Source organism: Rhipicephalus sanguineus, chromosome 9 (genome assembly GCF_013339695.2).
Source record: "Rhipicephalus sanguineus isolate Rsan-2018 chromosome 9, BIME_Rsan_1.4, whole genome shotgun sequence".
Lineage (NCBI taxonomy): Eukaryota > Metazoa > Arthropoda > Arachnida > Ixodida > Ixodidae > Rhipicephalus > Rhipicephalus sanguineus.
In genome coordinates this window covers 53,594,758-53,666,846 of record NC_051184.2, presented here as the reverse complement: position 1 = coordinate 53,666,846, position 72,089 = coordinate 53,594,758, and the positions used below count along the sequence as shown (strand labels likewise).

The following is a 72,089-nucleotide window of genomic DNA, read 5'->3' as shown; positions in this document are numbered from 1 at the left end:
ACCCAGGGGCCAGCACGCGTGACGGGGGAAGAAAGCGAGGTTAGAGGCCAGTGGCTCGTGATATCGACAGACTCCGCGTTCGCTCTCTTTCATCCTCATTCGCGCTATCGGTCACGCTTACGACGCCAACGGCGACGCCGCTCAACGCAGGAACGGACGCCTAAGAGCTGCGGTCTAAAGGTCTTGAACCCCGTAGCGAATGGTTTTGAGAACACAAAAATGCTACTGAGAATACAAAGCAATCCCGACACATTCAGTCAGCGAATGCTTTCGCACAAACTTACTCGCCAATAAAAAAAAAACGGGTAATTTCTTGGTTGTCTACAAATTGGTACCCTTCAACATGCCTGCCTATAAAAGTGCGGAGAAAATATAGTACGCATTTTTGATTTATCAGTAAAGAGTATTACTACAAGTTCTGTCACCAATGAGCAACTCAATTACTCGTCCAGAAAACAACGTTTGGCGGAAAGATTCGTAACCGCAGCTTCGCACAAAGTGTAGCGGTAGCAAATGGTATTTGCTACCATCTGAGAATTACTTTCGGCCACCTTGAATTCAATTCACTGGCACAATTAAAGCTTCCCGTGGCCAGAGTTAGCCCGCCCTCTCCTGTCTGGTGCATGTTTTAACAAAGTAAATCCTTTTAATAAAAAAAGAAATTCGGCAGATCACACGCATTGTGGGAATCGATTTTTATGCGATGCAGACAACGAGTAGCAGCCTATGCGGGCTTTTTCGCTTTGAGCCAAGAGGTACGAGGTGGATTGATGTCTTCGTGTAAATTGAAAAATAAATCTGGAGTCTCCCACTGACAGATCTTCATAATAATATCGGGGTGACGGCACCTATAAGAGACTAAAGTTAGATTAAATTCTTCAGTTTGGAAGTTGGACTCCCTCCCCCCTCCTCTCTCTCTCCACACACACACACACACACACACACACACACACACACACACACATATATATATATATATATATATATATATATATATATATATATATATATATATATATATATATATATATATATTTCAAAAGAATATTCCTGGCTATCAGTTAAAATATATGAGAGGAAGTCACAGTGAAAAACGTAACATTTATTCTGAGCTTTCGGCCGGGGACCGGCCTTTATCAAAGATGACATTATGACGTTGCGTTGGGGTTTAAGTACAGATTGTCGGAACACAGACACAGATGCATACATCTTCGCGATTCGTTGGAACGGGACAAGGGGAGGGGCCCCTTGTCCCGTTCCAACGCGGCCAAAAGCTCAGAATAAATGTTGTTTTTCACTGTGACTTCCTCTCATATATATATATATATATATATTGGGAGATTGAGAGAGAAATGGGGAAGAGCAAGTCGGGTCCCCGCCCCCTCCGGTAAGATGAAAACTCTCCGCCTATGGTTCTCAGAATGCGCGGTCGACCCGTATTTGCCACGCACGACCGCGCCAGCGCAGCGTCTCCACTCGAATGACGTGGCAAAACACGTACGAACGGCGCACCGCTCTACTAAAGCTATCTGGGCCTCACTTAGCGTTGCAGCACCTCCGGAACTTGCGCACTTTTGACCGATACGTGATGTCTAGTGATGACGTTGCTCGGAGGAGGTCACGTGTTTTTTTTTGTTTTTTTTTTCTGTTCGTGGACGGACGCCACAAAATCGTCTACACTCGGCTACAACCTACGAAAACATGCAAGCCCCGGCCACAGAACCGCGGCGCGTCTGCTATTCGCCTGAGAAAGACAGTCGTGCTAGCTGGTGTCCTCTTGAACCGTAAGCACTTTTTCTCGGCTAATGTAAGCACTGCGCGTATTAAGAACTAAAGGTTCGTCGTTATTACCTAAAACATTACGTTTGGCTCAGCAGCGGTGCCAGGATCCCCGGCGAGATTTACCAGCACGTTCAAATTTCAGACCCAATAACGGCGATACAAACGTGTGTCTGCATCTGAAACACTCGTGAAAGGGACCGACAACTGACCGGAACGTGTGATTAGAACTTCACGGAACTCACCAGACCTTCATTCCAGCATGCTTTTCGCGTTGTAGGTAGGATTTATATTTTAAATCGCGTTTAAATGTCACAAAAACGCGTATGTCGCGCAGCCCAGTGGAAGAGCCTCGAAGCTAGATTATGCAGTGCATCACTTCGTTGTGCGTAGTCACGTAGTCTGATGCTGTCATGCGCGCCATAATTGGTCCTGAAAATTAGAGTATGTATATCATTATCTATCCCCGCTCTATTCTGTGCTGCTTATGTGGCAAAAGGAGTTGCACGGTGAGAAGCGGCGCTGCCTTCGCGGCAGCCAGTGAGTGGTCCATGTCGTACCGCGGCGCATGCGCGTGGAGTGCACGCACGCGCAGGAAACCACCGCGCTCGAACACCATTCTCGCGCTCATTGTTTCCAGCACGTGTTGTCACGTGTATATATGACTTCATATTCGCCGCGAATAGGTAACTTCTGATTACACATGTTTCACGGCGTTTTCCACGTGATTATAGACAATCCGGCCTTTAAGCCCCCCTTTCCGTTGCGCTAAAGAAAATAGGTACCATAAAAATTGCTTGTCGATCCCTTTAGGCGCTTGACGTCAAGAAAATGAGTCAGCGCTATTGGATTGAAGCATTTGTGCAAATTCTTTGTGGGAGGGATATCGATGGCTGTGGGCGGAGTGAGATTTTTTTTGACAATGTACAGTATATTCGACATATCGCACCGGGATGTCCAGGCACTGCGATAACTGGACGAAACGGCGCAGAAATCTGTATCGAAGTTGTCATTAGATTATTGTCAGTCCATTAGAGAGCGGTATGCTGTCCCTAGTGAAGGTAATGGCTTATCAGCAAGAGCACAAAGGAGATTCGTTGAATGCCCGTACACAACCTCTAAGGTGGGCCTCTTTCTCTGCGGCAAGAACAGTGGCTCAAGTTTCTTCTGCAGCTTTTTCTTAAAATGTCATTCTTATACGCGGAAATTCCTCGTCATAACAAGCCACAAGTGAATATGTCATAAGGAACACTAAATCTTTATACAAAATCTCTAAATACACGGGAAAGCAATGCCGGCATAATGCTTCGGAGTAAGCTTTAACGCGGTGTAAAATACGATTCTGCCCATCCAACTGTATACGTGTAAAACGCAGGCATGTTTTTGTGAGGCAAGCGCTGCGCAAAAATTACACCATTTCCCGCTAAAAGGGGACCAAGAGGCGATGCGAAGCCGGAGCACTTGCACGATCGCGTTCCGCTGGCGTTCTTTGGGCATGCTACCGACCTCGCGTCGCGGAACGCGAAGAGGAACGCTACGCGCGTCTCGTCTTCCCTCTAGCCTGGCCGTTAATTCTCACAGGGCGAGCGGGGAACGCGGTCGGCAGGCGTGCGAGAGGGGGGCAGCGTAGGAGAGGAGAGAGAGGGGGAGGGGACGCGCATGCGCTTGTGCTCGTCGTGGCGTTGCGCAGGAGAGAATTTCGGCATGTCTAGCCCGCGTTTCAGAGGAAGAGTGGAAAGGGGGAGGGGTGAGGGGAAGTGGAGAGGGGGAGGGGAGAGGGAAAGTGGAGAGGGGAGGGAGATGGAAGTGGTGAGGGGAGGGGAGGAGAGAGGGAAAGTGGAGAGGGTGAGTGGCAGAGGGTACGCGCATGCGCAGTAAGGGTGGTCACGCCGCACACCACCACCACCACCACCACCACCACCACCACCGGATTGAACCCCGCCATAAGATACTTCGCATCTAAAATTAAAGTTTATTAGCCTCATCAAACGCGAAAAGTGACCGTCGGCGGCGTCAACACGAATGATGCAATAAAGTCGTCGTGTAATGACGTCACACGTCGGCAGACATGTTACGTCACCATGATGTGATAATGGCGTCACTATGACGTCACATGGCATCGTCGCTTGGTCAAAGGTGGGCCGATCACGGGGGCACCACTGCAAAACCATGTTGGGCGCGGAGAGCTTTCAAGCAGGCGTGGGGGGGGGGGGTCAACACAATCGACTGAGAAGAAAAAGAAGATGGCTTTCGCCTTGCAGTCGTCTTAGGCAAATGCATAAGTAAACATGTGACTTTCTTGTATTTTACAAAGTAAAACTCTTGTAACTCATAAAACTTGTATAGTGACTGAAGACAGCGAAACTTCGATTTTGTGGCTTGGAATTCTCCGCAAAATTGATGCGTTTAGAGAAAAAAAAAAGAATTGAAGCAGAAACGCCTTAACCCATATATGCCCAAATTCAGAAAAAGTGACAGAACAAATATATATATATATATATTTTTTTTTTCAGAAAAAGTATACTTCTACCCTCAAAAGAATGCACAAATCTTTATTTACTGCCTGCCAGGTAAACGCGACACTGTTTTTCAAGCCGTCCTATACATATAGGTCACTGGGCATTAGGGGTGGTGCGTGCGGGTGCGGTAAGCCTTGAAACATTTCACGTGCACACCGACATTACACTTCTTCCTCTCCATGACGTATTCCATACAAAGCACGCGTTTGCCCGGAGAAAGCGGTCGGCATTTCACGTGCACTTCTTCCTCTCCATCACAACTCACACAAAGCACGCGTTTGCCCAGTGAAAGCGGTCGGCACGTGGCAGCATGAAAAGCTAGCAAAGTTTAGGCTTGCACACGTTGAGAATAACGCCTGCTTGATGTGCTGTAGGAGGCGCTAGTCATCTGCTAAAGAAATAGTGATGTTAGAGTACATCAAAGAAGCGTCCTATATGTAGGACACTGGGCATATATGGGTTAATGGGGAGTTGTCAGTGTGCGTGAACATAATTTGGAAGTTCATTATTTGGCCAAGATATGACAACGCCAGACAAAATTATCCGCTACTAGCCGACATTAGCCATGTCGCTATGCGCTACAGCGTGAAAGCGTTTGCAACAACACTCGGCGCAGAAAGAAACTAGGCCACTGCAGCTGCCGCAACTCTACAGGGCGTCCCAGCTATCACGCAGCACGATATAAAAAAGGAGGAGCGTCGTTACGCGAAGCGCAACCGGTGCATATTGTTCCCAGTGTACTGTAGTAGTCAATACTAATATTTTCGTTAATGCGGTTAAGTTAATAAGTCATAATTATGTTTCTAACTCGACAAATACTCACGTAATCATTACAGTTTCAATGAGGCATATGTAGGCATGCTCAAATGACATCTAACTGCGCCATTTTCACCTACGTAATAATTACGTGCTCATTTTTTCCGGCTGATAAAGAAAACACGCGAAATATGAAAAATAGAACGTGACTACGCTCCCACCAGCAAAACGGTGAGAGCGTAGTCTTGACCTGCTACCTCACAGTGAGTCCGTTTGAGGGCACTGCTTCCTGATACACGCTGCAGTCTAGTCACGTGTCAATTTTCAGATTTCGCGGGCCTTCTTTATTAGCCAAAAAAAAAAAAAAGTGAGCACACAATTAGTACGTTGTTGAAAATAGTGCAGTTAAATGTCATTTGAACATGCCTACATATGCCTCACTGAAATTTTAATGATTAGGTGATTATTTGTCGAGTTATAAACATAATTGGGACTAATTAACTAAACCTCATTACCAAACATTGGTAGCTACTACAGTATACTGGCAACAATACGAACCAGGTATGCTTCGCGTAACGACGCTCCTCTATTTTTAAATCGTGCTGCGCGATAGCTGGGACGACCTCCTCGGTGCAAAGGGAAAGCAGGACTATAGTAACCGCAACCCATACGTGACAGCCGGCGCAAGTAACCATACCGTACCGTCGGCGCAACAAGTAGCTATAACATACGTTCATTTGGTGCAGCGAGTAACCATAACATACAGGCAGCGCAGAAAGAAAGCTGGACATCGAAGCTGCCGCAGCTGTATAGTCGGTTACAACGCAAGGCAAAATATAACCTCCAAAATGTTTCACCTGCCCCCCCCCCCCCCTCGCGCCAGTAGAAAAAAAAAAAAAAGAAAGCGGCGCCGCCCCTGTTGGAGGTTCGTACAAAATACCTACCCCCTGAAACAGAAAGCGATAATTCAGAAAGCGATATTTTAGGAATGCACTTTCACGACTTTCTTTGCCGAACTTGAAACATCCTATATTGGGATAAACGCTTCGTGTCTGTTCATTCGACAGTTCACCTTTGAAAAAAATAGATGTGTGCTGAGAAAGATATGGAACGATTTATACGATTATACATATGTGCCGTACCAATGGCGTAGTCAGAAAATTGGGGGGCGGGGGGGGGGGGCGAGGGGGCAGTAGTATATCGACGAAAGAAAAAAAAAGAGAGTAATTTACTAATACAAGAAAAATCATTTTCCTCTTTAGTCTCCCTGTTGTGTCCGACTAGAGTTACTGATTAGACGTAATGGACTGCGTACAAGTCTGTTTGCAGGAAACTCTAAATAGGAGAGAACGAAAGGAGCGAATTTTAAGGGCTCATTTCTTCGTTGATACAACCTTAATGAAAACCTAGAGATAATGAATTGCCAAGGAAGGTATAGGGGACGTTAATTGTACTGTTAACTGTATTGTAGTAATTACGAAATAAATGCGTAGAAATTAAAGTGGACGTAAAGACAACTTGCCGCCGACAAAGACCGAACCTGCAGAAAAAAAAAGTGTTCCACACTCGCCGTCATGGATACGAGTGGCGCTGACATAACATTCCCAGGTTTTCATGCAATAAATACCCGATAAAGGGAACGAGAGGATGATCCCCGCCGTAGCTCACTTGGTAGAGCATCGGGCGCGTTATTCGAAGGTCGCAGGTTCGATCCCCGCCGGCGGCAAGTTGCCTTTTCGTCCACTTTAGTTTCTTCGCATCTATATCACATTTACTGTAATACTGTAAAAACAGCACAGTTAACGCCTTCTATACCTATTATATTATATGGTGGTTTTCATCAAGGTTGTATCTACATAGAAGAGGGCATACTTATATACGCCTACGACGACGCAAAAAAAGCAGGCGTACTCGGAGGACATGTCCACGCTGTCCAGTGGGGGCGCTGGCTGCGCCGGTGGCGCCGCGAAGGCGTCCTCGTCCGCGGGAGACCTGCTACTGGGCCTGGGTCCGACGCACTTTAAGGGCATCTCACGCAGGGTCCAGTCCAGCACGGCCGTGGCGGTCAAGACGCAGGACGCCGGACACGCCAGGTGAGAGTCGCCCGTGCGAGGGAGCGAACCACGGCTTCGAGCGCGCAAACGCATTCGGACAGAAGAAACTAAATAGGGTGTTTTAGAAGTGACGGTCGCACCCAGTGGCGTAAATCCAGACAAATAACTAGGGGGGGGGGGCACATCTTACCATGGCGGCCATTGTGCTTTTATAAATGTTGGTTTTATTTTTACTTATACAAAAATTAAAATCATTCTTTGAAATCAAACTGAAAAACGAACGTGGGTTCCCAGCTCGCGTAATTGCCTTGTTCTATCGTGTCTGATCTGAAACCGGTCGAACGGCAGTTGCGCTTTAAATAGTCTCACACAGCTGAGGGGTATTGAACACAGGTACACACAAGATAAACAGGCATTTAAAAAGTTGAACACGCTATGCTTAACTGTCAAGCAATTTAGATATATGGTGACTGAAAGATAAATTTTAAGAGAGGACACTTGAAAGGGGTGTCCTCCGCAGCCTGAACACAACTGGGGTCAGGACACCAGTTGGTCCTGGCCTTAATTTCGCTATCATAGGTTTATCGATAGAAGAGAAATATCAAGGTGAAAGTTTCATTTACAAATTTCGCGTCGAAATCGCCGCACGTGACGTCAGGGATTTCAAAGAGTATTTTTCGTATTTTGGAGACATTCTCTCAACAAAATTTCCTGAAACTTGGTACGTTAAGTTTATGGCCCATTTAGAGGACTGTGTACTTCATTTTTTACTGGTTAGGAACTACGTGAGACCCAGCAGATGCCGTCAAAACATATGACGTCACGGCGTCTGATGCGGAAACTTCAAGATGGCGTCACCGCCCGCATTTTCTTTTTGCGCGTTTTCTCGCTAACCAAGCGCCTTCTCATGGTAAGCGTGGTGATTTTAGAATTGTGAAAGAGCAATTTACTAAAATCAGACAAATCGTTTCTCTCCTTAGTGTCCCTTAAAGGCCAAACCGCGGTCAATCCGCCCATCCGCTCCCGCAAAGTTTTTCTGTTCCGTTCCGCATTTCGGCCGGGCCGGAGCAACACCTCATAGTCTAGGTGGTGTTGCACAATATTGCTCTTGTGGCCTTGTTCATTCACGAAAAGTGTGGGCCGAGGTCCTGCAGGATCTTGTTTTCCGAATTTGGCCCTGCATCAAGGCGATGGAGTTCAAAAGCGCGTCGTTGAGTTCAGATGGACAGCTAGTGGCACATAATGTGTTCAGTCGTCTCCTCCTCACTGCCTCAAAAGTTGCATACCGCACCGTTGGCCATTCCTACGAGAAAATAATATGCATTCGATATGCCATACCCACAGGAGTCCGCACAGGCGAGTGGGGGGGGGGGGCGCTTACCCCCCCCCCCCTAATAGTATGGCCACACCCAACCAAATTCGACCCACGAAAGTTGCAGAATCGTGGATTCAGCGGGCTAGTTGGTATAGATTCGTTATAAAAACTTGGCAGCGCAAACAAACGAGAGACTGAAAGAGCAGGTCACAAACAAGCGCAGTTTATGTCCTGCTATTCCTGTCTCTCGTTTGTTTACGCTGCCAAGTTTTTATGATGACAGGAAAGTCCCTATAACGTGCCATCCCTGACTACCCTATCCTGAGCGCCTCTTGAACGAATGCAGGGCTTCTGGAGACTTCTGCTGCCCCGCGGCTTCCGGCGGCGTGTTCCTACCTGAAGGTCGCGCCCTGAGCGCCGCTTCGTCCGAGGAGACCTGGTCGACGACGGGAAAGAAAGGCGGCCACCATTTCGCTTCCAGTCAGAGGTCCATCGACGGTTTCTTCAAGCGCCTCGTCCGGAAAAAGTGACGACTGCCTCAGCGGTGGCTCTCTCACCGGCTGTTACTTTTTTTTTTCTTTCCTCTCTTCTACTCTTCTACTGACTGTCTGCGTTGAGGACATTTTTTTTTTCATTTCTCACACGCAAGCTTGTGCACCCGCAAAATGAATCTTTGTAGTTACGTTGAAAACGGCTTGGTGTCTGTTCCTGCCCGTCACTATAGTGATGCGTGCTCAGTCATAGGCCTTCGCGCAGGGAGATGCCAACCTCCCCTCACACTCCCCCAATTGGCGGGCGGCCAGGGGGGATTGCATGGTTCAGCCTCCCACCCCTGAAACATTTAATATTGCACGGACATATTACACACGCACATACACACACACGCACGAACATATATAAAGGATATGGTCGAACCTCCTGCTCCCCCGAAAAGAAGTTAAAACATGATCACCCCCCCCCCCCCCAATTGAGTACGCCGCGCTCGCCTATGACCATCGGTATAGTTCATTTTTCGGGAATATGCTTTGACTCTCATGTGACGATGCCTGACAGGGCCAATGACGGCGGTTATAGCGTGCCAGAGGTTTATGTCAGCTGTCAATGCGCGCGTGAAAACGTGCACGTATACAGACGCCACGTGATAAGGCCGCAACACATTCACGCTCTAGAAACTTTAGCCTATATATAGGCTAAAGTTTCTAGACAAGTGTGATTCAGACTATAGTCTGAATCACACTTGTCTAGAGCGGTCAGTTGGCCGGTTCAGCTGCCATTTTTCTTTTTTTGCAAATATATGCTAGAGACTGAAGCAGTAATGATACCATACACACAGTCGTACCGCATGCTTGGTCCTTGTGTCAAGCGTGAACGAAAACTTGTAGCTAACGCGACGTAGCAGCTTAGGACGTCGCCAGTGTCCACAACCACGCGCTCGACCGCGCTCGACCGAGTGCGATTCCGACCGTGCAGCTGACAGGTCTGGAATCCAGCTGCTACCGCTAAGCAACGCTGGCGCGGACCGCTGCGAGCATTCGTAACAAAACGATACAAACGACTGCTGCAACGAAAATCCCGAGGCCACTCGCCACATTTCAAGCAAACGCGAATACAGTCACAGAGCAAGTATCGCGGGGGAGCATCCACGTTCCAGAGAGAAGCTCTGAAGTTCAAAGCTTTAAGTCGGCTTGCTGGACTAGTTGGAACGATGAACTCTGATGCATTTCCAGCGCTTAGGCGAAATAGGAAAAAAAAAAAAGCATGCAGACACGCAAAGGAAAAGGGATATGTAAGAACGCTGATCTTCATATGTTTATTGCGCAGAAGGAACGGGTTTTTATACATTCATTATGCGCCGACAGACGCCGCATCAGGGACTGCGGCGCATGCATGTTGCCACTGATGCGCGAATAGCGGGAGCGGGTCATCCAGCTGACCATTGTAAAAGATGCCAATGCGCACCAAATTTTCACAGCACACGCGTTCTCGCCAGGTATACAAAAGGATGAAAAATGCCGTCTTGTCCATGAGGCTTTCTGTATTAGAAAACTAGAACTGTGTAAGCAATGCCTCTGTCGCGCTGTCGTAGAAAAAAGCGGATTATGTTTGTCAAAACTTATGTGCTGTGAATTACTTGATGATGATGATAATGATGATTTCTATTATGAATGGCTCACACCCTCTCTGGAAGCAAGAAACGAAGAATTTATAGATAAAAGTGGTCACATATGAATTCTATCACGAATGAATTATGTAATGGTTCAAATAAATTAATAATGTTAATTTAAAAATTCAAATTCAATTAAGAATTTTTGTACAGCGGTACAGACATCCCGGGTACTATGACCTAATGAGGAGGCTACCAAGGATAGAATATTAGAAGCAATGAAATCCAATCTAGTTCAATTAAACGCCGCTTTGAAAATGTTTTTCCTCAGTACATCGAAGCGGTTACATGACAAAAAATAATGCTCGACTGGTTCGTCCTTGCTGCAAAACGAGCAAAGAGGGGCAGGAGCCAGACCAGCTCTATGCAATAAAAGTTTAGTTTTGGAACGCGACATCGTAATTTTGTAAACATAACTTCGTCTTTTCTTGTTGAACAGAAATTCCTACGCCAACTTGCATGTGCCACATTCCCTGTTGCGGCGTCTGTAGGCGCGTATTGAATGCATAAAGACCCGCCCCTAGTATGCAATAAATGTAGTTGAAGGCCAGCGTTCTTACTGTCCCCTTCTCTTTCCGTGCTTGCATATTTATTTATTTTTTTCCCATTTCGCCTAAGCGATGGAAATGCATCAAAGTTCAGAGCTACCAACTGGGATCAGCGGTCGACACAAGTCATATAGATAAATATGAGGTGGAGCCTGAGTCGGTTACAGGTATGGACACTTAAGAGAGGTAGTAGTCGAGAATGAGGCAATTAAGACATTATCCACAATGTGAGCGAAAAAATTATCTTGCCCGTGACCGAAAAATCGAGAAAGATGCAAATAAAATAAATAATACAAATCTTCGGTTTCGAGTGAGAATCGAACCCAGGCCGTCTGCGTGTCAAGCAGGTGTTCTACCAAAGAGCCACGCTATTGCTCGTAATTGGTCCGAAAAAAAAAAAAAACACTATGTGAAAGTCATGTAGTGGAAGGAGACGCATGTAATATTGCGTGGCAGAAGCGTAGAACCGCGTAAGGCGTCAAAACATGTGAATTGTGCAACGTGTGGGTGTTTTAAATGCCCACCCATTGCAGAGCGCTGAGACATATTTAATCATCATCAGCTGCAAAAGCATCAACTAAGTGAGCAGCTGCGTAGCTTCGCGTGTTGCCTTACGGATGCGTAGTGGGCCCTTCGCTGATTCGCAAAAGGAAGAATTGTGGCGTCGTGGGCACTTAACAACTGTACTTGCAGTAGCTTTGTGGGCAAGCGCCACTAGTAAGAGGTCATCATCATCATTATCAACTTGCAGTAGGTATCATAGGACAATTTGAAACGGCCAATGTTACGCGCACAGTCGTTCGTTTCCTTACGGCACGGTTGAGGCATGCACCGAGATCCGAAGCTATAGGCTAGCAATTGAAAGGGCGATGTGCACGGGGCCCGATTACGCTACCGCGTTCTACTCTTGAAGGCGATAGCTCAAGCGTCCTCCAAGTTTTTTTTTTTTTTTTTCCACGTGCATCCACTCACGTTGTCCTGTCGTCGCTCTCCCGAGGAAATCCCAGCACACATGCTTCCATCCAGGATTGCTTGCTGTTGATCACTACAAATGCGACAAAATTTAAAGGACGAAAAATAAATACTAGCGTCAATGTTGTGTTCCTTTCCTTGTACTCACATTGTGAATTAAGACAAGTCTCGGCGCTACATACGTTATTTCAACGGAATTAAAAAAAACTGGCCGGGGCTTTCAGGCGTGCAACGGGCGATCTTCCATGTCGCCTGAACCGCACTGACATTCGAAACGTTTCTTTTTTCACGCACTGCCACGAAATACCGTCGTCAAAGGCGTTTTTTCGGCTTTCCATCGAGACGCCGCGCTGGGCCGAGAACATCGTAATCTGGCGTAAGGCGCCACGAGAAGGGTATAGAAGCTGGGAACCACGATCTAAGCCGTGGACACGCAACAACACGAAACGCAGTGACACAGCGCGCAGCAGGTCGAAGCCAAGCGCATGACGTAGGCATTATACACGATGCCGTTTCCAGATGCCCGAGTCGGCACTCCTTGCTGCTCGGTGAACCGAGTTGCCGCTGTTATCGGGTTATCGCGTCTTGCGCGCCACACGCTTGCACGAACGCATGCAACTCGATGCCGTCGCGAAAGCTGTCGACAAATCGATAGCCAGGCAGGCGCGGCTAATACGATTGCGCGAGGCGACTCGAATCGGTCCGTACGTGAGCACCAGTCGATTCTTCTAATCGCACCAAGCGAGGGACCCTGTTTTTAATTTTTTTTATTTTTTATTTTTAGAGGCAGCCGATCTGCCTTTGAGATGGTTATTGGTGTGACGATATTACACAGACGCTTACGGCCACCAATAGTAATTGTTGGGATTTTACGTACCAAAACCGCGACGCGATTATGAAGCACGTGGGGGACTCGCATTAATTTCGACCACCTCCATGGGCCTAAATATAAGTACAGGGGTGTTCCTTGCATTTCACCCCCTGTCGAAATGCGGCCGCCGTGGCTAAGGGGGATCGAACCCGCGACCTCGAGTTTAGCAGTGCGACTCCTTATACATGCTAAGCTACTGCGGCTGGTGCTTACAGTCAATAATAGTAATGCTAATAACTTATTTATTGCGCTGTTATACACCTGAATAAAGGGAGCCGTTAAGCACCGTTTTGTCGATCTGTTGTGACCGCGGCCACTGGCTTAGTGGATGTATGGTAGGGGACGCCCGAAGTCTGACTCCGAGCTTGTCCCCATTTTCCCGATGTGGCGAGGGCTATTTTTCAACGATGCCTATTTTAATCTTACATGTTGCTAAGCTCGACGATAGGTTGTAGTAAGGGTTTCCTACAGCCGTAAATATAAGGGTGTTACTCACGGGACAACGGAACACCTTCATAGAAGTATACATTTTTACAGTGAGCTATGGTAAAGTCCAGGTGTACTCTAAAGGCGAAAGCCTCCAGCGCTACACAGCGCGGTGACATTGAGCGAAACACAGCAGGCACAGAAAGTGGTACAAAAACGCACTTGACCTTCCGCGAGCGAGCGCCATGTGGAGGGAGCGACTTGTCGTGACGTCATCATGACGTTACACGTCTGCAGAAATCTGCGTTTTTTTTGTTTTTTTATACGTTATTCTCGCGGTTGCAGTTTGCAAACAAGTTTTCTCCACCGCGGAAAATACGAGTATTAGTACAGGGGCTCCAAATAGCCAAGGCCCCTCAACCCTTTGCGTTATTTTGTAATCACCTTGCGTCAATTCTGTTCACCAATCGGTTTTGTGGTTTGGGGGGCTTCCAATAATAGTTGGGGTCTCCTGTATTAAACTCTAAACTCTCCTGTAATAAACTCTTTCCGCAACACTAAAGCTGCGCCTAATAGACAGCTTTAGTGTTGCGAAAAGCAGCAAACGTAGGGATTTAGCGTTGCGTGCTCCACTGCGCACGCGCCGGGCTTAAACGTAGCTGGAGCTCTTATGTAACGTGCACTGTTACCGCCTTTCCCCCTCCCATACTCCATTTGCGCAAGTCCCCGGAGCCTTGCTCCCGCAAGGGTTACAGATGGTCCAGTCATTTTCTCCTCTTCAAGACAAAAATTTTGCCAACGCGGCGTTTGTCCCACTCCATCAGAACGTCATTGCAACATGCACTCTTAACGTCACTCGGGCCGAAGCGAACGGTCACTTTGTTATAACATGTTGCTGCTTATAACCTAATAGGCTAAGCGAAAGCCGGAAGTAGAGGTACCGCTGCCAACAGCAGATCCCTTCTGTCTCGTTTCAGCAAGACGGTGACTGTTTGCAAGCAAACGGGAATAAAAAAAAAAGGAGCAAAGAGAGAGACTGTTTGACACGTGACACACAAGTGGTTGGCACGGAATGGCACGCTAATACCGCCCCTCGGCATTTCTTTGACAGATTGCTCTTCGGCGCCAGCAAAGCAGCCGCCCTCTTCGTCACCACTGTTGCACTGCTCAATCAGTGGCAAGGCAACCATGAAATGACACCGCAGGCTCGCTTCAGCCTTACCCTAGAAAGAAAAAGACCTTCGCCGCGTTTCTCCTTTCTACGTGCACTTTCCTAGCCGAGTGCACGTCATTAGTTTTCCAACTTGCAACAGCAGAAAAACTTCCGTCCTCAATATCTGGCAAGAAATCAGCCGTCTCAAAGATTAGCCGATGTTCGCGCCATCAAACGGCGAGAAGCAAAAACAGAAGTGAGAATGTAACATTGTACTGATGCTAGTTAAGTTACTATTTCTTCCACAGACGGCGCGACAATCGTTCGAGCCCAAAACTGAAGGCGAAGACTTTTAATTGCGTGCTGCGCGGCGGTGGAACGAGCTAAAGTGTTTCGCATCTTCGCAACTGGCACAGGATTAAGTGGCGTCCCTCTCAGATATTCCTGTCTGGCTTCAAGATTTGGCAAAAAAAAAATCGGCAGTATCAAAGATTAGCCTATGTTCGCGCCATCTGAGAGAGAGAGAAACAAAAATATAAGTGCTATTATAACATTTTTTGCAGCTTAACTTAGTCTCTCACAAAGATGGCGCGACAATCATTTGATCCCCTATTTGAGAGCGGAAAACTTGACTGCGTGCAGAGACGGTTACTTTACGCGCGTTTCGACTTTGCAACGTGCACCGGATTAAGTCATTAAGTCCACTGCGGCGCGTGCCGCCCCTCTCAGACAGTCCCGTCTGGCTCGCTGCAGCCTTGACCACGAATATCCGATAATGACTCCCACGAGCCCGCAAGCGAGAGGAAAGTGGGTTACGGGCGGCACGAGCCGCCGCCGAGAGGAAACAAATCAATAAATCACGTGACAGCTCATTTGGTTCGGCTACGCGCCGTGCAAATTGCGCAGTAGCGACGCACGGATCAACCTAGACGGGCGCGGCGCCTATCTGCAAAGGAAATTCAACTGCGCAAGTTAAATAGGATGAAGGTTTCGCGTATTCACGACCGCATTCGGACGTGAAAGAAAACAAGAGCTGTTCCTCGACTGCACCGAGCCAGACTCAGAGGAACACGGTGAAATGAGGCGGTGTCAGTGCAATACGGCGTGATGGCTGAAACCCCAATGTTTTATGTACCAAGTTGTAACACAGCGCACTCGGCGGCGACTCGCTTCAGCCAATAGAGCGGGAGCTCAAGGAGCTGTGGAGGTCAAACTTAACTGGAACACAAACGCATATTTCATGGAACATTTTTGGGTATATGCTCTCTGCATATGCGTTAAGCAAAATCACCAGCTCGAATTGCAAAAATACAGGTTATGTGATCAGTTTACAGTTAACCAGTGGTAATTTTGTTAATTAGCCAATTACTGCTTTCGATTCCAGTTCAGAGCAGCTATAGAGAGCAGGATTGAGTAATGTGAAACAGGCAATAATATATATGTATATAAAACGAAAACAAGGAAAAGCAATGTAAGCTGGAACACGAAACAGACAAAACAAAAACTTTACCACAGAGGTGTTGGTTGCCTATTTTACCACGGGGGAGTGGGGGTGGGGCGGAAGCCAAAATAGCAGTGAAATGGAAGTAGTACACAAAATAGACCCTCCATTGTACTGATCAAAGTTCAGAAGTTTCAGCAACATTAATTCCAGTAGTACAGTAGTACTTCATGTTTAGAAAGGCCCCCCCCCCCCCACATTGACCATTAACTGATGCCTCTTGACATGATGCTAATAATTCTCATCATGTTGTCTTATAAGAAGGCTGTTTTATGTACAAAGACACTTTCTTAACCAAGCCCCCGTAGTTATGGTATGTTGAAACATTACCTAGACATATGTGACAGTGGCCAATTTTTTGCAATAAAGTACGCAAGTCTTGCTTAGAAGCTTTGCTGAATGCCTCACAGCCACTTCATGCATAGAAAACATTAAAAAATATTTTCGTCGTGTGATTCAGCAGTCCTTTTTCATAATACTTGCGCAGTCCACATTGCAGGAGGAGAACACACAAGTAAAGGACTTCAAACAATACGTTTGAAGTCCTTTACTTGAATCCACAGACATCAGAGTGCAAAACAAAATGAAAACATGTCATTTGATGCCGGGTCATGGCTCGGTTATGCGTTCAGGGTGCCCATCAGACGTGATGCAGAAGTGGCACATACAATACATATAAAAAAAATGTTTGAAGTCCTTTACTTGAACACATTGAGTAAAAACAAAATGAGTAAAAAAGAAAAAGGAGCATCTTTTGATGCCAAGTCACAACTCTGTCATGGTTTTGTGTTGCCCGTCAAAGACGTGACACCATCATGGCACGTAAGAAGTGGCGATATAGACCTATCAGAAGCTCTTGATGAGGTCGAGGGTTCAGTCTGAACTTTTACGAAGTTATAGTATAAAAAAAAAGAAGGCCACCACGAGGTGCAAGTTTTCTTCGATAAGATCCCGATGGAAACTAGAAATGACATCAGCTCGGAGGTGCCAGACCCTTGCTCGCAAGGAAGGCATCCATTTTGGGATCCCGACCCAGGAAGTTTCTGAGCATCACCTCGGCGTCCTGTGAAAAAGTTAAATGCGAGTTGATGGTTAGCCAGAGAATACAGTAACACCAAAGTGAAACATTAAATCACCTTACACTAACGAATTACACTGTGAGAACTCTGCTGTCGTTAATCTCGCAAGCATGGGCTCATTAGGAGAGAAAATGATGGCTGAAGCTTCAATTTCAAATTTCGCGCCGAAGCACCAGCTCCTGAATGTCGGTATGACGCCCCAGATTTCAGTCTTCTACCCTACTTTGCCAGCATTAGCTCAATCCATTTCCTGAAACTTGCCACGTAAAGTCTCTGGCTCCCATGGAACACAATGCAAGTTATCAGAGACTTTTAAAATTGGGTACCCAGGTTTTGCATTCATTGGGTACACATATGACGTGTGCACAGTGGTAACAAACACATGCAATTGCGCATGCAAAGAATTGAGTACCGTATTCTAAAACTGCCCATTTTTGCCAGTGAAATACACTCAAACCTCGATATAACGAACTCGGATATAACAAATTATCGGTTATAATGAAGTGAGTGAAGAATAGTCTTGTCATAGATACAGTGTTAAAAATAAACGTTTATAAGGAATTTTTGGATATAACGAAGTTATTGTGGCAGATGTGACTTTGTTATAATGAGGTTTGAGTGTATATTATCTGGGTTCTAGAAAGCATAGCCAAAATCTATAACATCACGGCGAGTTGGTGTGGGAACTCCAATACAGGTATCATACATTGCTAATGCCCAAGGTTTCAAGCAAGCTTTCATTGCTGGGGATTGGCAGAATGTGGACAGGATCTGTCATAGTTTTGTTTTTGTACGTTGCTATAACATGCAAGTCGTGTTTTATTGAACAATTATGAAAAGAAAGTGTGTTTCGGAGCAAAATAAATATAGCATGTGCCAATTATCATTACTATTCTCTTAGCACCAAAGGACCAAGAGCTATTTGTCAACATAGTAACAATATCTGGGGGTTTACAGGCACGCCGTGGTGGAGGACTCCGGAAATTTCGACCACCTGGTGTTCTTTAACATGCACTGACATCAAACAGTACACGGGCCTCTAGCATTTCGCCTTCATCGAAGTGCGACCGCTGCAGCTGGGATCGAACCCGCGACCTTCGGGTCAGCAGCCGAGTGCCGTAACTGCTACACCACTGCAGCGCACTATTTGACAACACGTGATTAACTCAAGAATAAGCGTTTTAGCAAACAAAAGCCACACTCAAGCAATGGTACAAAATTGATCTTCACAAGAAATCAGTGGTGTAGCCAGGGGTGGCACACCGCACCTGTGCCCCACCCCCACTTTAATCACAAAATCCTTTAATCGAAGAACCTCTAATCACAAAATCAATGAAAGCAGAGCTCTAGAAGAACAGTTAGTCTAAACTGACTTAACGTTTCAATTCAGTGTCCATTTAATGAACTTGAGTTTAGGTTCCCCAAGAAAAGTTCACCTATTGTAATTGGGAGTGGATCTTTTACCTTTGTTGAGCCAGGCTCGAGGATCTGCTGCCGATAGTCCATGCCGGTCTTGGGGTTCAGGATGCCCTCTTTCTTGAAGCGTGTGTCGAACAGGTCCATGCTGTACACTTGACTCCACTGTTGGTAGGTGGGCCAGCGGATGATGTCAACGAGCACAGGTGGGAGAGGGACACGCGAGAAAGAAAATGTTAAGGCCACAGGCATCGAGGCAGAATTAAGTTTGACTGCATAGACAGAGGACATAGATAGACATACAGTAAGACCTCATTAATTCGAACCCGGTTATTTCGAAATCCCGCTTAATTCGAAGGATTTCTGCGGTCCCATATTTTGCAATCTAAATATGAATAAATAATTTGAAGCTGCGGTCAGCACCAGCCTGGTTAATTCAAAAACTTTGGGTGCCATGTCCCAATTCCCGTTCTTGCCGCAAATCCGTGGAAACGACGGCCCTTGCGAGCCACAAGGCAATGCAGCATAGCGATACTATTGAGTGGCAGCCTTGCTGCTGCCCGCGCAAAAAAGAAAAGAAAAAAGTGGTCTTGTGGTCAGATGAAATGTGAACCTATGAAAAAGAAGACCTGCCTCACTACAACGCAGTGTTTCTTTTTTTTTTCTTCACACAACACAGCGTGCGCTACGTGGCATTGCCTTATGGCTCTAAAAGGCCGCCGTTCCCTCAGAGTTTTGCTGGAAATAGGGACCGGGTATTGCTGGAAAGCATGACCCTTGGAGCAGCAAACTAGCAGGCACAGCAAATGATCACCTCTGATTACTTTCAGTAATTCAAAGAGCCTTGCACCCCCCTTTTTGTATGTTTCGTTAATTCGAAAACCCGCTTAATTCGAAGATTTTTCACAGTCCCAGTGACATTGAATTAACGAGGTTTTACTGTATGTAGATAGATAAAAGACAGACAGACAGACAAGAGAGAACGACAAGTAGACAGATACGCAGAAAGAAAACAGACAATAAAAGAGACTCGGGTTAGAGTTCTAGAGGAACATTGGGGTTCTCGGAGTCACGGATCGATATAGGTCACCTGAAATTTTTTACTGTGCACCTAATACTTAAGAAGAGCATTTTTGCACATTTTGCAACACTAGTGCAAATTTTCTACAAACATCACCTATGAGCTAACTGAGCTTGTTTGCAATTTCACTCCCGTTAAAGTGTGGGCATCAACAACAGGAAGCCTAACCTGTGCCCTTCTACTCAGCTCTTCTGCAGACGCTATCTAAGCACACAACTAGTACCTCATTTCCTTAAAAAGAAGATAATGAAGTGCCAACCCTCGTTGAAGGATGAAACATTGTTCTTGAATATACGCACTCTTCTTGGTTTCGAATGTTGGTTCTAGTATATGCGAAGTTAAGCCCGAATGTTACGAATCGCAAGCTGCATATTTGTACGTAGAGCACAGCGATACACCTGATGAGATGAGGTTTACGAGAGACTGAGAAACTTGGTTGAAGCGCCGCCTTGGCAGTCACCACTGCAGAACAAAATGGCGCCCCCTCTCCCCTCGTACGCACCAAGTAGCCGTAGTAGCGAGAGTCGTATCCACCCATCAGGTGGGAGAAGTTGGCGGCGAAGTTGGTCCCCTCCTGCGGCTTGTAGCCGAGCAGCTTGTCCTGGATCTCTGCAAACAGCTTAGCCGTCTCTGCCTGAAACCGAGATAGCTCACCGTTAGACAAAACAGTTCGGGGCACATTGACAAGGTCTACAAAGGCTGCCAACACAAAGGAAAGGGAACTACGTGCAACATGCAGAAGAAAGTGAATGCCGATATGCTCAGAAATTCCCTAAGCCAAGCTTCTTTCCTTGCCTTTCCCCAAGGCTTTGGCATCTATCGTAGTTTCCCTGCTGGGCTAAACATTCATATTCTCGTACTTCACGCGCCAAAATGAAGATCTAATTATAAAGCATGCCATAGTGGGGGGATGAACCGTAGAAGTGTGGTTCATTGGGCTAGATGAACACACATTTATTAAAGGGAAGAACAGCGCAAAAGAACACAACGCTCATCCTGTGTGTTCCTTCGCTTGTGCTTCGCCTCCTTTTAAGCTGCTTTTCCCTTCTGCAACAGTGGGGGGACTCTAAATTAATTCTAAATACTCGGAGTTCGCTAACATGCGTGTACCACAGGTATCGTAACACGGGTGTTTTTGTGTTTCGCTCTCACTGAAACGCAGCAGCTGCTGCGGCAGGGATTTTATATCACGTCTTCGCATTCATTTTCCCAATGTCGCAGCCACAAAGAAACCACCATTTTTTCCGCTGCATCATTAACATCGCGACATGGCTTCACGTATGCCCAACGCAGGACGAAAGTTATCTAAATTTGCGAACAGATTCCATCGCATTCTCGGAAAACTGGAAAACTTCCACCACACCACCTAATTATCTATCGTCATAAACGGTATTTTACTGTGCTGCTAAGCGCGAAGGTGTGAGTTCAGTTCCAAAACCACAGCAGTCGCATTTCAACAGCGGCACAGCGCAGAAACGTCCGTGTACATAGATGCACGGGCATGTTAAGTCAGGAGTCACTCTTTTGTACCATGCCTCAAAATCATATCATATTGTTTTGTCACACAATACCCCAGAACTTAGTTTTAATCTATGTTTACCGAATAGTAACGAACAAAGGAAGTGAGAAAAAAAGTTGTGGAACAGTGAAGAATGCAGTAATCAAACCGGTAAAGACTCAACTTTTTAGTGGCTCAACTTGTGCCCAGCAAAGCAAAACACGCACAGTACATTTGAACCCCTTTATGAGAGGCACTGATGTAAGAGACAAATGGGTATAAGAGACAGCAGTGTGCCTACATCGAAACAGGGGTTGATGGGAAAATGAGAATCTGGTGCCCTGCTTATAAGAGACTCCTCACACAATGAACAAGAACTGCTCCCTGGTGCATGTCTCTTTAAAGGGTTTCACCTATAGAATGATAGTGGCACTACGGTCATCGATTGTCGAAGTCTAGCCTATGCATCTAACAAGTCTGTCATTTATACACTAGACATGGTAAATTGGTAAATTGTGGCATAATCTCTGATGCTCCTGCACATTCCAGAATGTATTGCACTATTTGCATCATACACAAAATGCGATTAGAATAACTGAAAACATCTGAGAAGGGTCTAACGCATCAAGGCACTGCTTGCACACAGTGATAACATGGGCAGCATTTTTAGTTGGCGAAACTCAGTCACAGTGAAAAATGAGAAAGAGGCACGCATGCATGCTAATACACTCAAACCTCATTATAACAAAGTCTCATCTAACACGAGAATATGTTTGTTATATCCAAAAATTCGTTATAAACGTACATTTGTAACACTGTATCTATGACAAGAATATTATTCCTTTACTTCGTTATAACCGATAATTCGTTATATCCGTGTTCGTTATATCGAGGTTGGAGTGTAGTCGTACCTGAGGCTTGACGTGCAGTTCCAAGTCGAACATGGCCAGGGTGATCTGGCGCAGATTAAACTGTCCCACGTTGGCGAGCCGCGAGGCGATCAGCGGGTCGGCCAACTCCTTGGGAAGTGGCTCGCCCGAGGAGTAGTGCTTGGACATGCGGCTCAGGCCCTCCATGTCCCAGCACCAGTTCTCCAGCATCTGGGAAGGGCACTCCAGGAAATCCCGCTCGACCGTCGTGCCCCTGCGACAACGAAGACGCAGCGCAGTTGTTTTTGTGTATTGAAGCAATGGCTGGACAAAAGCCAACTTGTATTCTGTTTCATGCATCAAGTGCAACGCTGTGGAAGTTAGCGAGACTCACTGCAGTAGGCGCATTCGCACCAAGAAATATTCCAATGATTAAACCACCGTAATGTGATTTTCTCTATTTTTTTTTGTTTTTGGACGAGTAATAAATGAAGATGCTTTCTGCCTTAGAAATAAACCCCCGTTGTTTACAGTAGAACCTCGCTGATACGCTTCTGAAAAAAAAAAAAAAAAAAAAAAACGCGGAAAATAAACGTACGATCCGAGAAAACGTACAATCCGAATCGAGTAAAAATTGACGCTGACAAGCCCACATTTGAAGTGGAAGGGCAAAAAACATTTATTTCTCAAAAAATATGGAGGGACTCTTGGAACTCCTGGCATCTCGCTGGCAGCCAGAGGTCAGCCAGCTAGTTCTGCTCCTGACTGGAAATAATGAGCTTTTTTGACTCGACTCGACTCGTGGTCATGTGTGTTGAAATCACGAGACAACCCGAATACTGCAAAATCGAACTCGGGGACAACCAGTGTAAACGTAAAGAAACGCTACCGCCGTGTCAGCAGACGAAACTTTGCGCCGCATGAGCGTCGGTTCTTTCTGCGTTGCCGCTTGGAAATATGGGGCTAGGTTTGCCGAAGAGCGGAAGTGATATTCCCGAGCATACGTATTTGGATACGATCACGTACGTTCGCAAGATCACGCGCGACTTGCCCCATCCGTGAAGAAAACTGCCGCCCTGCTAAAGCCTTAACAAGCTCAACTCTTCGCAGTGCACGTAACAGTCGTGGTACAACACGATCTGCGAAATCTCGCGAAAGTGATAAGCGTCCCCGAAAGCGACAGCTGTTCGCGGCAATCGCATACAACGTTGCACACTCGCGCTGATCAGTTTGCGTTCTGTCTTAACTTGAGACATGCGCTGGTAGTTTCGCCGGCACTCATAATCGCACTATCTCGCACGGCGGAAAGGCTTTAAAAGATAACGCCCGGCGTAAAAGCAACCGAAGGTGAAGTCCCCAAGCGGCCGCATCGCGATCCGTCGGGTCCTCACAAAGATGGCGGCGAGCGCGCATCGTCTCGTTTTGGCGTCTGATAAGCACAAACCTCCCGGATATCTTCCAGAACAAATTTTTTCTGGCAGCTTCCGAGACCCGCTGGTAGGCAGAATTGCCCACCCAGAGAAAAACGAACGTCGACTGGGATGAACCCGAAAATGAATGGGCTCCCAGAGAAAAGTATGGGGGAAATTATCGGCCATATTCACTGGGCACAATGGCGGTGTTGCTATGGTTACGTGTCGCGACAGGTGCAGCGGCGTCAGGTGCGTCTCCGTAGGTCTTGTACCGAACCGTGGTGGACTGGAGGAGCGACAGCCTCCATTCTTTGGGCCGCATTGTTAGTTCCCTCGGCTGTTGTAGCCATGGGGTCTGAACAAAAGTGTGTGGAACGAGTGTGCATCTATGTACCGTGCTACGGATGAAGGATTTGCAATGCTGAGCAAAATCGTGCCAAGTGCTACACAAAATACTTTTCTTTTTAAAGTCGTTTGAAGATTCTGACGGCCAGCGCCGCCGCCTGCCTTCGGGTCAGTGTGTGGTTGACAGAGAGCGGCGATCGAGCAATTCGGAGAAGACACGGAGGGGACAATTGAAGAAAGCAGAGAAAGCGCAGAGGGGGGAAAGGCACTGCGGAGAAGCCGCCGTCGCCGCGCGGCGGCTGTCTGCCACTTCGTGCTTCACAAGTACACGAGAGGGCCCTTTTTGGACACCTGAATGAGAGTTTCTGAGTACAAAACATATACGACCGTACTTTACCGCGGTGCTGAACATTGCTGCCGAATAATCGTATTTTCCGGGAATGTATTAACCGGAACGTATCACACACAACTGTATTGGGTTATTTTCAGTTTTCGCGATTTCGAGCGTAGGAGCTGGGAAATCGTACTAAGCGGGAACGTATCAACGAGGTTCTACTGTATACGGTTGCCAATACAGCATAGACCGCTTATAACGTAAGTCGCCGGAGTCGCGAATATCCGCACTATAACCAAAACAACATTTTGAAAGGTTGCACGTGTGCAAAACACGACCAACAGGCAGGCACGCGATTCTGACTATCGAGGCATGCGAATGGGACGTAAGTTGGCATCCTACATTTGAAAATTTCGAACGGTTAGCGTCCGCGGACCTGCGGTGCCGACATAACGAACGCGGAAAAAATGCGCCGTAATGGGAAGTCGCCGCGGTAACACACTGTGCGTGCACGCTGTCGAAAACGGTGGCGACCACGAACCACCACTAGAGTGTTTCACACACCCACGTTTTCGTTAAAGATGTAAGTCACCCCTTCTAAATGCAACAACTGCAAAATGTTTCATTGACTCGGCACCAAACCGCAACTTCTGTAGTCCGCGGCCGCTGACATGGCAGCTAGTGCTTGTTAGGCCTAGCATGCGCGTTGCAACTTTGCCTGCCATCACGAGGAGCTTGCCCTTGACAACACGGAGATCGGGAGTAGAAGAGATCGCACTTGCGAGCTAAACTGAGGGCATCATGCGTGAAACGAACTTTCGGTTCGCGGACGGCAGAACAGCCGCGGCAACTATCCTGAAAAAGTATTCAAAGCTTGTAAGTACGCCTGTTGGTGGCAAAGGTGAAAGCTCAATCGCGTCTCAAAGCATTGTTGCTTGCGGGGGAATCGAGGTCGCACGCGTGATATCTGCGCTCTACGACGAAGCAACTATTTTCCCGACGGAGACAAACAGCAGTAACGCGCTCTTGATGCGGACGCGGACGCCCGTTCGTAGCGGAGCGCGCATGTCAAGCGGCCAAAGGGGGCAAAGGCTTCTCTGTCGGCCACGCAACCGCTCCCCCTCCTCCCACCACACACCCGCGCCGGGCTGCCGCTGGGCTGCTGTCCCCCCACCACCATCCCTTTTTTTTTTCTCCCCCCACTCCTTGTTCGTTCGTTTGGCATCCCCTCCTCCTTTGTAATGCCGTCGCCGCTCTCTCCCCTGCCGGTGCATCTCCGCTGAGAAGCACGCTCGCTCCCTCGCATCTCTGAGAACGTTCCGGCAGCCGCATTATAACCGGTCTTTCATCTCGGGGGACTGCACAATAAGCGGTATGCGTATATGTACATGGAGTTCTATGGGAGGGTAAACAGGAGTCAGAAAAAACCGCATTATAGCCGGTACTGCACTGTAAGCGGTTAGGTTCCAAGTGGTCTGAGCTGTAGGTTGTTTTGGATCGCTCAGCGCCTCTTTATTTTCGTATCACGTTCTCCGCGATTACTTCCGATAGCGCGCAGCCAGAGCCAATCGTGGAGGCCACGTTTACGACAACGAAATCCAAGTGCGAGACGCATGCACTTACAATTTTGCTGAATGAACTTCTTGCATAGCTTCCACAGCGTTGCACTTCATGTATGAAATGGAGTATAGGGCTGGTATTTTGTAGCGATGCGTTATGCCTTATACAGTGCAGACCACTTATAACGTAACCGCATATAGTGCAGGACCGGTTATAATGCGGTCTTTTTCGACTCCCGTTCACCCTCCCATAGAACCGCATGTATACGCATACCGCTTATTGTGCAGTCCCCCAAGATGAAATACCGTTTATAATGCGGTTGTGGGAAAATATTTCTGACAAACGCGGTAGCGAGTGCGGTTCTCAAAGGAGGTACGCCGCTGGGGAGGGAGCGACGAGGTCGTTACGAAGGGCGAGGGCACGCACAGTGAACGAACGAGGGGTGGAGGGAGGAAAAAGACCGCGGCAGCGCTGTGCGGGCTCGCCGAATGGGGAAGGATGGTGGTTGCCTAGGCGACGGAGTAGCCTTTGCACCGGCGGCGGCAAGGCTCCGCGGCAGCGGCCGCTTGCCGGCAGCGCGTTACGCGTGGAACGTACGATCGCGTCCTCATCAAGTGCGCTTTAAAGTAAGTTTCCTGTCGGGAAAAGCGTCGTCGTTATCACACTTGCTACAGATATCGCGTTTGCTACCTCGTCCGCAAATTGAAAAGTTTTGCGGCTTCATGACGCGAGCTTTCGCCTTTTCTGCCAGTGCGCGGACTTAAACGAGCTTGGCGGGCTTTTGTCGCCGTTGATCTCCCGGCCGCGAACACAAACTTCGTATCACGCGCGCTGTTCTTAAGTTAGTGCTTGAGTGCGATCTTTTCGACGTCCGATCTTCATGTTGTCTTGGACAAACTTCCCACGACAACATGCTGAACGGCACGCTAGGCCTAATCAGCGTTGGTTGCTTTTCGGTAGCGGTCGCGGGCGATAAAAGTTGCGGTTTGGTGCGGAATCAACGAAACTTTTTGCGATGGCTGCACTTGAAGGGAAGAGAATCATATAGTTAATGAAAACGAGGGCATGGTTGCCACATGCAACTCTCGAATTGTGGTTCCGGATTCGACTGCAATGTCTTGAACATCGCGTGCGCGCCCGTGAAATCGAACGATCGGTACCGCTCAGCACGTGAAATTTCGGTCGCGATTCGACATGGTTTCTGTGTAATGCGCATACCTCGAGGTGGCCTGAAACGTAGTCGGCGAATTTCCGCGATGGCACTTTGTTTTGTTTGCTTTTTTCCCCCGTGTTCATTTCGTTGGCAATGCAGGTCTTTGGCGGTTAATTTTTGAACATTCGGACATTTAGGTGGTTGTAAGCGCCCCAAATCGCATATGTCGATTATCGGACACGCGAGGCTACATGCTCAACACGTTTTGCGCAAGTGCAGCCTTTGAAGAAGGTTGTTTTGGTTATAGTGCGATACCGCTTATAGTGCGGATATTCGCGACTCCGGCGACTTACGTTATAAGCGGTCTATACCGCTCATAGCCAGCCGAGCCTGCTCATAACGTGGGCAGACCATGGCTCTGACCACTGGCCAAGTATGAAAAGCGCGAAAGGGCATCACAACAAAATACTGGCCCAGGCCCCATAAACATTGTTTTAAGCAGTATTTCTCAGATTATAAGCATCACCACTGTAAAGTAGAGCATGGATGATTGACACATAGCCATGCCTTTTTAGGACAGCAATACAGTAAAACCTCAATATAACAACTTCAATATAGTGAAATTCTAAATATTACAAAACATTCAATTTTTGTAGCTTTATGTCCATGCAACACCATGTATTTTCAAACTCTACAAGACACAGTGTGCATTTCCGTTTCCATAAAGGAGCACCATGACAGTTTAAATTTGAAACTTGAGTTTGTGCTAGTGGTTAAATGGTTAGGTTACATGCAGTTTTTAGGGAAAGCATTTTTCAAATCGCACGCCATGAGAAAAAGAGTAGCCACAGAATCGAAGCACAGTCTTTTTTCATGGTGGTTGGGGCAAGGGTGAATCTGCATGAGGGCATAAATACAACTTAGCACATCACGTTGAGCAATCTACAAAGCATAGCCGGAGAACATCAACCACTGGAGTAGTTTTGTATTACGTTGCGCCAGCGCTGACTTGCACGTTTTTGTTGTTGTCTTGTGTCGAGTGAGAAGCGTGAGTGACGGTGCAGGAAGTAGTAAAAAGCGCAACAAGCATTGACTTATCTTGAAAGCCATCGCCACAGTTCAAGAAAGATATACAAAGAAGATTAGTACAAACTTGCTGACTTTTATATATTTGCGCTCGCCAGAGCTATGTTACATCGAAACTGCAGCACATAAATAAACTACTTCGTTAAATCGAAGAGAATAAAATACGTGCATTTATATGGAAGAAAGAAACGGAAACGAAAAAATCTGTCACATTGAGGTTTCACTGTAGTCAGTTTCGGGTCAAGAAGAGAACAATCTGAGAGGGAGAGAATTGTGTCTAGTAATCGTGAGTGGATCGATGAGATTGTCGATGTGGGGAGTTACCGTCATTACCGTAGCCGCAGTAAAAGATGAGAAATAGCACTCACTCAAACATGACTAGTTCAGTCTGGCTGCAAAGGTGGTGCATGGTGTGGCCAAATTCGTGGAAGAACGTCTCCACCTGGGTGAAAAGAAGGCAGAGAACAAAAAAGAATCGCAATGATCAGAAGCGAATGCTTCAAGTATGCGAGGTGCACTGTGCAATGTACAATGCACCACCTTCTAGAGCCAATTTCACCAGCCTGGCCACTGGTTCACAGTTAAATAATCAACCTGCCGCAGCGCTCTAGTGGTTATGGTGCTCGACTGCTGACACGAAAGTCACGGGATCGAATCCGGGCCGCGGTGGCCGCATTTGGATGGAGGCAAAATCCTAAGTGTCCGTGCGCTTAGATTTACATGCATGTTAATGAGCCCCAGGTGGTCGAAATTTCCGGAGTCCTCCCCAGTGGCGTCTCTCATAATCATATTGTGGCTTTCGGGTGTTAAACACCAACAATTATTATACACTTACAATACAAAAATATTTGATTTACTCTACAGCTGTAAACTGCTTGCAACTCAAGCAGTTTATAGCGGTCTGTACAACATCTGTAAGCAATTTTCGTATCATGAACTTGTATTATTATACTTGAAACTTCAAACTCTGAAGACGTAAGAAATATATTACCGTATTTACTCGAATCTAACGCGCACCTTTCTTCCGGAAAAACGAGCCCAAAAATCGCATGCGCGTTAGAATCGAGTGCCGAAAAAAAAAAAAAAAGAAACTCGGTTATCGTATTGCCATCGACATTTCAAAATGGCCGCTTCCTACGATTTCTGCCATTTTTTTCAGTTCGTACGTGTGCTGAGGAGATTGTCATCCCGTTCTGCGTTCGCATCGACGGCATGGAAGTGCCGACTCCAAATACTCGACGAGTGTACCACGATGCCGCATTTAAAAGAATAGTTATTACATGTGCAGAGAGACGGACGGAAATCGGGCCGCATCGCGGTCGTTCGGATATAGTTCGGAGTTCCCGAAACGTGCGTGCGAGACTGGCGCAAACAGAAGCAGAAGATTTTTTTACACCAAAGCTTCACGAAAAGGTTTCAGTGGACCAAAGCAGGGCCGGTTTCTCGAAATCGAAGAGCGTTGACAGCGACAAGGAGTTGTCCGACAGCGACGAGGACTGATCCATTACGCGACTCGTATCGCCACCGTAGTGGTGACAGTTTTAGCGGCAAGGCCCGCTTTCTGACTTTGTGTTTTACTTTTTTGAAATTTTAGTTCTTTAAAACCCAAATGCATGTTCTTCTGAATGTGCGAAGTTTGACACCTACGGACTTTTTTTGTTCTTTTCTCTCACGAAAGATGGGTGCGCGTTACAATCGATGTATTACTTTTTTTTTTTTGTCGCGGAAAACGGGTGCGCATTACAATCGAGGGCGCGGTAGAATCGAGTAAATATGGTAAAGCTAAATTTTCAACAGAAAGAACTACGACTGGCTTCGAACTTTTATAGGTCTACATTCTTTTATCAATTACCAACTACAGAGTGTAATTGTGTTGGGAAATATGGCCACATGCATAGAACAGACCACAAAATTATTAAGAAGTAAGAAAGTACTCTATCAATGTCTTGATGTACAACCACAAAAGCAAATGCAAACACATATTAGTTCCAGCACCCCCCCCCCCCGACTCTTTAAAACAAAGAAGAAGAGGAGGTGGAATCCTTGGGCTATTTTCCCATCACACAACAAAAACTGTCTCCCTTGCTTGCATTTCCTGCCTTGAAAACTCAACCCTGGCCACTTTCTCATCAGGAATGCTTGGTTACCGACATCAATCACAAGATTGCCGTTCACGAGCTCGAAGTACCGGGCACATGGCAATAACACATGAAACAGCATGCGAGATAATGACCATTAAGGCAAAAGCCTTAGATGCCTCATCAAACGCGAAAAGTGACCGTCAGTGTTGGCGCCCTGCGGTGCCGTCGTGAACATGAGTGATGCAAAATATCATCATCACAACGCCGCAGATAGCCAAAATTTGGGACGTCATCATCACATGGCATTGTCGCTTGGTCAAAGGTGGGGCAATCATAGAGGCAGTGCAAAACCATGCTAGGTGCAGAATACGTTCGGAGGGGGGCGGGAGAGAATCAATACATTGACTGAGAAGAAAAAGAATAAGAACAAGATGGCTTTCAGAAGAAGAAGATGGCTTTCACCTTTGAGTCGTCTAAGGCGACTGCATAAGGAACCCTGTGAGTTTTTGTTGTTTGACTAGAAGATGCACCCAAATACACCCAATTTTTTCTAGGGTAAAGCATGTTTCGTCACTGTGCTAGGCTTTCCATGAATAAGGAACTTGTATAGTAGAGTATACAGTACTCTAAGTCATCCAGCATGTTTTCTAAGAACAGCTGATGCTAATTTAGACCTTGCTAATTAATGACATGTCATTTAAGATCATACTAAGTCTTCGCTAATTAAGACATTAGTAATTAAGGTCATGCTAATCAAGACCTTGCTGTTTAGGTAAATTTTTATTAAAAAAAAGCTAATGAAGGCAACAAAATGAGAATTCACCATCAAATTCCGAGCAAGCGCCCCCCTACCCCCCTCAGCAAGTTGAAATTACCGGCAAAGTTTTCCCGCAAGGGAAAAAAAATAAAAAAACGAAGTGCACAGTGACTTCCTCGGAAGTCCTCTCGCTCACGTTCGTGGTGTGGCGCATCACAATGACGGCTCACAAACAAGAAACAGAAAGGCAGCGCAATCGGACCGCGGGAGGCATGGCATGCAAGCACCTCTGAAGATGAGTCAATGGAACAGATCTATGCAACGGACACCGATTTCGGAAGCCGTACTTTTAATGACTATGTCGTCACAGGCCATCTTTGAATACAGATCTCGAATGCCATGGTTTTGCTCGTGGGACTGTGAAAATTGTCATTGGTGCCACACTAAGTTCAGGGTGCGTACGATGGGAGGGGGGGCCTTTCCAGAATGGCGTGGAAATTTGAAATTTGCTGTGAAATTGGAGGGGGCACTTGCTCGCAATTTTACGGTAGACTTGTTTCTTCATTGTGATTTGTATAGTGTGCATTAAACTGAAACACTCTGTGCCAAGATACAAAAAAGTTGGCATTGGTCCCCAAGTCCTCCTTTCCCTTTGTAGGAGTTATTCTTGTGATAGAGTGCTCACAGGGCTAACGGTATGAAAGGTCTGATGAAATGTCACGTGTCTAGGTTCCGCACGATACATCTATTCTTATCGAACACCTTGTGGCTGGCACAGCGTACATGCAGTTGCTTTTGTGCCATAAACGCTGATTTATTTGTTTATACCCTCAGGGCTTACAAGAAGCATTATAGAGGGGAGAGGCTAAGGTACATCAATACATGAAAAAAATATGTATAATACATCGAAATATAAAGCAAAAAACAATATTACAACGGAAGGAAAATATAAGAGTGTAAGTAAACGAGCACAAATGGTAACAAAGAAAAATATATTTATACATCAGCTAACGAAAATACAACGCAAGATAAAAAAAAAAAAGCAGTGATAAACAGAGAATGGAAGTGGATACTAAAACACAAGAACCGAATTATGTACTTTGGTGCATAGTTCTTAGTACATAATTCTTAGTACTAATTCTTAGTACATAATGTACTAGGTAACTATCTTCTTTGTCATGGGAGGTGATAAATTTGCCGTGTTTTGACAACTACTCACATCAGTGTGGGTCAGTAGAGACGGCTTGTCCGCTGTAGGTTTTGGGAAGTTGCACACAACAGCCACCACACCAACTTGCCTGGTGCCGTCTGGCTTGACACAAGTTGCCTGAAAAAATAAAAAAGCACCATAAATTAGAAACACGTCTTATCTCCACAGTTACCAGGCATGGTGTTATCGTGATGGTTTTATCGTAGAAATGTTACTAGAGAGAACTTTGGCACTGCAATCGTACTAGTGGCGTATATATGGCGGTTAGTACAATAATACTCTCGTTAACTCGAAGCAGTAAAAACCAGAAAATGTATACAGATAAGCAAAGTTGCAGAAACTGCAGTGAAATGCCGAGCTCTAAAAATTAACCACTACCGAACAGATCTTCAACAGCAGTTTCTAAACTGGCTCTCTGTAAAGGTTTCAAGGAAACAATAAAAACATATCCGAGACATTATTGAAGAAAGTTGGGCTAGATAGTGCCAAATCACTGTCTGCGACATATGCTAATTACTCGAGCAAAAAACTACGTGACAGGACAGCGCACTGCTCTGTCCTGTCTCGACCTTTCAATAAAATCAATACTGAAATCAGTAAACAAAACAAGAGGTACCAAGCATGCTATGTGGCAGGGCCTGCCTGTGTGCACGTCTACTGCGTCACGTTGCATGCGACAGGGTTCCTTGACAAAGTCGTTATGTGCTAGGTTTCAAGTTCACATTCAAGGACAGCATCTACTTTGTCGTAGCCTCGCATAAAATTTTTGAAATGTTCTGACGGTGAAGTTTTTGTTCCACTCTCAGTCAAGATTTCGAGATATCCACAATTTGGTCAGAAAATACTTTGAGATAGAGGGCAATAAATACCACATGGCACTTATGAGAAATGGCTCGGTGCCACGAAAAATTTCTTCGACCTACCCAATTTCTCGAGATATGCGAGTTTGAGTTAATAAGGTACTACTACAGCTGTAAGCATACCAAGGCTGCATTGATGCGCTGAGCACTCGTGATGTAATTAGCTGCAGCTTGTTCAGAGTTGCTGTTAAAAGGACACTCCTGTGCCGAAGGTGAAAGCACCTTAAATGGCTCCGAGCTAGAGCGTGACGTTTTGAAAAAACCAGCCAAACCCGTTAAGAGCACTCAATTTGAACTAGCCAAGTGTGACGGCATGTCGCCAAAACGATATAGAACACACGAAAATGACAGCCGCATGTAGCATCAGTTGCAAGTGATGCTCTGTAATGTCCTTGTTATGCGTCACATTGTTTCACGTCTGATGTATGACGCACGCTACTCAAAGATTGAAACGCGAAAATTTAGGGCTAAGTAAACGCACATACTTTCATTTCCAGAGTCTAAAGTTCATGTCATATCGTCAAAATGTTTACTCAAACACTTACATCTGAGCCAACCTTACCTTTAGTGGCAAGATTTGGAGAGACATGACGTGGTTATCACGAGCAATTGCTCACAGCAGTCATTATACCAAAAAGAAACTTCACATTTAAATCCATGAGTGCTGAAGTTCATGACCAAACTAGACCAGTGGCAAGTAGTAACAGAACCTAACTATTTAACTACGATGCATTCACTCCACTTACCTGCAGTGGAATGTTGCAGAAGTGGCTGTACTTGCCCTCTCGCGGGAACAGGTCCATGAAGAAGTAGCCAAGAAGCTCCTTGGTTTCGCTGTCGGTCACCTTGAACTGTAGCGGAGAAATGTGGCAACGTCAAAAAAGAAGAAGAAGAACAAAGGGTAATCAATGCACCTCACTGCCCACCCGGTTGTACTTCGACCCTTGCATGCAAGCCTAGCGTGACAAACTCAGATGCAAGTTCACATGCACACTATACTGAAAAGAAAGAAAGAAAGAAAGAAAGGAAACTGCTGTGTTCACTCACCATGCGAACCTCAGGATGCCACAGGGCAGGATTCTCGATCTCTTCAAACTTTAACCTCAACAGAAGCTGCACAGAGAACAGGGATGCAAGGTGTTCTTCTTCAGCCACAACTCCATGGGTGCAACTTCATTGCACGAAATAACACTTCCTCAAACAAACAAAAATTTGTGTAAATAAGCCTTCTTCATGAAAGCTTTGTCACTATATTAATACACAGTAACTACACTCGTCACAACTTGTATACTACTGTACAGCAAAACAATCATTAAATGAAGCCATTTCAATCGGGCCAAACCAGAATGTTTACATACTATTTGTACAGCGATTTCTTGGTAAATAAAGTTGATCCCGGGTACATAGAACTTGGATATATCGAATTATTGGCTATATCGAACAGCTGAAAAATCCCCCGAAATACCTATGTAAAAGTATAGCGCTACATCGAACGACGCGTCGCGCCGGAGCCGTGATAACGACCACAATTCGGTCACGTTCCAAAAAAGTTACGGACCCTTTTCATGCGTGCACGTCGAAAATGTGACCACATCCACGCACTCAAGCATGCAATCCCCGAAAGCATAGCCTTTGTGAACTGCACACCCCTGGCGGTTTTTTTTTTCGTCCTTTTTTTTACCAATGTCGCGGCTGCCTGCTGCGAAAGCCCAAGTGCCATTGCCATCGCCGAGAGCATGCTTCAACAGCATGTGCCGCAGGTTGCTTTGTTGGTTGTGTGTAGCGTGCTGCGATAGTGTCCTCTCGCCGCTCCCACTTCCGACTTGTGCTTGCTTGCGCGCGACCACGGTGTGCGCGGTATCTGTTGACCCTGGTCGCCATGGACGCGAAGAAGCGGAAGAACTTGAATTTGGCGACCAGAACCGACATCACTCGGCGTGTGGAAGCTGGAGAAAAAAGTTGTCGGTCGCAGAGGCATTCGCCATTCCTCGGAGCACGTTGAGCACGATTCTGCGAAACAAAGTCGATGTAAAGACAAAGGCTGCCCAGTCGTGCCGTTCTCAGGCTTGTCGCGTGCGTGTTCCTGCGTACGACAATGTTGAGAAAGTGCTGTATGCCTGGTTTTTGGAGACTCGGGTGAAAAACATTCCTATTGACGGTTCAATGCTGACGGAAAAAGCAAAGTGGTTTACTGCGGCCTTGGGGGTTGATGGCTTCGCTGGTGGCTTCGGCTGGCAGCAACGCTTTAAGACTCACTACGGCATTGTTGGAAAGACCCTGTCTGGCGAAAGTGGCGCGACAAACAGCCAGGACACAGAGAGGTGGCTCTCCGAAGAGTGGCCAAACATTTGCAACAACTTTTCGCCGTCGGATATTTACAACACCGACGAAACGGCGCTGTTCTGGCAGATGTTGCCGAACAAGACGTTGGACTTGAAAGGGACCTCGCGTCATGGGGTAAAGATGAGCAAAGTGCGCGTATCGATTTTGCTCGCGGCGAATATGGATGGCTCCTGCAAGCTGCGGCCATTCGTTATCGGCAAGAGCAAGTCGCCGCGCTGCTTCAAGAATGCGAAGAGCCTCCCGGTCTGATACGCGTTCCACAAGAAAGCGTCGAAGACGCGAGACCTTTTTTCCGAATGGATTCGCGCATGGGATGCCGAATTGGAGAAGTCGGATCGCAACATTTGTCTTCTGGTGGACAATTGTTCCGCGCACCACGTCGTCAGCCACTTGAAAAGGATAACTGTCAAGTTTTTGCCGCCCAACACCACAGCAAGGTTGCAGCCTCTCGACCAAGGCATCATCAAAGCTTTTAAGGTCGGATACAGGCGACGTCTGGTGCAACGGCTCCTGATAAATATTCGGTTGGGGGTCGAACCGAAAATCGACCTCCTTGGAGCAATTCAGATGATGACTGGGGCATGGAATGATGTGAAAAAAAAAAAAACACAGTCGTAAACTGCATTGATAAAGCTGGCTTCCTAGCGTCACCTGACGACGTCGGAAGCGACATCACAGCAGACAAAGACATGGGGTGCCTCGAGAATGACTTTCACCAACTCTCAGCGTTTCCGGGTGCCATCACTGATGGGGACACTGCAAGCGATTTCGTCAGCGCTGATGACGACGTACAAGCAGTTTCGGACTTCACCGATGCCGAAATCGTGGCCGACATCGCCGGTGTCGATGAGGTGGACCTGAGCAGCGACGATGATGCTGACGACGCCTCGAAGCAACCCTGCACTGCTGCAGAACTTGCGTCGGCATTCAGCCTCATGCGCCACTGTTGTGGTGCAATGGAAGGCATAGGACTTGGCTATCTGGAGGGCCTCAGCAATATTGAGGATGGCCTCATGAAATTCATGGCTCAGAATAAGAAGCAATCCAAGGTCACGGACTTTTTCATGCCAAATAAAGTGCGGCTGTTTTCGTGTATTTTTCTGATATTCTGCACAAGTCGTCAAGCTCCTGCTTGGCACAGACTCTGGAAACCGCTCCGAGACTTGCGGCGTTACAAGGTAACTCTTAAATGGACATATTTTATATTTCGAATTATCGATATATGGAACTATTTCACGATCCCCTTCGAGTTCGATATGTCCGGGATCGACTGTACGTAGAACGTTGCGTGTTCGGTGAAGGCTGTAGGAATATGATGGTTAGCTATCAATACTAACAGTAAACCTGAGCACGTAAGCATCCAGGCTGCAAATCAATATCGTTGTGTCTACACAAGCGACCAATCACAATAACACGCTCTTGAAATTTTCGCGAGGAAAACAGTAAAATGAGCACACACTCACTCGAAACTTATTTGTGTAGATGCTAGTGTTCCACAGCAAAATGCTCGAAGATTCACAACAACATATAGTGCATGGGTGTGCTTTAGAGTATAGTCTGTAATTTAGTACGTTGGGCAATTAATGGCTATCTTGAAGATATCCTTGTCCTTCAAAAGGAGTCTTCCGAATGTCCAACAAATACTGTCTGCATATTAAAGTACAACAGACTCTCAGTAAATGGAAATCTCTTAAAACAGAATTGCTGCTTAAATGAAACAACTGCCTCTCATACTATTGGTTTCATACTTGAATTCTGCACCCCTCTACACCTCTCGGTAAATGGAACTCCCGTTAAAAAGAACACATTTTCCAGTTCCCTTCAGGTTTCGTTTAACGAGAGTCTACTATTAAGCACAACGCAGCGTGTCACTTCACAGAACCCAGGCATTCCTTACAGTGAGTGATCAGTGTTGATATGCAAAGGCCACTTCCATGACACAAAAGCTTCGAGAAAAAAAAAAGAAAAAGAAAAGGAGCTACACTCGCGGACAACTTTTCTTGGCAATGCAGCAAAGGCTGCGGGGGCGGAGCTACTGCACATGTACCGCCCCTCGACGTAGTCCGGTTCGGCGCGCTTTTCGAACTTAGTTTTGGTTTGTGAACCTTCCGTATCTCTTGTGATGGCCGTTTGATTATTCGAGTGGCCGTCACAGACTTAGACAGCCATTTGTGAGTGAAATTCGTCGCAAGCTCCTTCGGCGAGTCATCGGAAAAGCAGGAGGGTGACGATCGCTCACCTGAAGACGAAGACGCCATTTTGACTGTGAGGTGCACGTAAAGGTGCGACGTTTTCACGCGCCCAAAAACGCGACATGAAACTCCATAAAGTAAAACAAATATAAATATGTTCCTGGTGCCTGCTGACCCTCTTTTCAAAGAGCATCCCTTAGAAAGTAAAGTAATGTTGTTGTTTTTTATCTCACGCAGAAAACACGGACGCGATTTTGGGATTATATTCTTCAGCGGCAGCACACGCCTTCCCTTCATTGCCAAGAAAAGTTGTCCGCGAGTATAGTAGTGATTCCACGCCATGGTTGTTGTACGGACCTCGTAAATGCCGAACAGGCCCTTCATGACAACGTCCAGGGGAAAGTACGCCCGCAGCTTCTCCTGGTCCACCTTGTAGTGTCGCTCCTCCACCAAATTCTTGTAGAAGGCCACGTCCCAGCAGTGCAGCTCGCCATCAAAGGGGATTCCCTGGCGCTTGCACTGGTGAGAGGAGAGGAAGGAGAGAGTAAAAAAAATCTGGAGGCGACCATAATCATTGACTTAGGCTTCTGGCAGTGACACTCTCACGTCGACGTTCGCGTGCCCTGGTGTATTCCTCGGGTGAACTTTGTGTATTGTAACACTGCCAAACAGATCTCAGAGGCCACGTAAAAAGCAGCGTGTGGTTGAGACCTGCTCCGCCAGGTGCCACAACCATCCAAGCTGCTCGCAAGAACTGTATGCTCCTCTTATGAGCTCGTTCAATTAATTTTCATTAATTATCCTTAGAGTTAATTGACCCTTATCTTAAGTAAACTTATGCTTCGATATCATGTGTATCTAATATAACTCTTTACTTGAACAGGAACCATCGATTCTGTACCGGTTTTGCTTTTTCAAACAAATATTCTGAATATTCGGAAACTGCACTCCCACTGCCTTTGAAGACTTTGTTTTACATATTTAGGAGTGTATCTTCAAACATATCAAACGTGGGATGGGGGCAAAAGGCATCAATGCCAAACAGAGCCCATCGATATAGGACAACAGTTGCACCCAAGCTGTTACAGCAGACAGCACTATCGATCACAGAAATTTATTACAAGAGTCAATTCAGCCATTATCATTGTGAGAATTCCTAAATGCTCTTAAACAGTACAGTTAAACATTGATATAATGAACTTCAATATAATGAACTTCACTATACGGTAGAATCTCAGTAAACGGATACTTCCTAAACGAAATTCCTGCTTATGGAACAACTGTCTCTAACATGGTTGGTTTTGTACTTGAATTCTGCACCCTTGTTCATCTCCTAGTAATTCGAACTCCTTTTAAATGAACATCTTTGCCTGGTCCCTCCAAGTTGTTTTAACGAGTCTAGTAGTGTATAACGAAGCACACACTTAACTTTTTACAATCTCATGTCCATAGAACACCAGGAATTTTTAACCTCAATATAACAAAGCATGTTTATCCAGGGTGTCTTTGAATTTCACTCCCACTGAAACGTGGCTGCCGTGGCCAAGAATCAAACCCGCATCCTCGAGCTTAGCAATGGAACTGAATAGTTGATAGGCTATCGTGGCAGGTCTTGTACAAAGGCATAACTCATAATTCTGAAACAATATGGCTGAGAGGCACGGGGTACAGCTTTTATGGCATTGAAATGTCTTTGCAACCAGCAGCACTGGGCAAACACAGACAGAACAAGAAGAAAGAACAGCATCGCAAAGCATTTTAGCATCTTCCATCTGTGTTTGTCTTGCGATGCCTCCTATTGCGAACATCATGCACCAACAAGTGGAAATTTCTACTGTGCCGAAATACGTACTGTATCAACCCCACCCCCCTTCTGTCTGCAAATGAGGCTGCATTGGACAAGAGCAGTCGACCTCTGCCGTGCGCATAAATACAGCACCTGCATTATGCTTCCATTCTTGTTCCAGGCGCCCAGTTGTCACCTCAGTCATTACGTCAGTATTGCTTCAAAAGCAAAGTGAAATTACATACAGACATCACCCAAGCTTTTCTTTATGAGCAAGGCTAGAGCTCTTCTGCAGTCAATGAATGACTCACCTCTTCTTCTTTCAGTTCAAGCAGCACTTTCTTTTCCTTCTCCCACAGAGGCTGCAGCTTGTCGGCCAGTTCGGTGAGGAAGCGCCGCACGTTGGCGGCCGAACGCGCCATCAGCAACTCGGTGATGTAGTCGGCGTGAGTCGGGTAGTGGAGTATCTGGGCTTTCTGCAACGGCAAACGCAGAAAGTTCGCAACAGTGAGGAAGGATATGATTGAAGAGCACCGCAATGTAACCGAACGGCCAAGTGGCACGTTGCCCTCGCACCAAACACACAAAAAAAAGGCAGAAGTTTAGGGAAAGATGGAAACTTGAAGAGATGAAAAATTCGTGAGCACGGTTGGTTGCTGGAGCCGACGTTTTCGACGAGCGGACTTGTTTTCTTCAAGGCTGCAACTGCTTTCCTTAGCGTGTGTGTGTACACGCTTCGTACCATCCACCTTGGTGGATCACTGGTTACGGTGCTTGGCTGCTGGCCCGAAGGTCGTTGGTTCGATCCCGGGCATGGCAGTCGCATATCGGTGGAGGCGAAATGCTAGAGGCCCGTGTAATGTGCGATTCAGTGCACGTTAAAAGAACCCCAGATGGTCAAAATTTCCGGAGCCCTCCACCACGGTGTCCCTCATAATCATATCGTGGTTGTGAGACGTAAAACACCACATATTATTATTATTAGTATTATTATTGTTATTGTTATATATTTCGCGCCCTCCCCTTCAACCTAAACAGAGGGTTGGAGGAGAGGGCACGAAGCACATACATATGTGCCCTAAGGAAAGTAGTTGCAGCCTTGAAGAAAAGTCCACTTGTGAAAAACATCGGCTCCAGCAACAACCTGTGCTAACGAATTTTTCAACTCGCATCACAAGTAGCACTTGTTTCTTCTCCCTCGTTACTTCAGGGCCACTACTGCAAACTATAAATAGAAACTGGCAGCTAGTACATACCTTGTCTCTCAGAGATATGGCCTTCTCAAGCAGGGGTATGTTATCTGTGACGCACCTGAAATATCAATCAACGCAAATTTGTATGCTGGGTACTGTTATCTTTTCTTTTTTCAGCACAATTAACCCTATTACCACATGTGAACTGAATGATCACGCTTGTGCCTATTAGAGGCTTAATTGATCCTTGACGTGAAGTAATGAAAACCACTGACCCACAGCAATTACTACAGCCAATAGGTGCTGCCTGCGTACAGCAGTGTTCGTCACTGCCTGTACAGTCAAAGCCACATATATTGAACTTGCAAAAGTACGAGAATTAGTTCAATATATAGTATAATCATATATAAAGCTTTGATAAAATTTACCGCATTTCCGGTGCGCAAGTTTGCTTCACGACACTGCTTCACGATATTGCAAAAAAGCAATAAGTGGAGATTTTTTGCACTTTTATTTTTCAGTGGTTTGTAGTTGAGGGTGCGGATTATATGCAGGGGCGGGTTGCACGCGAGAGAATACGGCATCCATGTAAACAGAGCCTCAACATCTTTATACGCAGCTGTGCATACTTGTCGTGTGCCGGAAGACTCTAGCCCGCCTGGGCCCTAACGTTGGCCTCGTTCTTCAATCGTACCGAGCGTGCTTCTTGGGACATTGTGCGCAGCGGTGACATGAGACTTCTTTACTCCATGTCGACTGTGTTGGTTGTCGCCCGCAACTCCGCAGAGAACAGCGGGTTCTTCCGTTTCACGGCAACCACAGCATTACCGAAGAGAGCGGAGAAGCAAAGAAAGACCGCGCATGACAGGCTAATGGGCGGAACGACGAGAAAGCATGTGATGGCAAGCAGTCGCTTCTACTCGCTCCCGGCGCCCTCCTAATCACACCGCTTACTCTATTAAATTCGTGTTAAATTTTCTGCGGAAAAGTGAACCTCTCGTGGGGAAAGTCAACTTCTTGGGTCATTTCACACTGCCCAATCTTAGATGTATGAAGTGGTCCGGCTCTTTTCATTCGATGCAGCTGTAGATTTTCCTTTGTATTGATGTTGTGGCGTTCGGAAATAATTCGAATATAAAGGATAATTCGATTCAGCCGACTTCGATATAGCCTGGTTTGACAGTATATGCGGGAGATTGGCTGTTATAATGCAACTCTATCTTGTTTTCATTCTGAATTCATCATCTGCCCTTGCTGATTGGCAGAAAGTTTCTGGGGAGCACCAACTTTGCCTCGCGCTCAGATGCCACTTGCAGACCCCACAAAATCAATGGTATCAAAATGACCAGCATGCAGACATTACGTTAAATTATGCCAAAAAAAATTTGACAAATGCATGGAATAGCTGGTGAGCGCGCCCATTGTAAAACGGAATACAAAATGATGGCAAATTCCATTCTGAAAGAAAAAGTACAGCTTAATGGCTGTTATGAGACTGCGCAAAATATGTACTATTGTGAGCAGTACAGGCTAGAACACTGAATTAATGTTCATTCAATGATTACTTTAATGTACTGACATGAATGTGATGTATTTAATTACCAGAGATACCTTTCTGCTTGAGCATTTAGTGTTATGAACAATTTCATGCTTTCCAACTGCGTTTAGCTGGTATGGACTTTGAAAGGTAACTTCAGTGTTTCATCCTATATTTCTCACTACTATATAACTATATGCTATTAAATTTTCTCTCGCCGCCAGATACGAGTGCCCAATACCAGCACAATGGGCATACAGCCATCTCCTATTTCATTTGGAAACTGGTATTTTTCAGCTATTAAGAAAATGTTTCACTTTCGTTAGGAATATTCATGCGCGGTTCGGCGTATGAACGTGTTGAAGCATTTTTGTGGCTTTCACTGCAGCCCTGTGACAAGCAAGTTCAGTGGGCATGATTTGAGAGTTTTCGACCAATCACAGATTGCTATTACTGGATACGAATCATAAAAAGATGGAACAGTTCTGCATTATCATAGTCCATATATTGGCGAATGCAACCCCAGTAATTTGTGAACTGTGAAAGGTGGTGTCCCAGCTTACTGCACTATTCACAGTAAAACCTCGTTAATTCAAAGTTACTGGGACTGTGAAAAACTTTCGAATTAAGCGGGTTTTCGAATTAACGAAGCGTACAAAAAGCAAGATGCAAGGAACATTGAATTACTGAAAGTAATCAGAGGTGGTCGTTTGGCCTTCTAGTTTGTGGCTCCAAGGGTTGTTTTCCAGCAATACCTGGTCCCATTTTTGCCGCGAACTCGAGAAAACGGCAGGCCTCGCTGCTAACAGTGCAAAAAAAAAAAAGAAAAAGGGTAAAAGAAAAGAAGTCTCAGTGGTCAGCTGAAATGCGTGCCTGCAGAAAAGAAGGCGTGCTTCACTGCAGCACAGTGGTGACACGCGGGCAGCATGTCACACGCACCTCGCAGCCTCAGCGCGTCATGATGCGACCATTCGCCCATTCTTTCTGGTAAAATAAAGAATATGATAATGGCCAGTGTGACAGAATGTGCAATGTGTTCTGGCTGGAAAACATGATCATTGAAGCTTTCACTGAGTTTTCGAAGTAGGCGTTACAGGCAAGAACTCCGCCAGCGAGTGCAAGTGCGGAAATTGCCAAAGCAACCGCCAGTCGGAGGTTCGCATACATCATGAATTCCGTCAGACCGTCCTTTATTATCTTTTCTTTTCCCAAAAAGAATGGGTAAATCATAGCGCGCTGACGTTGCGAGAAGCATGCGACAAGCTGCCCGCGTGTCACACCGCTGTGCTGCAGTGAAGCACGTCTTCTTTTCCGCAGGCGCACGTTTTTAGCTGACCACGAGACCGTGTTTTCTTTTTTTCGTTTTGCGCTAGCAGCAGCGAGGCTGCGTTGCTTCAACTGTCACTCATTAATATCGCTACACTGCATTGCCCTGTGGCTCCCAAGGGCCATCGCTTCCGCGGATTTGCGGCGCAACTGGGATCGGGAATTGGCACATGGTGCCCAAAGTTTTCGAATTAATCGGGCTGGCGCCGACCGCCGCTTCAAATTATCCACTGAGATTTACATTGCAAAATACGGAACCACAGAAACCCTTCGAATTATGCGGGATTTTGAAATAACCGAGTTCGAATTAACGAGGTTTTACTGTACTTGCATTCTACCAGCGCTAGTTCTTACTGGCTTGTGTCGGCTAAATAATTCTGTGTTGGCTAGTGTAGCCTATATGCCATTACAGCAACAACAGAGTCTACGTTTAATCTTAAATTCAATGACTGAGTGGTTACTTTTGGGCATTCGTAGACAACCTGAGCTGGTTCTGCTGAAACATTCTTTTTCTTATGCCTTGGCCCTGTTGTTCGCACAAATGTTTACACATTTGGCTAGCTTTTAATAAACACGTCATCACTCACTCAGACAAAATCAAAATTCCTGTCCACAAGGCAGGTTCAAAGGTGTGTGTCCAGGTAAGAATTGTTAACGAGTCGCGCGCACGCATACACGCACACATGTGTGAATGAGAACACACAATTGAGAAGACAGAAGTGTTGATTGAAATTTTTTTTTTTTCAGATATCAGATGAAAGGGTAAAAATAAGTAAAGATACATATATAAAACAGCTGCTTGAAAAATGATGTCTGCCAACAACGCACCCGCACACTGTACTTGTTTCATGTTTCTTTTTTTTTTTCCTGATGCTATAAACTTGTGGAACAGTTTACCAGATGATGCTGTACAGACAAATTATGTGTCCGATTTTCAAGTATTGTTAGATATTTTCCTTAAGTATGCTGTCACTTGCTAGTTGACCACTGTGTCCTCCCTGTAGCAACCCTGAACGGATGTTTAACAGTATGACTAAATAAATAAACAAACAAAATAAATAAATACGCATGTTTTTTTCATTAGGTGGTGTCTAACAAACAAAATGAGACCTTGATCCATTCCCCTTGTTTCGTACGTTTGCACACCTACATACAAAGTACATGCACGTACAAATACAGATGCAGAGTACATGCGCAGAGATGTATTTAAGATACAAATACCCTCGCACCTGGATTCGCAAGCAAAGTTGACCTTCTTGCGAGTCTCTGGGTCAACAGCCATCTTCATGATGGGCATGACGTGTGGGTGCTTCAGCGTCACCTTCCGTTTGCCAGACTCGACCTAGGAGGAAGGAAACCACGCAAACTGCAGCACATTGCCTCGTCATACTTAAGAGAAGCAGCATCGCCTGTAATGTGATGTTGTGCAACTAAAATGCCCCCATCTAGATCCTGGGCATCCGTACGTGAAACAATCTTGTTGCATTCTTAACGAGTGGACCAGGCTGGTATGACGATGTGCACAGTGATACAACAAAGGAACTTTGCTTAACGGAAGTTAACTACTATAGCCACCAACCACCTCCAGTACTTTCCAAAGCATTATAGCTGCTTGCGAGTCTTTACTGCTACTAGCTTGTTAATTTGACCCGCATTAATTCGGAAAATTGGATTATTTGGACCTGTTCCCTGGTGCTGGCCACTATATGCATTGTTTAATGGCATCAAGCTCTGGTTAATTTGGTCACATTTGGCCATAACCTGGTTAATTCGGATGATCCCTGGAGCACGCCGTGCGTGAAGCAATGCAAAAGAGCGAAAACGGCATTTGCAGACAACCAGAACAATGCGGCACTGTCCGCATCATTATCTGCCATCTGTTAATGACCATGGTTTTGTCCACGGTTTTGTCCACATGCAGATCTGGCACTGTGCGGCTTCGTTCTAACTTGATGCAATGCAAGCGCAATGTTAAAAAACTCAAGCACGGTGGAAGCTGCTGAAGATGAAGAGCTTTCAGCCGCGGTAGCTATGCTGGCATAAAACTAGTTTGTTACATTGTGACGAACGATCAGTTGTCAGCCGCTTTACCTGTGAAAGAACTATCATAATGTGTGCGTGGTGGTACGTAATAAGGGAGGGGTGCAGAGCACGTTTCGGGCTAATTAAGCACGGCGGTCTGGCGCCATGGTCACATTGAGAACGAAGTCTCAGGATGACAAAAATTGCGGCTTTTGCACTGCTCTTATGCAAAAGAAGCACAGGATTTACGTATCCATCAAGAAAATGAAAGCGTAATGATTTAACAGGCATTTGTTCATTGTTTTCTTGATATTTTTGATAATTCGGAATTCAGTGAATTCAGATTCAGACATTTCTTCCGGTCCCGTGAAATCTGAATTAATGAGCTTTTACTGTATTACTGTCACTGCTGCAGATGTTCTACTACCTCCAGAACCTATGGAAGCCTTAGTGCTACAACATTAGTAACAGAGTTAAACCTTTTTATAAGAGACACTGATGCAAGAGACAAATTGGTATAAGAGTCACCAGTGTGCCTGCAACAAAACAGGGATTGATCAGAAAATGAGAACATGGTATACCCTGCTTACAAGGGACACCTCATTATAAGGAACAACAACTGCTCACCGGTGGATCAACGAAGGAAGGGGAATTTAAGCGCTCATTTTTTTTTGTTAGACGCAACCTTAATGCAAAACAACAGACAATGAAGGCAAGGAAAGTATAGCGGTCGTTATTCGCAGTACTTATGATATAAATTTGAAGAAATCGGAGTGGGCAAAGATACAACTTGCCGCCAGCAGGGACCAAACCTGCAACCTTTGGTCACGTGCTACGTGAAGTTACAGGCAAAAAAAAAAAGTGTTTCACACTCGCCATCCCGGCTACGAGCAGTGCTAACCAACACTCCCACATTTAAATGCACAGATATGCCCTATGATAAAGTGGACGGGAGGACGACTCACCTGCAGCATTGGAGGCATTATATAAAAGTTGCAGGTTCGGTCCATGCCAGTGGAAAATTCATTTTTTCGTCCACTTCAATTTCTCCATATTTACATCATAATTACTACAGATAACCTCCTTTATGCTTTCCTTGGCTCCATTGTCTGTTGGTTTTCATCTCCGGTACATGTCTCTTATAAAGGGGGTTCAACTGTAGAGCTACAGTATGTTACTACACTCAAACCTCGGTATAACGAACACGGATATAACGAATTATCGGTTATAATGAAGTAAATGAAAAATAGTCTTGTCATAGACACAGTGTTACAAAAAACGTTTATAACGAATTTTTGAATATAACGAAGTTGCTTTCGTGACAGATGTGACTGTGTTATAATGAGGTTTGAGTGCACTATTAATACTCCTATAGTACTATGGCTAACCACTGGCTCAAACAATCCAAAACATTAAATATACTACAGCTCTAAGCTGCCACTCTCAGTACCTTCCGTAAGCACAAATGCTGCAACTACGAGGAAAGACTTTTGGGCTAGTTAGTTTGTTACATTCATTGAAGCCATAACGCTGATAAGACAAGGACCACACAAAGAGGCGCAAGTCCCATCCTCTTTCTGTGGTCCTTGTCTTATCATGGCTATGGCTTCAACGAGCTGCAACTACCGCTACGCTACGTCGTCCACGCACCATGTCCAGACTCTTGATAAAGTCCTCGGGTGTGCCCTTCAGCTGTTCTTCGGTGAACTCGAGCACCGTGTTCTCCTCGTTGCAGTTCTTGTTGTACTTCACCTCGAGGTCACTTATGTCATTCTTGAGCTGCTTCACCTGCTCCTGCACCTCTGCTGCCAGGTGGAGACCTGCAAAAGCCCGGCAGCGTGTTGTGAGCCATGCCATCGTTTCAAAGGGGGCCCTGCAACACTCTTCCAAGTAACCATCGAATGGCTTTATTAACCCTTTCACGACCGTTGGCGAGTGTTGTCATCCTGGGATTTTCTAGCAAAATGACCGATGACGACTTGTCAACAAAAACTGGTCCCACACGGAACCAATGAACACTATACTCGTCATACTTGCGTTTCTTGATGCTAGATGGCCACACTTGTACACAATGGGACAATTGTGTCTTGGCTTTCATTTCATGGCCATTTTGCATTGTACTGTCACGCGGTGAAGCCACCTTCGAGTTATCTTTTTCTATGCTATTCGTGAAATAAAAGAACCCCATTGAATTGAGTGAATGGTGCCGTTTTATTGAGAAAAAAAAAAGCTCTACAAGTTGCACGAAAGATAAAAAATTTGCGGTGATTTTGGCACATTTCTTTTTTCTTCTTCTTTTCCTTCGGTCGTGAAAGGGTTAAAGGAGTTCTTATTGCCTCACGAATCGACCACTGCAAAATTTTTTTAGAATCCGTCGAGTACGAGTGGAGTTACAGAGATATGTCGGACGCTGTAATTGCCTTCTCTCTTCTCTCGTCCCGAAGAGGGCGCTGGAAGCTAAGCAGGGAGGGATGACACGGGGCTAAGAAGTTACGTCACGCGCGCGTCATGACCTGGAGCACTTTCACTTTCTTTTTCTTCGAACACGCAACTCACCTTCAGAGTGATCGCGGGCACGTGGCAGCCTCCAATGGCAGCCATGGTAACTATGCAGCTCACAATGCTCAAATCGGCCAATGGCCATGAATTTGGGTATATGGTGCGGTCGTTCGGGTTTATGGCATCATTTGTAGAAAGAAGAGGGGACGATTCCTAGCCGACTTTGAGAATCGATCGTAAATTCCAGGCCGCGTGCTGCGCTACAATGTTTGGCTCGCATGTTCTCAGGAGCCTCGACTACCGATTGGCAGCGTTATCTGACTATGCTGAAAAAGTGGTGCAGGGCCCCTTTAAGGCTTTGCTAATACGTGCGACGAGACACATCTCTGCTCCATTATTAATCTGCTCCGTTTTGACTGCGCGCATCTCTATGAAGCTGGACAGCTTGGCTAACCGAACAAAAGCAAGGCTTATCTGCAAGATTAGGTACCGTAAGATGAGAAGTACCCACTTGTCAATTCAAAGCTGCTTTGTTGAAAAACCAGCTTCATCATAGCTCTTGTAAGAAATAGAAATAGATGCAACACACGTTGGCACACGTATGTGCTAAATACCTCGGTGAACATCCCAAGACGAACTAGAGCACTATAACATGCGCAAAGCTGCTTCGCCCTTTGTGAGCTCTTCTGCTGCATCACTTGGGTAATCTACCACACCATTCTAGATTGCAAAATTGGAATTTCAGAGAATACAACAACAGCTAATCGAGGAGGATTTTATAAAATTTATGGAGTGGTAGCCAACGCAACGCATTACCTGCAAAGGTGAAGCCACGATTTGCCCCTGGTTTGTCTCGGAAACATGATCTCCTTGGGCGGTGCCCGTTTGGAGATAAAGCAGTTTTGCTCTGTTTATGTAAATGCTTGGTTAATTATAATATAAGAGATCCTTGTTCCCAATGAAAGTAGCCTACTGAGATGAATATTGATGACCTAACCCCCAATAAAACTTGCCTAGAATTTGAGGCTTCTTTAAAGAAACGCAAAAGCACATGTAGAGCGCTGTCTGTCCCGAAAAATTACCCATATTAAACTGGTGGGGTGCGTGAGGAAAACTCTGCTTTTTCTTCCCAACATGTAAATGTTTTATCTTGCCACTGGTGAGATGGCCGATTCTTGTCTTCACTTCGAAGGCATAACTTCCACTCCAGCAACCTTTTTTAATCCTCCTTGGAGTTGACACAGTCCTGCAAAATCCCTACAGATGAATGACACTCATCACAAGCGACAATTTACTGCTTACCTGCCAATGTCCTCAGCAGAGACCCACACTTGCTGACAGCAAGCAAGCACAAACTGGTGACAAACGCTTAAGAGGCATGTATGAAATACTTCTCGCTTGGTTACCTCTTGCACTCTGCCACAGCCTTTATCTAGCATTTCTACAATGCCTGAGCAGTTGCTCCGTAACACGCAGGAGTCACTAGTCCATTGTGGTGGCACCATAAGCCCAGTTATGGATGCCGGCAACTGAGAGGGGGGCACTTGGACAACTTTCAACTCTCCTCATTGTTCTCACCTTCTCTCTCTCTCCCCCTTTTCTTTTCGAGATGAATCACATCCACTGTGCTCACAAACAAACATTCTTTGGCACTGAATGAGAAACTAGAGAGGCAACGCGTGCTCAGGAGATACTGCTCCTGAGAAAGACCCCTCATTATTATTCTCATTTTTTTTTTTAGGTCAAAGAAGAGAGAAAACGCCTAATTTGCAACAGCAAACTAAGTTGACAAATTACCACACTGAATATTCCATCTGGCTTATTCTTCTGTTTTTTTTTTTTTTCTCTGCCACGTTTAGACAAAAGCTAACCCAGTGCATGTGAAAGCTACGCTGATTCGGTATCCGTTCTTAAAAAAAACTGAGAGCCCTTTCAAGCACTACCAGACTACAGTAGGTTGCAGTGGGATTTCTTCTAAAGCTCTGCCTCGTTACCTTTTCCTTCGTTGCAACAGAAAGTTGAGCGTGAGTATGGCAGAGTAGACTGCAGCTCAAGGTACTATTACTATGAGCTAAGCGCTAAAACCGTTCTCTCCTCTACTCACCGTCTCGCTTGCGAAGCTTGATGAGCCTTTCGAGGAATCGTTTCCTTTCCGGTGAAAGGCAGCTGGTGTCTTTCTTCTCCAGCACAAGCAGCTTCTCAAAGATGTCGGTCCGCATGCTGTTTGCCAGTTAAAGAGTAGAAAAACGAGGACAAAATGAAATACCTGCAAACTCTAAAACAAGCATGAACTGGACTTTCCCATTCAATCCCATCAAGACAAGTAAGAAAATGAGGCCCAAAGCTAATGAGAGCTGTGTGCGCAGGTTTTGTATGCGCTCTCGTAAGAGACACACTACTTTCGTAGTTGCCGATAAGCTTAAACTCTCATGCGAGGGCGGGCGAGGTTCGTCCAGTTCTTTGATGGCCCAGCATAATCCCTTTGACCCTGCCACGGTAGCCTAGCAGGTAAGACCGCGCGCTGCTAAGATCAAGGATGCATGTTCGGTTCCCACTATGCTGTATAATCATATTGTGGTTTTGAATCTCCAGCGCTGGAACAGAGAATTTACTTGTTCCCATGACACAGGTTGAGCATAATTATGTAGAAGTGCAACAATTAAACACTCTGTAGCGAATTAGTAAGAACGTAGGAGCCGCTATTATAGCTGTTTCGAAGTCTGAACTAAGAAGGCCAGTGTAGACAATGCAGACGAAGCTGGAAATCGAACAATGCACTGGAGTACTCTCGTAACTGTCCGAATACATGCAGATATAAGTACTTCAGAACGTGTTTCGACAAGAGCCTGCAAGAACAAAGGGTGTCAATGATAGCCTCACATCATTTTGCCCACAGCTTATCAGAGGAATATAAAGGATTGGGCAGGTTTCATACAAAATAGCACATGAGTGAAATTAACATTTGCAAACATACTGTACATAACAGAAGAGCTGAAGAAAAGGAAACGAGACAGAAATTTAAATTTGGCAGAACTTATTAAATTCAAGCACTACTCCTACGCAAGTTGCATGCAGCGACGTGCACACATGCTGCGGCCAAAAACTCCATGTGTACAGTGCTGGCTGACTACTCACTCTATCTCAATTTCAAACTCGTTCAGCTTGCCCGACACTTCGGCACTGGCATCACGAAGTTCCTTCTTCGGCGAAACATACATCGGCAGGTCGAGGTAGAGCCTCTCATTGGCAAATACACGTTGGCCCTCAGCGATTTCCTGCACACCCGGAAAAGCGAGGTTACAATAAAGAAAGGCATGCAAAAAACAACGAACAATGTTTGCATCAGGAAAGCATGCACCTTTGACATATCAATGGCATGCATGCCAGGACCACAAAACATATTTCACTTTTCACAAATTCACGCCACATCAGTGATGATAGCTAAAACAAAGCATGTGATAAACATATACAGTCTACTCATTAACCGGAACCTGAAGGGACCAAGAAATTGTTTTATTTAACAGGAGTTTCATTTAACGAGAGATGAACCGGGCAGCTGTATTTGGGCAAGAAATCAATCATATTAGAGGAAGCTGTTCTATTTAAGAGATATCTGTTTACTGAGAGTCTGCAGTACATCCACAATTTTTTCCTTAAGTTAGTTAAATGTTCTTTGCTGCATAAGTTTCACATGTGAGCTCAAATGGAATATTTGAAAAGAACTTCAAAAAGTTAAAAGGAGCACTTTAGAATATCGAAAGGAAAGCTTCTTTGTCAAAGGTTGACTTCAATTATACCAAATGTCGTCGGTAAGATATGCCATTGTAAGACTGACAAATGCTGTGTGTTCCTTGAAAGGACAGCGCGAAAACGAGGACACAAGATAGAAGGAATACACAACACACAGCCTTCTATCTTGCGTCCCTTTCAAGATGCACAATCAATTCCAACTTGCCTAAATGTCAGTTATTCTACTGTGTGTTCTGACATGCAACAGTATAACACTACAAATGTACGCTCGTGGAATTTTTTAACAGCGTCGCGCGAGCACTGCACGTGGGACATGGTAGCATCTAATATTTTCAAAAGGTAACGAGACCTGCCGACGATGCGCAAGCACACGAAGCACACTGAACTGTGAGCGCCGTCTGCTACGCTGCATACTTCAACATATCTTTAAGTAATCTCCAGGTAAACAGTGCCGTACAATGGAGCACGTTGGAGAAATGGTCAAGAGTATGTGCAGCTAAGCGCAAGTGTCCTCGGCTGGGCTGTTCTTCTAGGCACATTCGGTACCCAGGCTTTCTGCTGCGTTATCAGTCCCTTTGTTTTCTTTTTTTTTATGAATGCCATACACATCCACCTGGAGACTGCAAGCATTGAGAAGGCCGCAACACGCCCACTGATGTCGCTTTTTCTGGGCATCAGCGTAGCAGACGGCACTTGCAGTTCAGTGTGCTTTGTGCGTTTTCGGCAGATCCTGTTACCTTTCGAGAATATTAGTCACTACCATATCCCGTGCTCAGCGCTTGTGCGAAACTGTGAAAAAATTGCCAGGATGTACGTTCATGGACATACAACTGCATGTTTAGTGCGTCGCAAACAACTCCAACAGCTGTACTACAGTCTACCATAAGCGTTTACTTGATGACATGGCACAAAATGATTAACCGAACTCTTGTTTGTGTAACGAGACGTTTCGAATGCCACTGCTTCCTGTAATTTGCACCACGTGCAAATTTAATGCGCGCAGGAACGAGTTGTCCAGAGCAGCAAAAACAAAATTCTTGCACCCACAAGCTGTCGCTGTTAGGCACTAGTACAATAGTGGCAAAAAAATTTCGCAGTCTTGAAGTTTCAATGTAAGATGCAAACTTCAAGTGTCTCTCGATAAACCAGTTATGCCGAAAAGGATTGCGGCTACAACCCACTTTCGGCACATCTGTCCTGTCCACCTCGCCACGTTTATCGGGCGCTTGTCGCACACTTGTCGCGCACCAACCACTTGTCGCACAAATATGCGAGGAACTTCAGACGTCGCCTCTGCGCAGCTGGCATCAATCAAAGTAGACACGAACGCTAGTTTCGTGAACATATGCTAAGTTAGGGATGTAATTAGCACGATCGCCTTATGGCAGGTCCCTGCAATCTATGCCAGCACGGCACGCCATAGCTAAAACACACGTGTACAACCGAGAAATAGTTAAACAGAAATCGGGTTAACAATTGCAGCGGTATGTATTCAAAAGTGAATGGCAACTCATGCCCCCCCACAAACTTTCATGCCGCAAGAGCAATGCAGCTAGCGTTTAACGACAGATTAATCGGGAAGCTTCGTCTCCAGTCGCGATCGGTTGCTTAAACAAGTAATCGCAAATGGCCATTTTGATTCGTATGCAGATTTATTCCTTAGAACTGCTGTAGTATGACAGCCTAGTAATCAACCCCGTGGAAATCGAACCCCGTGTTTTGGTAACCCAAGCGTTCTCACGTAGCCCGCTGGGCGCTTGTCACTCTTTAGTATCACGTGCACCCACCTCAAGCACGGACTCGAAGGTGATCTCGTCACCCTGCAGTGCGCCGACCCTGTCGCAGATCTTGCGGCACTCGTCCATGATCTTGGACGCCCTGGTGTGCAGGTCCTCGGGAGAAATGTTGAAGTCCCATGCCCTGAGGACTCCGGGGGCGGTGCCTTTCTCCGCGTCCATGCCGAAGGCGTCTTGTTCTACGCTACGACTTCGAGCGGCGTTCAAGGCTAGCGACGACGACGACTCGCAGTAGCACCTCGCCGATAGGATCGCGTGCTGTTGTCGACGTGCGGACGCGACTCCGGAAAAACAGGCACTTCTCGCTCCCGATAAGCCGGCGAAGTACGGCGACGACGTTCTGGCGCTGTTCGTGAGTCTGAAGAGTCTCGCAACAGCAACGAGCATACGTGATTCTGTCTATCCTCTTCTCCTCGTTGACTTTGCGACGTCGCTTTCGAAACTCCAATCGAAAGCCACGCGAGGGCGACGGACCAAACGGCGGATGTGAAGAAAAAAATCGCGGCAGGAGGCGAGATTGGAGAAACGCCGGTTCGACGACCAACAAAGCTGTTGTTGGCGCTGTTGGTGTCGTGCGCAAAGCGCAGCCATGTGCGTTCCAGCGGCTGTTGTCGGCTAGTAAGCTTGCTCTATCTAGTTCCGGTTTCAGTTCGTAGCTAGTTTTGGTTTCAGTTATGATAGAGAAGAGTAGCTTGGGCTAGTTGGTACTTAACTTGAGTGTGTTATCGTACACTGGACCGAGTAAGCAACACGACACAAGTGCTCCTGTCGTGGTGCTTAGTGCACCCTTGTCAAAGTCTGCGCTCGTAGCTAGAGTTATAGTGCAGTGGTGGTTCACGGTTCGTGATACAGCGATAAATCGTAACTCTGGTTCCTACCACTGACCCGGAGGCGGCATTTTGAGCTGCTTTATCTATATCAAAGTATTTTCGCCGGTCGAGTTGTAGCATCCACAAATGTGTGGATGCTTTCACTTACACCGTTGCTTTTGGCGCGAAATTTGATCGGCCAAAGAAAAGACACAAAAAAAAAGTCCAGCGGTGTGCCGTTTTCCTTCCTGTGTCCTCGTCAGTGCGTTTAGGAGGAAATCCCCCTCACGAAGAAAGAATAAACCGCGCAAAACAGCACGCAAGCTAAGAAAGCGTGGCTATAGCCCCTCTCTGCTGTGAGTGCAGGCAGACATGTGCAGATAAAATCTTGTAATGTCACAGTATCTGGAGTATACCCTAAACTAGACAGGGCCCAAGCGGTAGATTGGAGACAGTTACAAACCCAGACCTTCCCCAACGGCCGTTCATCTCAGGTGGATATATATCCAGACATCTATCCAAACGATAATAAACTATGCGGCAGGGCTCACGCATCTTTAGGCACATTTTCTGGGAATGTGAGGTTATATATGCAAAGAAAACGAAGCCGCGGCGAGGTGGACGGCCGCGTTGCTCAAACCTCCAAAATCAACTATGGGCCGTCCAGCGAGCCGCGATACACCCGTGAGGCGGCGAGGAGACAGGGTCTCCGGGCTTCCTCGGGTGCGGCTTAGACCAAGGCCGCGAATTTGCCGGAGTTGGTTAGTTGGTTGTTCCTTTTTTGGCAACCTGGCACTGCGGGTATCGGCCATGAGTTCTCAATAAATGTCTCAAAAAGGACGAAGTGTAACCCTGCCCCTAACCCCCGCCCCCCTCCCCCCCAAATTGTCGAGTTCGGAAAAGCTTCGCAGCGGATGCAAAAATGAAAATGAAAAGATGTGCTTCCCACAGCAGCCTGTCATTATGAAGTTCCCAGCCTTACGGGGACAAAAATGCGAAGTACACAGCTTTGGATTGCAGCATTAGTGGAGGCATCGACCGCCATTATTGTCACAAAGCTGGATGGACACCTTGCTAGGGTAACCTTGCACTTCATACAAGGACGGGACAGGTCCGTCTGAGTAAACGCATGGGGCAAACTTGGCGCCCCCCTCAGATGAATAAGGAGAGTACGTGGAGCCCCCCGCCCCCCTCCCCACCCTCCCTGCCGCCATCGTGCGCACGCCTAGGGCAGTGCCCCACTACGGCGTGCCTCATAATCGCAAATAACGGCACACAAACGCCCAGAACTTACTTTTCTCTATGTGTGACTTGCATCTACATTCGTACATGTGTATGTATGACAATGGCTGACGGACCTCGTCTCGAAAGAAAGACAATCAGACTGCAGGTGCTCCTGAACAGGATGAAAAAAATACAGTGTGTCTTTTTCCAATCCCACCCGGTTCTTGGTCAGTCGCAGTATAGTGGGTACGCTCCATTTGTAGAGGTAAACCTAAACAGCCAAGCTACGCGATCTAGTACCGCACAGTCCCCTGCCATATATCTTCAACTGCGGTAAGTACACTGCTCAATGTCGACATGAGTGGCAGCGTCACTGCCGACTGCAACGCTCAAGTAACTTGCCTAAAAATTCTTGGAACACTCAGGTCAGACTACACTGCACGTAAACGAACCCTCGACCAACCCTTGCCAGAGACCATAGCTGCGTAAAGCATGCAACCAAACGCAGATCAAGACGCGACCCTGGCACAGATCCAGACCGCCCTGTTTGGCCTGTCGCTGAACTGCGCGTTGTACGCCGTGGTTTACACGGCCGCGGCATCGGCATGCGTCGACACTGGTCTGTCGGGTGGCTTCGTCCGACGTAGCACGAGGTAAGGCGACTGCATAACGATGGCAGTAGTCATTGTCGGAGGCGTAAATATGATGCAGTCGCGATGTTGGTGGCGTATAGCATTTGGCAAACAATCATGGGACCACGAAGTATTAACGGTCATATATAGTATTGTAAACAAAATGATACCAGCTGCCCACCACACAACTGGTCAAAGTACCAATTGGACCTCAACTGAAACCACTTGCTTCCAGTAGAGCTGGCTATAATGCAGTTACTTCCAGTACATAGATCTGGTCATGCGTGGTAGCTCTGTCAATTTTTGTGTCTTTCTAACTTTTTCTGTCTTTTTGTCCTTTCTTTCTCTCTCTCTCCCTCTCTCTCTCTCTCTCTCTCTCTCTCTCTCTCTCTCTCTCTATATATATATATATATATATATATATATATATATATATATATATATATATATATCTTCTCTCTCTCTCTGTACTCGTTCTCTCGCCCATCAGAGTTATTGCATCCGACGCCGGACAAATCGGCGCACGTGTTCTGGGAGCCAAGCAGAAGATGAAGAGGACAAAGAGAGCGCGTGCTGATGATAGATTTCTCTTCGCTTTGCACGGACTAATGTTCGGCTTGTTTTAACAGCACCGCTGTTCAAACCTTTTCTTGGGGTGAAAGCATTAGATATCTGTCTCATCAAAGGCGCAAAGCCTTCGATGAATATGATCGCGGTTTCCGTTCCGCAGGAGCCAGCAACAGCGCCCTGCCCTCGGCGAAGCCCGTGCCCGGGTGCTGTCCTACGGGCGGTGCTTCGCGGCGGGCGTCTTCCTGGCCGCCCTGTTCCTGGGCATGATGCCCGCGGTGCGCTCCGCGGTCCAGGCGGCGCAGGAGAAGCACGGCGCAGCGCGCGGCGCCTTCCCGATCGCTGAAGCGCTCGTGTTCGTCGGGTTCTGCGCCACGGTGTGCTTCGAAGGCCTGATCGCCGCGACGACCCGGAGCGCCGGCAGTACGTCCTCTAGCGCCGCGGCGCGGGAGTCACCGGAAGCGCCGCAGGCGGAGCCTGCGTCGCCGAGCAGTGACTCCGATCTCGTCGACTCGCGTGATAACTCACGGACGAGATTGCTGAGAGGTAAAATGGGATATGTACATTACATGGGCCAGGTGGCTTGTCTGGATGATAGCGATCGCTCCCCATCCCCCTTCCAGCTGGTCCCAGTAGGGACCAGCTGGGACCAGTCGGCTCCCATCTGGTCCCAAGTGGGTACCAGCTGGGACCAGAAGACTCGCATCTATTCACACTACGGATGCAGTGTACTGACTGTGGAACTATGAATTATCACAACACAAGAGGGAAAAAAAACGCGGAAAGGAGCAAGGTCAGTGCTCATCTTGCTCCTTTGCCACCCCACCCCCCCGCCTTTTTTTCTTTGTTTCGCACTAAGTGACCGTATAGTTTCACGGTTAGTACACAGTATGAACCGTATGAACAACTAGCCCAACAGCAGGTGCCTTTGAGTGCCATGCCTCATTTAGCACGTGAAAAACACAAGTCCATGCCATATCGAACTGAACGTTTACTGGAATGCATGTAAGTTTATTTTTTATTGTAAGCATTCGCCGAATCGTCGTGCCTAATTGAAAAAGGTGGAGAGGGGGGGAGGGTTTGGAGTAATTTTGACCATTTGGGATTTGCAAAGTACGGTCTCTGCATTTTTATTAGCCGTATCCACTGTAGTAAACCTGGGCTTATTTATTAAGTTAACACGCATGACGTCACGCGCACACACACACTCGAAAGACGTTCTCGATCGCATGATGTCTTAGCATTCACCATGCAGGGTGGTCATGTGAAGGTAGAGGACTGATGAAACTTCTCAGCGCAAATTGAACGAGCACACATGACACAAAGGGACAGGACGGGCGCCTTTGTGTTATGTGTCCTCGTTCAATTTGCGCCGAGAAGTTTCCTCAGTTATGAACCAGTACCAAAAAGCTCACACCAGGATTCTGCAACGCATAGATATCTTCAACGGAAAGGGTGAGCACCTCCTTTCTGGACTGTGACACGGCCGCGCAAAGGCTGACGAACGCCGACGTAGCTGCCTCGGCAGTGCATTTTTGGGGGTTCAGGAATATTTACCACAGCCCAGAGGTGTATACACCTTTTCAACGAAGGCTCCCTGGGCGCCGCCATGTTCCCCTCTGGGTTGTGGTAACCCTATCGGAAAAACTACCATGGTGGATACTGGAAAAGGTGGTGGATATGGTGGAAATAATGCTGGGTATGCTGTAAATCATGGTGTTATAGTGGACAGTGGTGGGTGGCAAGGTGTACGTTAGCTGGGTAAGGTGGAAAGGATGGTGGACGATGGTGGAGAGTAGCAGCAAAATACTGGGTAGGGGCAGGAGACGGCGCCCACTATGGCGCGAATGGTGGAAAGCAGCGAGGGAATGGTGGGTGAGGAAAATGATGGTGTACCATGCTGCACCATGCTGGAGAAGCTGCACCAAACACCGTCATTATACTCGAAAGCAGTGGCAACTATGATGAGTATAATGTGAAATATCATTGCAGTGCAAATGAACAGCATTTTGAGCGAGTTGGTAATGCCTAATGGAGCAATGTAAAACTCAATAGACAGGATATCGAACTTGTTTTGTATTTGTAATGCACCCCTTGTGAGCATGCATTTTTTTTATTTCTTATTGACTGACATAAAATAAATCTATATTTTTGTGGTGAGTGGTCGAGCCCCTTGAGCTTTCGTTTTCAATGTTACATTTGTTTGCAGTTCCTATTTTATTGATCGCGAAAAAAATGCTCAAGAGTGTATTGCCTGATTATTCGTAAATTTTAATACGATTTTCTTGGCTGAGAATATTGATTCGAGCACGAAGAAAAAGCAAAATTAGTGATCACTGGATAGCAGTTAATTTTTGGACTTCCGTGGGATGTACCTACCCGAGACCACGCCTGTTGCGCTTTAACATTCGCGCTGAATTTGCTGCTCGCTCACATTTATGATAAGGCTGGAAGTAAACATCAACATCATGTGCGCTACGGATGTAAATGTTGAGAAAAAGGTCCGTGAAATGCATGCTGCAACCGAATCACCTCGCGTAAACAGATTGACAATGTACTGTATTGCAAAAACAATTTGCGGCTTGAGCCGAGAACCTCATTTAGACGGGGGCAAGGTGCAAAGCACAGCCGTATACTTAGATTTTGGCGCACGTAAAGAGCCCCAAGTGGTCGAAATTTCCGGAGCCCCCACACTACGGCGTCTCTCAAAATCATATCGTGCTTTTGGGACGTCGTCAAACCCCAGCAGTTATTATCTGAGCCGAGCAGCTGCTTCCCAGCTCCCTCCTCCTCGCTGCGCTGGTAGCGGCTTACAACCTAGCCTCTGAGATTAATGTCTACTGCCGGTCTCTGAGGCCGTGTTCGCCATAGGCGCAGTCTCAATGGCGGCGGTGACGTCACGTCCGCCATCGTCGGAAGGGAAATTCGTTTAGGCCGTGGCCACTGGCGTCGCCGCTGTCGTCCTCCCAGATTTTTCTTTCCTGTCATGGCGGCGCGCTGCTTACAACGTGATCATGGCGTGGTGATCGTGTTTGTGCTGATGCGGTTGATTTTCGTGCGTGCCCGTGCTTTGTGGTTTATGTTGCGGTCATTGACTTAGGCGGAACATCTTGAATCAGTATGATGCGCGGTACACGGCACACTAAGTGAGCGGCAGGCGCCAGCTTCCCAAGTACGATTCCTTTGTTGGTGATCATCGTCGATGAAGAGTGCCGGAATAGTTTCTCGCAACGCGCGCTGTGGCATGGAGAATCGACGTGACAGTTCGTGCACATGGGAACTCACCATATTGCCTCTAGACCGACGGATGCCTGCAAACGGGGTGGTCAGCCAACGCCGACTCGTTACATCACCTGAAGACCGGCGGACGTCGCAACGTGTACGCTGCCAGCATGATTCTCTTGCGAAAGGTAGGTGGCTGTGAGTGCTACTCTGTGCACGTTATGCATTATTATTTCTGTATGCGTAATGCCAAGGGATATTGAATACGGTGGTGCTGAATGTCTTTGCAGTTGTGTTGAAGCTGCTCCCGCCCGACGTTTGTGAACAGCTTAATCGCTACTGTTACAAAGTGCTTGAATATGTGAGACGGGCGCACTACCCGCCGTAAAACTGAAAACATAGATCAAATTTTCGACAGCCTCTCGTCTTACGCAGGTATTTAACAATCGTCACTGCACTTGTAATAACCAAACTAAAAAAAATTATTGCTACTGCCACCGGGTTGTGCTGTGACTTGGAATCGGTGAGGCGCGATACGTTTCATTTGGCGATGCAATAAACAACACTGATTATGTTAGCACCCTTGTGCACTCATAAGTTTTTACGTCGGAAATAACGGGAATTTGTTCAGAATCCGCCCCTGAAGGACGATATAATGTGGTAGGTGGGCTTCCGGGGAAGGCGGAATGGGGCGGGGGTTCGGCACTGCGGCGCTAGCGTCAACTGGCCGGCTGTGTATCCCCGTTAGGCGGAATGGGGTGGGGGTTCGGCACTGCCGCGCTAGCGTCAACTGGCCGGCTGTGTATCCCCGTTGGCTGGCCGCCGGCATCGTCCAATGTGGATTTCTTTTGCCGCTGCAACGTTTGAAAGTTTGGGCTGTGGTTACGGTGTGTTTTTTTTTCTCTTGCTCAACGCGGGCTAGCGAATCCCGCGTTCATTTTGCGAGGGTTAGGTTAATTGCCGCGAGAACTGACCCACTTGTGGTTATAATAAGATTTATTTCAAGGGCTACAATCAAGTGAACGCTGCCGACCTGTTGCGAGGGCAAGTAATTGTCCTTGCACGGAATGCCGGCACTATTTCGCTTACGGCAACTCGCGAAAAAAATAATATAACAGCCGGTAGTACCTCACCAGCTGTAGTGATTTGTAGTGCAATTTTACTGTATTAATTCAAAAGTCACTTAGTCGTAAGTTCAGCAGACACGTATAAACTGCGCGAAGACGAGCGAAGCGCAGAGAACACACACACCGTGCGCTTCGTGTGTGTCTGTTTATTTCTGTCTTCTAACGTGTTGTCTTCGCCCAGTTTAAAAGTGTCTGCTGTATCTATGAACCAACTAGCCCAACAACATGCCATACTTGCAACAAGCACTCACTATAGTACTATTTATTTGATTGAAAGGAGCAGTGTAAGACACATCAATATATTGATTATAAACAAATCATTTATATTTTTTAATGATGCTTTTTAAATATTTTTCAGGTTGCTTGGAGAAATGTATCTCTTTGTAGCCGCTTCAATTATAGCCACCGAGGAACTACCGTGATGTCGTGGTGAGGGTTTTCTACAAGGGTTTTCTGCAGAAGCTGCTCGTCGAGGCAAAGGAGTAAGCATAACGCCAAGAAATGTAGAAAAGGGAATAAACTTATTCACTGAGCCAGTGTGTTTTTTGCTTAGTGCAAACATGGTATTATTGTGCCTGTTTTGCCTGATAACACATTTGGAACCAAAGCTGAGAGTTACCAATCTGTGGTTAACCTGTATGCCTTGTGTAACAAATATGTTTTGAAATATAACTGAAATAGCATTGAAAGGGAAATAGTTCATTGACAAATATGCCCGCCAATCTCCGTACCTGCCGCGTACCTTGCACACAGTATAATTTTTAGCCACCAAGGCTACCGTCCACCATCTGCCCACCTAAATTACTGTCCACTATCCACCCACCTTGTCCACCATCCACCACCGTCCACTATCCACCCACCACCGTCCACCATCCACCACCGTCCACTATCCACCCACCATCCACCACCGTCCACCATCCACCCACTACATTAATCCACTATAATGGTGGATGGTGGTTTCCACCATGTCCACCATTTGACTTTTTCCAATAGGGAAGTAGGGTCGCCTCCCAAAAACGCACTGCCGAGGCAGTCACGGAACATGGCGGCGCCCAGGGAGCCTTTTTGTGAAAGGCGTGTCTTGGAACTCAAAACTCTCTCCCTGCTTCCCAGTAGAAGCGAGTCCTCGGCGGAACCGACAGCACATTCGCTACGCCGTCGCGATGCCCTCCCAGCACAGCGCCGTCGCACTTCCCTCCTCGAACTGCCTTGACGACAAGGACGCTGAAAAGATCAGTGCCGCGAGCCGCTTGGGGTTCATGGTTGGCGCAGTGGCCGTCCATTCCGTCCTCGAAGGCATTTCTCTCGGGCTGCAGGTACGACAAAATGACAAAAGAAAAAATCATTGGCCGATTAATGCATCTACAGTGTAATATCGTTGACACGATTCTGTATAATGCGTTTTTTGTGGCACGATCACCGATACTCTTTCATATCTTCCAGACCGCCCTGTCTATCGCCTGTGCGAGTTGTCCGAGAACCCTGATTAGGCTAAGGGTTCTCTTTAGTAGAGTGGGCATCGCTATAGTACGTCGTAAGTTAAATATGGAGCCATAATGGAAAAAGTCAAATGGTGGACATGGTGGAAACCACCATCCACCATTATAGTGGATTAATGTAGTGGGTGGATGGTGGACGGTGGTGGATGGTGGACGGTGGTGGGTGGATAGTGGACGGTGGTGGATGGTGGACAAGGTGTGTGGATAGTGGACAGTAGTTTAGGTGGGCAGATGGTGGACGGTAGCCTTGGTGGGTAAAAATTATGCTGTGTACAAGGTACGCGACAGGCAGGGCTGGGCAGAGATACTCGGAAAAGTATTCCGGAATACAGATATCGAAATACATGGACCGGAAGCCTAAAATACAGATACTGAGATACATTTGCCTTTAGCGTAACGGGATATTTCGGAGATACTTTTGCAATATGACGAAAAAGTATTCCGGAATACAGATACTGCAATACAGATACTAGAATACTTCTTTTTTATTTCAAAGATGCTCCTATCCGCAAAGACATAAGTGCAGCATAATGGTGTAAATAAAGTTGCAGTGCATGGAAACTTTTAGTTTATTTGTTTATTACAGTACCCTCAGCGCCATTAAGGCATCACAGAAGGGGAGGGGTAGCTTACAAATTACATAATTAGTAATAATGACATACTAAAAAGACAGGGCGTGCAAACACGGACACAAGAAAGAAGTCAGGACACCACAAACGCCGACTAACAACTGAAGAGACGCACAACGGCAGAAAAGAAAGAAGGCACGAAAACTTATCTGCGCATGCCCATGCAACAGGCGAACCTATCAATCCGGCACGCGTGGCGGTCTACGTGGAAGATAACTGTTAAGGCATTTGATTTCATCTTTATGCAAGTTAATCGACGGTTGGCTCACGCATGTGCTACCACTATTCTCGATATGCCACGCTTCAATCATCAGGCGCGTTTCTTCATTTCTATGCCGGTACAACACTGCGCATTCATCAAATTTTGGCGTGCACTTACAATCTCGACAATGTAAAGATAGATTAGAAGGTGAGCCTCCTGTTAGCGATCTCTGCCGTTGTGCGTCTCTTCAGTTGTTAGTCGGCGTTTGTGGTGTCCTGACTTCTTTCTTGTGTCCGTGTTTGCACGCCCTGTCTTTTTAGAATGAATACTTACCAACTAGCTCAGCTCTCTGTTATTCTAATAATGACATAATTACACATATCAATCGCAATAAAAATACACTATTTCACAGCAACAGTAACATGAATTGGGCACCGAAATCGACATGCTTGGTGACAACTAAATGAGCTATGCTAGAAATAGCTTAATTTAAGAAAGTTGAGCTTCTGAAGCAGACTGTCTTATAGACAGGGTCGATTCCGCCTCAGCACAAGAGTCGGGAAAGAAAAAAGTCTATCTAGCGCTGCAGACGGGCACAAATTCGTGTTATAGTGAATAAATACCGCCTTCACAGCCGGATAGCCCTGGAGCGCGGCGACATCTCTTCTAGGGCCATCTAGATACTGAAACACTTCCTCCGTCACGTGGGTTGTTCTGACCGCTCAGAAGTCGGTCCCCATCTTCGGAATCTTCAGCCCTCTGGCCCGGTCGGCGCCGGGTCAGACGACTGCGGATTCTGCTGCCCATATAAGTCGGTCATAATTATATACGCGCAATGCAGCCCAATATGTCGAAACTGCACAATCCAAAAATTGACTTCCTAAAATCACGTTCTTTGGGGGTGAGAGGGTTCAAGCCCTCCCAAGTCGCTCCTGCAAACTATCTAAACAGACGTGGAATCAGGGACAGTTGCTCAGAGCGCCCCATCAGAAACTACAGCAAGCACTCGTCGCCTGAGCCGAAAGGGTCACTCTTAAATAAAGGTGTCACCACCACCGACGCTATACCAGCACCCATTTCAGCAAGCCGCAACAGGCGAAGTCGCCTCCGGCGGTGGGGGAGCCTGGTACCACAAAAGACCGTTTCATGCTTGTGATCAATTAGGAACGCACCCCGAAACGCTGGAGAGGTGGCTTAAAGCGCGACAAAGATAGCCTTCTTCTAGTCACTTCCGCCGGGACTATGGGAACTGCTTTTAGAAGTGCCGCAGCTTTGAGAACTGAACGCACGCGAAGCATTGCAAAGCCTCTGTTCCAAGGCGGTATCCGCGATGGGGGTCACGAAGTAATGGTTTGCCACCCGAAAAAAAAAAAAACTAGGCGAGCTGCACTGGCCTTGAGAGACATCGACTTTCGTCGGCAGAGGCCGTCAACACTGCCTCCGCGATTCTGCCGTCTGTGGCGTCGCGCTATAGTGTACTAGAAGATATTCTAGTACACTATAGTCGCGCGCTTTACCACATGGGCAATTCTGTGCTTGAGGGGAAATCATCGCCGCCCTTTCTGTCGGCGACCGGCGGCGCGCCTTTGCTTGTCTTGGTACAAAAACAAATGAAAAAAAACTGTCATACCTCCTTGGAAACACGCGTCAATTCATTTCCAACAAAAAGAAAATGTAACGAGATACCCGTGTCCTGCATTGTATCGCGATGCAAGCGATACATCGTAAAAGTATTTCACTACTGAGATACAAATACATTTTTCAAATGTATCTCGATACAGAAATACAGATACTCAAAAGTATCTCTGAAATACTATCGCGATACTCTTGTATCGCGATACTGCCCAGCCCTGGCGACAGGTACGGAGATGGCGGTCATCAGCCCTGTTTCAACGGCGACATTACTTCCATCGTCAGCCGGTCGACAACACTGTGGGCGACTATAGCGACACTAGAAGATATAAAGACCACGGAATTCCTCTGTTTGCCAATTGCCTGATTGATTGCCAATTTGATTGCCAAAAGACTGATTGCCAATTTGAAAGTGTCTTCATCGGCTGGTCCAGATTGTATTTCTTCAAAAATGTTGAAGTGTACACAAGTCTATTCTGCTTTAATATTGTCAAAACTTTTTGAACAGTCATTGCAGACGTCCACACTGCCATCTGACTGGAAGGCTGGGAAGGTGGTCCCTGTGCATAAATCTGGTGATGTACATTCCCCTAATAACTACCGTCCGATATCATTAACATCCATCCCAGTAAAAATCTTGGAACATGTAATATACTCGCACCTTATAGATTTCCTTGAGTCTAATTCCTTCTTTAGTATTTATCAGCATGGATTCCGTAAAGCAGTTTCGTGCGAAACGCAGTTGCTGTGTTTTACTAACGACTTATTTATTAACGCAGATCTTGAACTTGATACTGACTGCATATACTTAGATTTCGCTAAAGCATTCGACACCGTCTCACATGAACTACTAATTTTCAAACTTAATCAGCTCAATATTGACCCCAACGTACTTGCATGGATTAAAGAATTTCTCTCTAACCGTAGCCAGTATGTGACAGCTAACAATTTTCGCTCCCCTAATTCCGCTGTAACCTCTGGTGTACCACAAGGGTCCGTTTTAGGCCCACTGCTCTTCCTAATTTATATTAATGATCTTCCTTCTTGTGTTTCTTTCTCAACAGTCCGACTATTCGCAGATGACTGCGTAGTTTACCAAAAGATTACTAACCATGCCGATCATCTTAACCTCCAAAGCGATCTAGATGCAATATATGAATGGTGCAAGAAATGGCTCATGACACTTAATATTACTAAATGTAAGAGCATGCGAGTTTCACGCCACACCACTACCCACTGTTCGCGTACACACTCCCTCAATAACATTCCATTACCATCTGTTCAAAATTATAAATATCTTGGTGTTCATATATCTTCTAATCTTTCATGGAATATGCACGTAGAATATGTGAGTAACAATGCTAACCGCATGCTTGGTTATCTGCGTCGAAATTTTTCCTCTGCCCCATCGTCCATCAAGCTAACACTGTACAAAACATTGGTAAGATCAAAATTAGAGTACGCATGCGCCATATGGGACTCAACTCATGCCATTCTCATTCAAACTCTCGAAGCCATTCAAAATCGCGCAGCGCGTTTCATCTTATCGAATTATTCACGTCATTCCAGTGTCACATCCATGAAGAACACCCTAAACTTGCCTGACCTTTCGTTGCGCCGCAGATTGTCTCGCCTTAACCTTTTTCACAAAATCTATCACTACAACAGCTATTTGAAGGACGCCCTATTTCATCCACCTCGTTTCATATCACCGAGGACTGATCATCGCTATAAGGTGGGCCTACCATCCTGTCGCACCAGACTGTGCAATGACTCGTTTGTTCCTAGGACAAGCGCCGCCTGGAACCGCCTTCCCGCCTCCATCGCCTGCATAACGGACGAAAAAGATTTCAAGCTCGCCGTACAAGATGCCCTGTAACTTCTTTCTTTTTTCTTTTTTTTCTTTTTTTTTTTGTTAACTGCACTTGTAAATGTTTTCCCCACTCCTTTCTGTAGTGCCTTCGAGCCTTGAAAGTATCTTTAATAAATAATAAATAAATAAAATTTGTCAATGAACTATTTCCCTTTCAATGCTATTTCAGTTATATTTCAAAACATATTTGCCTGTTACACAAGGCATACAGGTTAACCACAGAAAACCAATTGGTAACTCTCAGCTTTGGTTCCAAATGTGTTATCAGGCAAAACAGGCACCATAATGCCATGTTTGCACTAAGCAAAAAACAGACTGGCTCAGTGAATTAGTTTGTTCCCTTTTCTACATTTCTTGGCGTTATGCTTCCTCCTTTGCCTCGACAAGCAGCTTCTGCAGAATTACGGCTGTGCTTTGCACCTTGCCCCCGTCGAAATGAGGTGCTCGGCTCAAGCCGCAAATTGTTTTTGCAATACAGTACATTGTCAATCTGTTTACCATTAGGCATTACCAACTCGCCAAAAATGCTGTTCATTTGCACTGCAATAATATTTCACATTATACTCATCATAGTTGCCACTGCTTTCGAGTATAATGACGGTGTTTGGCGCAGCTTCTCCAGCATGGTGCAGCATGGTACACCATGATTTTCCTCACCCACCATTCCCTCGCTGCTTTCCACCATTCGCGCCATAGTGGGCGCTGTCTCCTACCCCTACCCAGTATTTGGCTGCTACTCTCCACCATCGTCCACCATCCTTTCCACCTTACCCAGCTAACGTACACCTTGCCACCCACCACTGTCCACTATAACACCATGATTTCCATCATACCCAGCATTATTTCCACTATATCCACCACCTTTTCCAGTATCCACCATGGTAGTTTTTCCGATATGGGATTAGTATAAAAGTGTGAACAGCCATTACATCTCAGGAACCCATCGCATGGGGCTTTGCTGTACTTGACGGATCAGATATCAGCACGCGCTTATTTCCATGCAAGTGGAACGTCGAAAACGCATATAAGAAAGATGGAACCGATGCAAGTGCTAGTCCCAGACACCTCAGTCTTGCATCAGGATCACTTTATTTTTTGGGATAGTACGTTCTTTTTAACAGCAGATCTGTTTAAGCCGACCGCTAGTTCGTGTAAAGCGAACAGAAAACTATCATCATCATGAACCGGCACGTGCTCTCTTCTTCATCTTCTGCTTTGCTTCCAGGACACGTGCGCCGATTTGTCCAGCGTGGGATGCAATAACTTTGATGGGCGAGAGAACGATGTACAGAGAGAGGCAGAGAGAGACAGCTCTTAGTTCTTCATAATGAAGAGCTAAGTTTTCTGAGCAGCACCTTGCGCGCTTCTTTGGGTGTTAGGCAAGAAAAAATAAAAGGAAACAAACTGTGACTCGCGCATGGTCACGTGCGCACACGGCACATGGACACTGCTATAAAACCTTCTTTCAACTGTGGAATGAAATTAGTTGCAAGTTAGCGCCCGTTCTCTTCCTTTGTGTTATTTGTCCTCGTTCGATTTGCGACGAAAAGTTTGCTCATTTACGAACCAATACCAACTAGCTCATACCAGGATTCTGCTAGATCAATTATCGCATGGCGCCACAAGATCCTTTCCTATTCACTTTGTCACCGTGTACACCTATTTTCATATACTTTTCCGAGCTTGATCTGAATGCAGTCCAACCTCGTTATAACGAAGAAGCATCAGGACGATAAATTAGTTCGTTATATCCGATATTCGGAGTAACAGTAGAGATGAAAATCGGCTGTAACGAATAGGCCAATCTGGCTCGCGCAAAAAAACCTACATACAAAAGCGTGCGCAGTGTGCAGAGCTTTTGCTACTTCAGCAATATTTTAGTCGTCGGGAGTTTCTCCAAGTAGCTTCTCAGTCTCCTGGCCATAACCGCGGCGTCCGCAGTGCTTATGACCAAAAATTTTCGCAACTTTTTAGTCATATTTTTAACCACACTTCTATGCCAAAAATATACATATTTTTAAAATGTGATTGTGAATTGTTTTTAAATATTTATTTTGGTTTTTATGCTACCAGAACCAGAATTTTATGCTACCTGAACCAGTTTTTATGCTACCAGAATTTTCAGCGTCGCGTGAACGAAATACTTCTTCGTTACAACAGATATCGCGGCAGCTCTCGCGTTTTCGGTTTCGCTAAAAAAAGAAGAGGTGCCATTGAAATGAAGCGTGACCAACCAAAATTCTTATTTAGTTCGCTATAACCAATAATTCGCTATATCAGTGTTCGTTATAACGAAATTCTATCGCTATTTTCGGATGACACGTTCTATTTTCTGGCTTCCACGATCGTATCAACAAGATTCCACTGTATTCAACCCAATGCCCAACGTTTCATTTATGCTACGCCAAGTTTGATACTTCAAAATTCGGAATTAACCACGGGAACTCAGAGTATACTAGCTTGCAGTTACGTTTTCGATATTCTATACAGTTCCCGCTTTAGACGAATTACTGATTAATAATTAGTAAAATACTCATAGTGTTTGCTCGTACAACACGTAAGACTGTGGCACTGGCCACCATCGCTGAAACGATTGATGCAGGTAAACGCCGTTAAGCTAGTGCGGCTCGTGGTCGGCCTGTACATGCACAAGACGCTCGTGACGGCTGCCGTGGCCCTCGACGCGGCTGCCATGGAACACGTCTCCATCGTCTCAGCCAGCGCAGGGCTTGTTGTCGCCAGCAGCGTGCCTGCTGGACAAGTACGTGCTGAGCTTTGTGTAGGGTGACCAGCGGTTTCAAGGGTCCCTAAGCAATCTCCGATATTGTTTTAACATTTCAAGTAAACGCGGGCAAAGAGTTCAGCATGCCGTCGCGATCAACAATACCAAACGCGGCAGCGCTACGAGCCGCGGGCGCGTCATAAATTCCAAGAAACAACCCCGTCTCCTCTCCAGGCCTTTCGGTATCCCCAGCGTTGGCCGTGACGTCACCATTCGCGTCTGGTCACGTCACTCACAAAAAGAACCTGTTTGTCTGCTCGCAGGTAGTATAGAGGCCACATTCTAGCCACCCTATCGCCGGTACGCGCGCTCGCCGCTCTTCCTCCTCGCAATGTGAGGAGCACTGGACTAGGAGGAGAGACGAGCCGATGAACGAAGCGTAGCGGAGGAAAGAGCAAAACGAGCGAGGGCCTCTTCTGGATCATCAAACGCGTGTAACTCCGCTGTCATGGCACATTTTCGAAAAATTCTCGCGGCTACGTTGTTTGTTGAAGAATCGTGCACAACTGCAACACCACAAGTAAATTTCGACCTCTGGTTGATTTAGGGGCCCTTTGAATCTCTCATGTACACAGCTGGGCTTGCTACGCGAACTTCGGCAGCAATTGTTATAACCATATCTTTGACTGTACAAGGCAGAATACCGGATATTCAACGCCACGTACTGTCTGGTACTGTATTTGACTGCCTTTGGAGCAGAAAACTGTACGCTATTCTCGGACACCGTATTCCCTTTGGGAGATAATCTGCTGGAGATTACATGTATATAGTCCACATGATATAGTCCAAGGGTCTTCAGCAGGAGACTAGTTGACTTGATACCTTCGTTCTCGCAGTCACTTACTTAGAACCAGTAATGTGTAACTGACACATCGCTGACGACTTAAAAAAAAGGCGCGGACTCGTTACAGGATTCCCCTTTTATGCACTTCCCATTAATTAAAATTGCATTGTTGCCTGGCACGCAGTGTTTTGACAAACTGGGTAACGTAACCATGCAGATTTGGCTCCCAACTAATAACAATAATTGATTTTTTTTTGAGAAAGAAAACTTGCGAACGAAATGTGTTAAGGCACATTGCAGCATGCAACTGCAGCATACGGCAACAGTGATGTGACAAGCTTTTCAAAATCCTGACAGTCGCTGAACAATATAAGTACGTGCCTCTCTTTCATTTTTTTTTCTATGGCATCGCGCAATGCTCTCTCCTAACTCTTTCCTTCATTCGTGCCGCGGTAATTGGACCTTCACCCGCGTGCTTAGCAGCGCCATACATCAGTTGTTATAGGCAACAACGATCGACGGTCATGCGTTCATATATGCAGGCAACAATGACATGGGGCCGCGTGAAAAATGACAAGTGACCTCGATAAAAGATCAGACTGCGAAATCAGAAACGGCCGATCGCCGACTAGCGCACGATCGAGAGAGCGTCAGTTATTGGAAAACAGCGCATGCGCACGTGACCTGCGCATATTCGAGGGCCGCATTTATGTATACACTCGTCGGCGCCGGGTTTTTAGTGTACAACGCCGCTACCGAAGTATGTAACTCATCAGGAACTTCGCAATTGAGGGTGCTATTCTGGACATTGTCAAATTCCACCATATGTTGTGAGATTCCGCCATTGGTCAACTCTGATTGGCCCAGAGGGCTGCTACGGCTTCCCTGGTTGGTTGAAAATACCGCCATTACGAAATTTGACAATATGGCGGAATTTGACAGTAAAAAAAAAAGGCTTATTGGAAACCCCCTTTTCCCTGCAGATGGCAGCGTTATTGGTTGGCCGGCAGGTCGGGACGCTGACCAGGGCCGTTGTCCAGGCGTTCGCCGCAGGCACTTTCTTCCACGTCACCTTGACGGAAGTCCTGCCGCCCGAGCTGAATTGCAAGCAGGACCGCATCTTCAAGGTCACCTTCATGATCGTTGGCTTCGCCCTCGTCGCAATGGCCAACATCACATCGAATAATATTGCCGTCGCCTACGCCTGAAGGGGGCAAAAAGCGCGCGTCAAATGAATCTCTCGTTTGATCCAAGTACATATGTGCGTGTACTTTCTGTTGCAAACAAGATGCATGTGGGTCGACACGGCAACATACATATAACCAGAGTCCTTCAATATTTTTACGTATTGAAGGACTCTGGTATAACATTTACATTGCTCTACGCGGTGACCAAGGCACGCCAAGTGAAAGCTACAAATCTGCTCATCCCCTGAAGCAGGCTCAGGAGACCACGCATGACAAGACACGAGATCAAAAGGCTTCGCGAATATTTCCTCGATGCCGTGAATAACAAAGGCGCCGTTTCAGCGACTATAGTCGCTGAAATGGCGCATAGCGCACTATGACAAGGACCTTGTCTGCATCATGCATCAGAAAGAGCGGCGCGAAACTTTGCCTCTTTCGTACATACGCAACAAGCTATTTTCCTTGAACAGGAATTAAATGAAGCAGAAAACTACTTTTCTACTAAAATATATGTATGAGGTCCCCCCCCCCCCCCCCCCAAAAAAAAAAATTGCGCTCTTTTGCAGGTGACGAGGGTGCTAGGGCTTCACAACTTTGCGCACAAGACCAAAGCATCCCAGGTGGATTAATGCAATAATTATAATAGCTTACAGAACCCGCACTCGGTGTTCCCCGAA

The 72,089-nt window shown here is 46.3% G+C and overlaps 2 protein-coding genes across 2 annotated transcripts; one reads left to right on the top strand and one right to left on the bottom strand.

The window, feature by feature from the left end:
• The first annotated feature begins 6,960 nt into the window (after nucleotides 1–6,960).
• Nucleotides 6,961–8,968, top strand: LOC119405168 (uncharacterized). The gene is made up of 2 exons (XM_037671976.2): nucleotides 6,961–7,147; nucleotides 8,770–8,968. The coding sequence occupies exons 1-2, from the start codon at nucleotides 6,975–6,977 to the stop codon at nucleotides 8,951–8,953; spliced, it is 357 nt and encodes a 118-aa protein (XP_037527904.1). The 5' UTR covers nucleotides 6,961–6,974; the 3' UTR covers nucleotides 8,954–8,968.
• Nucleotides 8,969–16,739: 7,771 nt separating this feature from the next.
• Nucleotides 16,740–53,698, bottom strand: LOC119405167 (thimet oligopeptidase). Its single transcript, XM_037671975.2, has 16 exons — nucleotides 53,235–53,698; nucleotides 50,833–50,972; nucleotides 49,802–49,917; nucleotides 46,849–47,018; nucleotides 44,406–44,518; nucleotides 40,377–40,431; nucleotides 39,432–39,596; nucleotides 37,692–37,853; nucleotides 33,847–33,912; nucleotides 33,546–33,650; nucleotides 31,949–32,056; nucleotides 28,260–28,333; nucleotides 22,044–22,275; nucleotides 20,137–20,268; nucleotides 18,602–18,718; nucleotides 16,740–17,121 (listed from the first exon to the last, which is right to left on the bottom strand). Exons 1-16 carry the CDS (start codon nucleotides 53,628–53,630, stop codon nucleotides 17,032–17,034), a joined length of 2,241 nt encoding a protein of 746 aa, XP_037527903.1. The 5' UTR covers nucleotides 53,631–53,698; the 3' UTR covers nucleotides 16,740–17,031.
• Nucleotides 53,699–72,089: the final 18,391 nt, after the last annotated feature.

Coding starts and splice junctions, on each gene's coding strand:
- LOC119405168 (XM_037671976.2), top strand. CDS start 6,975: ATGTCCACGCTGTCCAGTGGGGGCGCTGGCTGCGCCGGTGGCGCCGCG. Junction 7,148..8,769: donor CAGGACGCCGGACACGCCAG/GTGAGAGTCGCC, acceptor GAACGAATGCAG/GGCTTCTGGAGACTTCTGCT.
- LOC119405167 (XM_037671975.2), bottom strand. CDS start 53,630: ATGCTCGTTGCTGTTGCGAGACTCTTCAGACTCACGAACAGCGCCAGA. Junction 33,913..37,691: donor GCCTGTTCGGCATTTACGAG/GTCCGTACAACA, acceptor TTCTCTGTGCAG/CTTCTGTTGAGGTTAAAGTT. Junction 32,057..33,545: donor TCTGCAACATTCCACTGCAG/GTAAGTGGAGTG, acceptor TTATTTTTTCAG/GCAACTTGTGTCAAGCCAGA.